Genomic DNA, 72,089 nt, shown 5'->3' with positions numbered 1-72,089 from the left:
GCCTCATCTTATTGGAGATGTCGTATTATATGGAAATTATTACGCTGGAGAAGTTGATTCCTACAGCTGGTGTGGGAATTGAGATAAATAGCTCAGATGCATCTGAAAAGATGAATCCTATGCAGAGAGACTGAGGCATATCAGAAAGGATCCAGAGGATCCTGCTGGCATGAGGAGACAGCAAGCACCATATTCCTATCTTGAACGCTGATTGCAGCACCACAAAAAAACAGGAAAACAAACATGCTGTCGATCTTTCAACGTGGAAGCAGTCTGAATGACATGAAAAGCTGCAGAAAAAGTCCATGCTGAGACATCTGTTGGCCAGAATTTGATCAGGAATTGTCCTGCTGCTACAGTCAAAGGATCAGAAAGCCATGATTCAGCCAGACCAAAACACATCCATGGAAAGTGCTATTCTGGGGAATGGCAGTTTGGTTCTAGCCTGGGACCTCTCATCAAACTACCCATTTAGAAAAGTTTCCACTCAGATAAGAATGCCCTGATAGAAATTGCTTGTCCCACGTGAGCGTCTCTTCTTCTCTCTCCATTTTTGTGGAAAACCCTCCAGAAAAGTTTCTTCAGCCTAATGCAGAAGTGGGCATTTTTTATCACACCAGATTTGTGGGGCAAGGAAACAGTCTCCTGCGCTGCTGGTCTTCACCCAAAAGATGTTACCAAGGCAGAGGCATGTAAAGCTTGTGATGTGCTTTGTCAGATACAACAGACATGCTCAGTACCCTGCATCAGAAGGCAAGCTGTTCTGGGGCATCTTCTGACCACTCTTCATAGACACCTTGGATTCCTTGGCAGATGCAGCTTCACGTTTAAGTTCTTCTATGCCCTACACATGAATATAAAGGAACATTCATTTTGGACTCTCTGGAAGTTGGCCTATTGTGCTGGGAGTTGTTCTGGTTCACACTCACTCTCCTTGTTTCTGCACAAGGGCACATTCCTAAAAGGTAAACGGAGAGGAATGAAAACAAACAGAAGGGGATGACTTTCCTCTGGATGCTGAATTCACAAAGCTTCTTCCAGCTCCACAGTACATGACAGCAGGGCAGTATTCCCAGAATACAGACAATACATGTACTAATTATGATTGCCTTCTGCATCTTTTGTATATTTGGTAATGTTCTTGGCACTACTCCTGTATTCTTCACTCGCAAATACTACTATTCTCACTTCCTTGCTTTACTGGGAGAAGAGTATTTATGCTAAAGGTAAAACCTTTTTTATCCTACTTCCCTCTCCTGTTTGTGTCTCGCATCCAAAATACATCCTCTCTATTTCTAACAACACCAGTTCCTTCACCGCCCGCACATATACAGGCTGCGGATCAACAGCTCATTCCCAGAAGCTAAATGATTCAGCAGAAGAAGGAGATAAAGAAAGATTAGGCAGGTTTTATCTTACAAGAACAATCTCAGTACCTGCATAAAGGAGACATTTCTCCTTTCTGCCAAACACTTACTTTCTGCCTTATTTTTGCCATAACACCTCTCAAGTCATGTGAGGAAACAGACTGTTTCAAATACTTCTCAAAGTTTTGATGACTCATCAGCATACTCAGCATCTTCTGTCCATAACACCTAACACAGGAAGGAGACAATGGAATACAGACTATTACTGTCTTTGCTCTCTTGTGAATAAACAAAGGAAAAGTGCTAAGAAAATCACTTGATATTTTAAGTTGAATGCCAGATGTTCTTAGGAATTAATGTACTGATCTAAGTACAGGTTTGGCGACATTTTGATTTGGTTTTGCTACAGCTGGAAACCACAGTTATCTCAAAGAGGAAATCTGGACGTAGTTCAGCCACAGACAGCGACATTCTACAATGATTGGGAAGAAAGAGCTGTGACTATCACAGGCAACTAAACTTGCAGAAGAGTGTCCTGGGTTGCTCCAATTGTTATTTTTCTCCTTCTTAGTAGCTGGTACGGTGCTGTGTGTTCGGATTTTGTCTGAGAACAATGCTGATAACACACCAATGCTTTTTGTTGTTGCTAAGTTATGCTTACTCTAATCAAGCAATTTTCAGTCTATCCTGCTCAGCCAGTGAGGAGAGGCACAAGAAGCCAGGAGGAAGCAGAGACAGGATACTGGACCCAAACTACCCAAAGGGGTATTCCATACCACAGCAAGTCATACCCAGTATATAAACTGGAGGGAATCACCTGGAAAGCCAGATCCCTGCTCGGGTCAGGCTGGGTATCTGTCTGTGGGTGGGGAGCAATTGAATTGTGCATCACTGCTGTTTATTGTTTTCCTTTTCCCCTTTCAGTTTCATATTCTCTCCCCTTCTTATTTCCCTTATCATTATTATTAGAGGTGGCAGTAGTAGTAGCATTGTATTATACCTTAGTTACTGGACTGTTCTTATCTCAACCTGTGGGAGTTACATTCTTCAAATCTTCTCCCCAACCCTCCGGGAGCAGGTGGGGGGAAGAAGAAAGGGAAGAGAGTAAGGGGCTGCATGGTTCTGAGTTACTGCCTGGGCTTAAACCACAACAAAGAGGTTTACAAACACTGAATACCCTGGCTAAAGACAGCTGGGATTTTTCTAGGACAGCCTTAACCTTATCAGAAATAAATGCTTTGCATGCTTCACTGATGAAGTGTGGCCAACGCTTCAGCTTTGCACTGCACACGTAAGAACAAACAAACTTGTATGACTGACTAATCTGATCTTAGTAAAGAAGCAGTCAAGTCACAAGAATTCCGCAGTGGTCCTTCTTACTGGGTAACTTCATTTTATCCAGTACGCTCATTTGGGAGTTGGAACTATATGATTTTAAGGTCCTTTCCAACCCTAACCATTCTGTGATTCAAAGATGCTATTTCTCCAGACAACATTACCCACACTGCGAAGTAACTTCCTAAGTATTTACTTTATCTTCCACTCTTCTCTGGTTGTATCATTTAGGATCAAAGAGTTTTCATATTTTAAGAGCTGAAATGCAGATCATCACCTTGTGTCCTGATTACAGTCCTGAGCAAGCTTCACCACTGCACGCAATAGAAGCTCTGTCCTATAATGTGAATTGGACAGGAGCTTCTGGGCTCCAATTTGCTCCATCGTGGTCAGTAGGTGTTCAGCTGCACACTTCCGCACCAGGACATTATGGTGCCTGGAAACAGGAGAAGAAACACGAGGGCAGAGGGAAAAGGAGGGCCAAAAGCCAAAAGAGGTCTCAACCATAGCGTGCTCTCTGTCATTGCTGGGAGAAGGAGGCATGTGTTCCTGCTGCAGTGTTGGACACCTGAGGAAGATTCTGTCCTCAGATAAACACAATGTTGGCATTGTGCAGAGGCACTACCCGCAAGGAAGAGGGGGAATTCAATCTTCCTGGCCTAGCTGATACTCAATTTTTATCAAAAAATTAACTCTGAGAAAGAGGGAAATGGAAGACAATTCATGCATCAGAGGGCTCTCACTGCCCATACAAAGCTGTAGCAGGATTGAGGCTTATCTCCAAATCTGCAGACCTTTGAAAAAAAACAAATGAGGGCAAAACTCCTCTTGAGCATGGAGCTGCAGAATATGCAGCAATGCAGCCAGGTTGTTTCTTGAGACTTGGTAAGAGGTACCTTTGAAGAGGTACCCTTTTCAAAAGCCAAGGAAAGCACAGCAGTTGTTTTAGCCAGGCTGTCCTTTCTAGAGGGTGCCTATTTGAAACTATCAGGAACAGCACTGATATTCTAAGGCTGCCTAATTTGCTGCAACAAATGGGCTGTAGAAGGACAGAGGCAGATGACAAGGAAGAGCGCAAGGCTCATCAGAAAGTCTTGTCACCCAGTTCTCAGCAGATGCAGGAGAAAGGACCCTTGCCTCCCATCATTACCCTTCTGCCTCCCTTCCCTTCCCCCTACCCACACAATTTAAGGTGAAGCAGATCACTAAAACAACATACTGGATTCCACTAGCCATGAGAGCAGTCATTGCTCGTGCAGGGGTCACGCTCCCCACCATGATCCCCAGGCACTGATCGGCTGCTTTCTTAATTGGCATGCTGCAGTTCCCCATCGTCTGGAGCAATTCCTGAGCAATCACATCCACTAAAGGGTCCATGTGCTTCTTCATGGTCCTGAAGAGCAATCCAAGAGTGCTGATAGCAGGGAGGCACACCTTCCAGCGGAGGTTCTTCACCTGAGGAAGTCAAGAATCACCTCGTAAAGAAAATCAGTTCCCATAGATAAGCATTACAGGACACAAGAAGACTTCTCACTGTGTCCAGGTGCAACAACAGAGCACAGTAAGAGCAGCAGACCACAAGCACAGAAACACACTCTGATAACAACTTCTTCAGTGACCTCGGGTCTACTTCTACAGTACAATGTTAATGAGACTGCAGTCCTGAAAAATATTGTTTCACCTATGACAAAGTGTGCTTCTGAGCCCATAGCGTATCCTGCTTCGATCTCAGGCTGTATTGTTGAAAACAAAACAAAACAATGAATTCATGCAAGGGCTGCTTTTAAACTATAAAGGCAAAATCATAAGGATAAGGCAGAGGAACAATACTACTTTCCTCCTGTCCAACAGTGCAACACTGGCAGTTTCAGCCCCCAACCAGCAAACAGGAAACACAAGCTTTCAAGTCTACAGACTAATTCACAGCAGTATTTAGAGTCTATCTGCAGCTCTGTCACCTCAAGAGAACACAGGCTCCTGGACCCAAGGCACGCAAGGATCTCAGTGATCACATGCAACTATAGCTGTTGCCAGTGGGGTTTTACAGTATTCAGTGCTGCGCTGGAGTGATCCCTGCTGCCAAAAGCCTCTCCCCCACAAAGGTAAGGAAGAACCATGTCACAGTCATGTGCTTCATTTGAATGATACCTTGAAGCACAGACCAGTGGTTCTTTCTGCCAACCTTAGTTGTGCCTGCTAATAGAAAGGAACAGCAAAAGCACTAAAAGTGAAAAAACAATGTAGGACTGCAGTGAAATGAAAGCTGAAAGATGTCTGTGCACAAGAGTTATGGAACAAGAGAGGAAGTAATTACCTCAGAAAGAAAAAAATTATATAAAACTCAGATAAGTGAAGAAGAAAGGCCTGCTGCTGCTAACCCTGATCTCGGAGTAGCAGAATCCAAGTCCTCCAAACAGAAAAGATTGAAGGGTCCAAGAGAGAATGGACTTTTCAGCAGAAGGGACTTTCAAGCCTCCAACATCATGAAATACTGTATAGACAAACTGATTTTCATGGACATGAGCTAAGTCGTACTGTCTTCTGCAAGCAAGAGAAAATGGAATACATTTGGCAATTGTGTAGTAAGAGGACAAGCAGCTGGTTCAGGCCACAGACAAGTGCCAAATTGGAAATACAGCCACAGATGTTATTCAGGAGTTTTGGTTCAGACCCCTCTGATGACTGAGAGATGAGAGGATGAAGCTGTGCGCCACTGCCATGCAAACCCCTCACCCATGGGCTGCACTGTAAAATTCCACTGGTGCACAGAGGCAACAGCTCAATTGAAAGGGCAAATTACCAAAAAGCACACAGAAGGTAAAGAGGAGAAGACATCATCAGGAAACACTGGAAACAAAACACCTACAGGCAATCCTCCAGGAAGCTGAGGAGGAGGACGAAGTGGGAGGAAGCTGGGAAGCAAAAGCTGCAGTGTTTAATTACAGCTTGGGCAGAGACTTGGGCCCTGGCAAATCACTTGATCAGTGTCTCAGTTTCTCTTTTGTGTATTGCCTTAGAAGGACACCAAGCTCAAAGAGGAGAAAGACAGATGTTCTACCTACCAGTGAATACAGCTGTATGGACAGACAGGTCTTACGGATAGGTCACATAGCTGTTACAAAACTGAGGCCTAAAACTCAGAGTGAAGGCAGACACTGAGCACACACACAAATGGACAAGCTCATAGGTACTCTATGCCCCATGGATGACACATGTGGGATACAGTTAGACACAATGTTCTTACCTCTTTGGTGACTGCCAAGGAAACATCATGAAGTCTCCTAAGAAGGACTTCTGAGTGGCAGATAGCCAGGCGTCTGACACTGAAGAGTCCCTTGGTCTTTTCCTCCCTGAAAGGCAATTTCACCAAAAACCCTGATTTTTCGCACCACCAAAGATCTAAGTGGCACCCTCTGTAATTACCAGGGTGTTAGGTCAAACAAAGGGAGATGCTTCTCAAACTGCACTTAATTAAATCATGGAAATCCTTGTGACAGAATTCTGTCATCTATGTAATCTATGTCATCTATGAACTCATGACTACTTCCATTCTGCTTCCGACTTCAGCTAGCAAATCATCTTGTTCCACAGCTTCCTCTCTTCCCTGAACATTACGCTTGCAGCTACATGGAGCACAGGGCAACACTAGGAAACGGCATAGATGGGCTGCGACTGTAGCACTGCTGTGGACCAAGGCAAAGAAAAGGCTGCTTCTCACTGAGAAGAAGGAAGCATGCACATGGAGCTTTCTTACCAGTCATCACTCCTGAGCCATTTGAGTGTGTCGAGCACACCCTGCTGTGCATCAGAGAAGGGTCTGGTTTCCTGGTCATCTCCATGCTCTGACTTCTCTCCACACTCTACAGAGTCCAGAGCAGTGGCGGGCAGTGGGGTTGCTATAAGAAAGAGAGAGAGGGTCTGACGCCAGTGCTGCATACCCCAGGCCAAGGCACTCCACCAACAAGCAGTCTGCAACCCCAGCTCTCTGCCAAGAAAATCACAGGGGTGCAGACTGGCATTGGCCCAGAGACTTTACAGCTGTCTGGCTCATTGCTTACCCCAGCACCCAGCCATCCTCCAGGCACCCACAGATGGGCACCCACTCCTTGTGCAAACCTAACCATTGCACACACAGAGCCAGCACCCCAGTCCATACAGGTGCCACAGTCAGCTCACAGATTCAGAGTGCCACAGAGCTCATGGTCACTGGCAGGCAGTGGTGCCCAGCAGGCCTTGCTATCCCAGGAGTAAGCTCCCAAGATGCCCACACACCTCCGTGTAGCACCTCTCTGTTTCCCGGAGCACTGGGGACAGAGGCACCCAGTGACTTTCTGAGGAAACACCTCCTTCTGCCCCCAGTGAGCACCAAGCCCCAACCACCGAGTCCTCCTGGGCTTGGGCAAGTTCCCAAGGAGCAACCGCTAGGGAACAGTGATACCTGACCTTCTAAACCCCACAGTGCCCACGTTTCCATTTACTTCAAATATCCTAGACAGCAGACAGCTGATTGCACATACATTTTAGCATACTAGTGGGAAAGCAGCAGTTTATGGATATTGCTATTTTCCAAGCATTATGAATATTGACTATTTCAGAGGTACCTGCTGGCTGTATTTCAAAGATGCTGAGATGACATTTATCTGTCATCAAATGTACTTGTTTGCAAACTGTGCAATGCCTAAGCTTTCTCTTGTGGAAAAATGTAATTTATGGTCTGTATAGTTGTGACAAAAAAGCCTTCCAAATGTGAATTGAGAATATGAATATGTAAATATAGATGCAAATTGTTAGCAAACACGCTCTCTTGGTGATAAAAAGGTGGAAGCATGGACAGGCAGCCTGGGAAGAATACAGGGATGTTGTCCAGGAAGCACGGGATCAGATTAGGAAAGCTAAGGCCCAGTTAGAATTAAAATTGGGTAGGGATGTGAAAGATAACAGGAAGGGATTCTATAGGTATGTTGCGAACAAAAGACAGGCTAGGGACAACATGGGCCCTCCCTGGAAGTTATCAGGAGAACTGGCTACCCTGGATTTGGAGAAGGCTGAGGTTCTCAATGACTTCTCTGCCTCAGTCTTCACTGGCAAATGCTCCAGCCACACCACCCAGGTCTTGGAAGGCAGAGGCAGGGACTGTGAGAATGAAGACTTTGGGCCCACTGTAGGAGAGGATCTGGTTCGAGACCATCTTAAGAACCTGAATGCACACAAGTCCATGGGAGCTGATGAAATCCATCCACGGGTCCTGAAGGAGCTGGCAAATGAAGTTGCTAAGCCACTGGCCATCATATTTGAAAAATCATGGCAGTCAGGTGAAGTTCCCGATGACTGGAAAAAGGGAAATATAACCCCCATTTTCAAGAATAGGAAAAGGGATGACCCAGGGAACTACAGACCAGTCAGTCTCACCTCTGTGCCTGGCAAAATCTTGGAGCAGATTCTCCTGGAAGGCATGCTAAGGCACATGAAAAACAAGGAGGTGGTTGGTGACAGCCAGCATGGCTTCACTAAGGGGAAATCCTGCCTGACCAATTTGGTGGCCTTCTATGATGGAGCTATGGAACTGATGGGCAGGGGTAGAGCAGTTGACATCATCTACCTGGACCTGTGCAAAGCGTTCGACACTGTCCCACACGACATCCCTGTCTCTAAATTGGAGACGCATCAATTTGATAGATGGACCACTCCGTCAATAAAGAACTGGCTGGATGGCTGCATGCAAAGAGTTGTGGTCAATGGCTGGAATGTTCAATGGTGTTCAGTGTCTGGCTGGAAACCAGTAATGAGTGGTGTCCCTCAGGGATCGGTGTTGGGACCGGTCTTGTTCAACATCTTTGTCAGTGACATGGACAGGGGGATTGAGTGCGCCCTCAGCAAGTTTGCCGATGACACCAAGCTGTGTGGTTCAGTTGATATCCTGGAGAGAAGGGATGCCATCCAGAGGGACCTCGACACACTTGTGAGGTGGGCTGATGCCAACCTGACAAAGCTTAACCATGCCAATTGCAAGGTCCTACACCTGGGTCGGAGCAATCCCAGGCACAGCTACAGGCTGGGCAGAGAAGAGATTCAGAGGAGTCCTGTGGAGAAGGAATTGGGGGTTTGGTCAATGAGAAATTTACAGATGAACTGACTTCAGTGTGCAGGCGCAGCCCAGAAAGCCAACCGTATCCTGGGCTGCATCAAAAGGAGCATGACCAGCAGGCCAAAGGAGGTGATCCTGCCCCTCTGCTCTGCTCTCATGAGACCTCACTTGGAGTATTGTGTGCAGTTCTGGTGTCCTCAACATAAAAAGGACATGGAACTGTTGGAACAAGTCCAGAGGAGGGCCACGGTGATGATCAGGGGACTGGAGCACCTCCCGTATGAAGACAGGCTGAGAAAGGTGGGGCTGTTCAGCCTGGAGAAGAGAAGGCTGCGTGGAGACCTCATAGCAGCCTTCCAGTATCTGAAGGGGGGCTATAGCGATGCTGGGGAGGGACTCTTCATTAGGGACTGTAGTGACAGGACAAGGGGTGACAAGTTAAAACTTAAACAGGGCAAGTTTAGATTGGATATAAGGAGGAAGCTCTTTACTGAGAGGGTGGTGAGGCACTGGAATGAGTTGCCCAGGGAAGTTGTGAGTACTCCATCCCTGGCGGTGTTCAAGGCCAGGTTGGATGAGGCCTTGGGTGACATGGTTTAGTGTGAGGTGTCCCTGTCCATGGCAGGGGGGTTGGAACTAGATGATCTTAAGGTCCTTTCCAACCCTAACTATTCTATGATTCTATGATCTTAAGGTCCTTTTCCTGTGGATGATTTTCTGGCAAAGAACGGCCATGTGCCCAGATCAGCAAGTGCCTACGTGGAGTTTGACATGAACCAAGGAACAACAAAAGGCGAAGGAGGATGGGAGCGAGGCACTGGGAGTAAGAATCCCAGCAAGATAAGAAGGAGCTGGAATTTACTGAGTTGCTAAACTGAGGACTGTTGGAAAACTTTGAAGGTCAGGTTCTCACACCTGTGCTTAATCAATTATATGTTAGTTGTTAAGGGCCTCACAGATATGTATCCGATCACAATGTGCCAAGTTAGTGCAAACAACTTTAAGAAATAGTATATATAGAGTTAGTTTTCTATAATAAATGGCTTTGTCTGATCACATTGGTCTCCGACTGAGTCCTTTCCGTGACATTTTCCAAACCTAACTATTCTATGATTCTATTCGATAAATACACAACACATAAGAAAACTCAGATGACAAATGCATTTGTAATGGAACCTGTTGGACATCAAAAGCACCATAGGTCAACAGTTTCATGCCTTGCACTCAAAAGCTCATTTTCTAAAGTGTAGATGAAAATAGCTGTCTAAAAATGTTGAGTGTAAGTGTTGCACAGAATCTAGATGAACAGCTATGGACTCCATAGGTTTTTTATGCTACCGTGCCTGTTCTACAAAGTAGAGAGGAACTGTAAAATCAAAACTATTCAGATGGGGATTGATTTGGATGTCACTGATGGCACTGTCATGGACATCAGTGATGTCATTCTACGAGCATGTAGAATATTCTGTAGTGAATATAGAGTATCCATGTTCAATGTGAACGGACAGCCGCGTCAGGCTACTTGTGATCAGTTCTGAAAATCAGAGTAGCATCACCAGAACTTTCAGAGGATCATTCCAAGATTCTTTTTTCTTAACTCCCTCTCCTCAGGATCAGAACACGAGGTAGGGTCCACACAAAGGAGAGATTAAGAATCACTATGGACTCACCATCTGGTGTCCATTTACTGCAGGTAGCAAGCAGTCTGCAAACACCAGGCAGCCCTTCTCCTGTATGTCATCTACTATGCACAGACACACTATTTGGGTGGAGTGACAGAAGAGGCACTGCTTGTTCCCAATTTTCATTGTGTACCCTGGGATGAGAGGCTTGCAGCTGTTAAGCACTGCAAGGTTCAATAGCATGATTGTACCAAGTCACTAATTCCCATGCAGAGACAACCCTTGCATCAATCAATAGGAGAGAAGCTGGCTGGAGAGCCAGACAGCAGCACAGGCAGAGGGCTGAGGCAGGAAGTGGCTAATTGATTGGGGAAGTACCCATCTGGGCGTGGTAAGCACAGCATGCCAGACTGCACCAGAGCTGAGCCCTGGGGTTACTGCCATCTCCTGCCACCAGTGTTACAGCTGAGACTGTCAGCATGGGCAAAAGCTTGGGCTTAAAGCTCCAGCACTACTTTACTCAGATGAACTTTCCAGAAAAAATCGTAAGCCCTGGCCAAGGGCTGCAGCATGGCTCTGCAATGCAAGCTCCTCACCAGGGAGTGGTATAAGCAGGATAATCTGTCCTACAACATGAGACAGATCTTTCAGGTTTATTCAGAAGTAGTTGAATTTTGTTTCTTCCAGGTTGCACCTTGGTTGAAAAGCATTCTTTTGGACTCACCAATTCCCCTTTCCTTGAGGCTACTTTCAGTTAGATAGTCTGAAGCTACAGTGTAGTTTGCAAGACAGAATTATCTAATCTGAAAGACTTCCCACGTGAGGGGGGGAAGGTGCTATTCAGTGACACTGTGTGGGCCATGGGCAAGGCACTTCATGCCTCTCTTTTTGTTTGGAAACCAGAAAGAAACCCTATTTCCTGTCTACTCAGATGCAAGCCAACAGCATTCTAATGCATTTCACAGGCATTTGCAACACTATGCAAATAACAAGCAAGTGAACCAAAAGGCCCACAGCTGTAGTAAGTGCTTACTTTCTTCAGCTGCATCCCCAGGGTCAATATCCTGTGCCAGGAGCTGCGACGACTTTTCTCTTTCTTTCTTCCTCTCTCTACACAGAAGCTCCTTCACTCTCATTTGCTGCCGGTTGATCTTCTGAACTGACGTGGACAAGATAACATCGATCTAGTTGCAAGGGAAATACATCACAGAGCATAAGAGAGATACACAACCCATACAGAACACCTCATCACAAACACAATTGTAGAGTGTCATAGTCTTTAATGCAGCTGCATATACATCGCAAGAGCTTCAGAATAATTCCCCCTTCCCTCACTTTGGCATGCAATTACACCCAGAAATGTGTAACACTTCATTGCCATAACCTTCCACTTGCTCAAGCGCTGCTTGAACCAGGAGAATCACAGGACTGCTTCCAGGTGTACAAAGACCAGTGCACAGGAGCTTAGTTCCTACAGGCCAGGATGGGGAATAAAAACATGGCTGCAATAAACAGCCATGAGAGGTAATTTGCTGTTTCTTAACATGCACACGGCCAGTGATTGCAGCTGCTTCTTATTTCTTGCTTCTGAAGGACTCAGCTGCTGTCCAAGAATAAGTCCCAAAAAGGGAGTCATGTGAAAACAAGTGGGGGAGACATTGGTCATAATGAATTGAAAAATTGAGAATGAGGGCAGCAAGAAACGGAATAAAGGCAAAGCAGGCTCTCCCATTTTACTTTACAGACTTGCTTACACTCACATTGTAATCTTTGCTTCTGTGCTCCCAAGCATGCATTTTGCACATGTTCACTGATGTGTAATTGGCTTTGCTGTGCAGATCAGCTCTAAATTGGCCTTCACACATAAAGAAGGCTTCTTGCACAACCTTAGCACTATCTCCCAAATGGTGACTTCTGCACCAGGGAAACCACTCAAGCAATTGCTCTGCAGCTGTCAAATGTATTCCCAAGAGAAACCACACCCCAAGAGGGAAAGATTATGATTTGCAGTGACAGTTTGTGCTACGCACTGAACAGCCACTGAAAAGGAAGCCTGCTCTTTCCTGCCCTTAGCCCTTACCCTTCCATTGCTGTCCTTTGTGTTGTCACCACTCTGAAGGCGAGGGCTCATGAGATGATCCATCTCCTTGGTCTGGATAGGAGAGAGATGTAATGGGGCCACAGGTTCACGTAATTCTCTGTCAAACTTCATGCCACCACCACCATGATGCTGGAGAACAGGCAAGATGGGTTCACGAGTGTGGAGCCCTGATAAGACACACATACAGATTGTGTATGAGAATAGCAAGGTACAACTAACCTCTGCAAAGAGATGGGGGGGTACTGCCATGCTGCACTGGCAGCAGAAATGACATTACTTTGTTGCTCATGATCCATCTCCTTGGCCTGGATAGGTGGGAGGCGTAATGGAGATACTGGTTCACGAAAACCTCTGTCAGATGTCATGCCACCACCAACACGATGCTGGAGAACAGGTGAGATGGGTTCACAAGGGAGCCCTGGTAAGACACACATGTAGATTGTGTATGAGAAAAACAATGCACATGTAAACTCTTCAAAAAGATGGGGGGTACTGTCATATTGCACTGGCAGCAGAAACAGCAGTACTCTGCTGCCCACTAGCCACTGTGTGATAAAGGCTTCAGCCCTTGGCTTCTGGTGAGCAACTGTGTTTGATAGAGAAGAGCACAGAGATGGAGATTGCCCTTCCCAAAAAGATTTTTATCTATTCCTATCCATTTTGATTTCAGTAATCTTCCTCCTTTTCCCAGTCATTAAAGAGCTCCTGGTTTTTAATAGCCTCTGTATGGTAGGAATCGATATTTTCTCCTCTTTGCAGGCATATTTTAGAGGGCACATATGGAAAATTTTGAGATTGCTGGAATGTTACCAAAACCAGAATTGTGTTATTGAAGCTACAGAATTAATTTTCCCCAAGCAGTTCCATTCGAAATTGTAGCAGCTTCGGCCACTTTTTGGGCAGCCTGAATAAAGTGTGATTTTCATAATGGGAATGAGCACAGTGAAACTCATTCTGAAATGCTCTCTAACAGAGCTGTTCAAACTCAAGAGAATTAACCATTCCTTACATGGCTTCACAGATGATAAAATCATGTGATAGCCAAGCAGTAAAAGAGGAATAACTTTCTTACATTGGGAGTTTTTTTACCCTGCAAAATGGGCAGGTCAATAATAAAAGAGAGAGTTTAACAATATAGCTCATTTCGAGTCCAGAATGTAAGCAGCAAAAATGTCACCTTACCTACTCACCAATCATAGAATCATAGAATAGTTAGGGCTGGAAAGAACCTTAAGATCATCTAGTTCCAACCTCCCTGCCATGGGCAGGGACACCTCACACTAAACCATGTCACCAAGGCTCTGTCCAACCTGGCCTTGAACACCGCCAGGGATGGAGCATTCACAACTTCCCTGAGCAACCCATTCCAGTGCCTCACCACCCTCTCAGTAAAGAGCTTCCTCCTTATATCCAATCTAAACTTCCCCTGTTTAAGTTTTAACCCGTTACCCCTTGTCCTATCACTACAGTCCCTAATGAAGAGTCTCTCCCCAGCATCGCTATAGCCCCCCTTCAGATACTGGAAGGCTGCTATGAGGTCTCCACTCAGCCTTCTCTTCTCCAGGCTGAACAGCCCCACCTTTCTCAGCCTGTCTTCATACGGGAGGTGCTCCAGTCCCCTGATCATCCTCATGGCCCTCCTCTGGACTTGTTCCAACAGTTACATGTCCTTTATATGTTGAAGACACCAGAACTGCACACAATACTCCAAGTGAGGTCTCCCTAGTTGCATTCAGATATTCTAGCTGCATATTGACAATAAAGGAGTCATTCCTTTATTATGGGGCATGCCTATTATCTGGCAGAACTAACACTGAGCTAAGGGACCAGTGGGTATTATCCCCTTTACTACATCAGCAAAATTATTTGCTAAATTCTCATCTCTCCTATCATAACAAACCCACAAATGGTAAAGCGACAGCAACGGTGTCACTGGGGATTTCAGCTTAAAAGTACTGGCTGACACCAGCTGACCAGACACTGCATTTTGTCTTGCAGAACTCTTACTGCTAATGATAATGCAAGGCAGGGAGCATGCAGAGGCCAGTTGGCATGTCCTACCACAGGTGCAGTTTGCAATATTGACATATGCAGACAGAGTAGGGGAAGAGATTTGTAATTAATAAACCTAGCACGTGTGGTTTGAGGTAAATGACTTGCACAAAGGAAACCTCACTTCATTACTCAGCATTCAATTTAGGTTTGTGCTGTCAGAGAACAGATAGTTCTGATCCTGTATAGGCTGGATCCTTTTTAAGTGTCTTCCTCTGTAAATGGAATAGTCACAAGGATTTCCTGTCACACAGTTTCACTATTTCTCCCCACGCAAAAATAGGCAATGTTGATGACTGTACTTCAGATCTCTAAGGGTTTGGTTCAGAAACTGCTGCAAGGGAAGCTTTTTCTCCTTCAAGTGTAGGAGGAAGGAGTGGGAACATTTCTCATTTCATGCAAAATGCCTCATTTTTCTCTAATCTTTGTGCCATTAAACAGTGTGCAGGGAGATGAAAGGTATGAGCACAAGGTAGAGGAATGTTTTCTTCTCCTGCTGTGCTTTCCCAGGGCCCCAGGTACCCCTCCAGCTCCTGCCATTCATAACTCCATGCTGAAGCCATTTTCACCAGATCACCAGAGCACATTTCCCAGTGACTGGGCTCTGGGGAAGCTGTCTGAGCACATCAAGGAATGGAAAAGAGTTACAGGATGGTTTTCAAATGAACTTCCACAGTGCCACCCACGTGGGTCAGGATTCCTATGGTCATTTTAGGACAGTCATGCTCAGTACCTACCTAGATGTTTAAGGATCTTCTCTTGACCTCTGCTGCCTGATCTTAGCCTTAAGAAAATGGAGAATAATAGAATATATGAGGAGACAGAAAGAAACGCGGAAGATAGCATTAAGGGAGGCAAACTTTCTTAGTGTGGTCATTCTGATGAAGGGGGAAATGCAGCCTGTAAAACCAACAGTATACAGAGCTGACTAACTGTCATTAAACTTTCTGTTGCTGGAGTCACACAGAGCTCATTGAGCTCCAGCTGAAACACAGGAGTCACTCTTCACTTTGGGCCTTAACTGTCCAATTCTGCTCTCTCTCCTTTTGGAGCTCAGTGCCCCTTTCTAGTTCATGCATCCTTTCTGAACCAGCAAGAGATGTTAAGCTAGTCGTAAGTCTGTATTCAGGGCAACTACCTCTATACAGCTGCAGAAGCCTAACTTTGCCTGGTCATGCCTTAAACTGATGAAAGCATCTTGTTACACATGGTAATACCACTGCTGTCTCCTGGTAATACTATTACACCTCCCTGCTCTTTCAAGAAGAAAAAGGGGGTTTCCAACTCCACTCGTAGGCAAGTGTACTCAGATTGCACTTCAAAAGCTGTGCTGAAGCTTTTAAATTGAAACTCTATTTCTATGACTCCTTATTTATTGTTATAACAAGGATAAAGTTGACAGGTAGATTTCCCGAGGCATATCCAAGCAAATATCTTTCCACCAGTTACGGCCCTATAACTGTTCTCTAGCACCTTGTCCACTTTGATCTTAAAACCATATTTAAATATTAAACCTCAACAGGATTATACACCTCTAAGCCAAGATTTATCTGGGCTCCATTTCACAGCAAAAGCCCAGACACAGAGGAAGTTACAACAGACATTTGCAGAAGCAGCATCTGACTCTGCAGACAGCTATACAATAACCAATATTTGCCCTGACATATTCCTACAGGTACAGAAATTGGCAAAGATGACACACAAACCCAGGTGCTGTATTCAGAGCCATGCAATACAGTTCCCAAATGTCATCACAAAGATTACAGAATGAATCAGTGCCAGAGTCCAGCAGAGGACATGATTTTAAAGTCCTCTTAAGTCCTGCCTCCTGCTCCCCCCCTGCTCTCAGAGTGTATGATGTTGGTTTGGATGTTGCGCTGGATCATCATAGATATGTGAAATGGTGAACACACAGAAGTTTGCATAAATATGTTGGAGAGCTGACTGGAAAACAACCTCATGAGACAAGAAGTGTGAGGTGAATGGCATATTGGAGAAGCGGGCACCTTGGCTTACCTTATCTCCAGAGCCTTCTGAAAAACCAGGTGCTGAGAGCTTGGGAGAAACACTGCAGTACTGTGAGAAGCCTCATCCAATGGTCTTGCTGACTTTGGGATAGGGGGAGTCAGAGGCATTCCCAGTGACATCTTCTCATTCCCACCACTGCAATAGCAGGATCGCTGGGAGGCCTGGAGATAGGAGAACACGGTGCTCAGCATGAGCATCCAGCCTTCCATACTGATGCCACAAGTGGCTTAGCCATGCTCTTATCTAGGACTTGTCAGGAAAAGAAAAGTCAAACCAATGAAGCAGCTTGGCCTACAATGGGCAACAGGAAGAGAAGTGGTGAAGGACAGACTGTGTCCCACACTGTTGCCAGCTATCTCCCCTCACTCACCTCTTTGACAGTGGCTGCATTCCCACCTGGCATCCACCTGCTTGGCATAAGGATGTTCTGAGTGCCGCTGCCTCCATCAGCCTTTTGTATTATATGGGAATGGATTTAGATCACTATCCTCTCAGTGTCCCTAAAGCGCCTACCAGCCAGTGCTGAACTCCAGCCACGTGCTCACAGTCATTTTGCACATTGCCAACGTGCTTTTCTCAATCCCATAATTTTTTCTGCATCTGCCCTTCCTACAGTTCACCCCCCAGCCTTTCGGCCCAGATGCTTATGTGCTCTCTGGATGCTCAGTGCTATCCAGCTCCCACAAAATTCATCATCTCAGGCTCACTGTCATTTACTAAGTTCAGCAGATCTCCCTAGCCTGCTGGTCCGTGTAATGTGTTTCCACCTGCTGAAACTACTTCAGGCTCTCCATGCCATGGTTAGGAAGGGGGATGAAGCGAGCCAGGGCAGATGCACACCCTTCCTCAGTATACCTTTCTTCTTGGCACAGCTAAAAAGCCAAATCGGGACCTGTTCAAACTCCAGTGAAGCCAACAGAGTTAATGTCAGCGATACATTTGGCTGTGGATCTGCAAGGCTGAAATCAACTACTCTAGCCTTTTACTGGTTATCCTGTGTACACAAGCTGTTACTCGTCTGCATTCTCCTGCCCACCACAGGAAAACCCAAACAACTGCAGCTTCTGCGCCTCCTGCAAAGGCAGTCGAGGGGATGGGATCTGGACTCCACTCCCCATGGCCAGAATCACCAGTTCCCATCGTGCACCCCGGGCACACCCATGGCAGAGGCTGAAGCTGCGCAGAAGTCAGGCAGCTCTAGAAATCGTACTAGAAATAAGCGGGCAGAAGGACATGGCTGTACAACTCAAAAGCTGAGACAACCTAGACTTGAGTCTGCAGGACTGCCTGCTCCAGCAAACATCTTTTCCCATCTAACCTTGACAAAGCTGATTTGAAAAACCTGCAAGACACTGGTGTGTTGGCAGCAGTCACCACAGTGACACAGATGGTTCACAAATACGTGTATTTTGCTAACTGGAATACGATTAAAAATATGATTAACCCCATTAGACACATTTAGTTGCTGCAACGGGTTGATGATGTTTTCTCACTCTAAAACACAGCAGGAGCCACTAGAGAGCACAGCAATGATTTAAAGACCTCTTGCATTGATACACACTGAGGACACGAAGTCTACAGTCGGCACGCTGCAAAGACAGCCTAAAGCTCAATGTCCACTTGAGCTCTTCCTTGGCTCAGCTGCTTCCCTGGGCACACACCACAGCGTAAGAGAATTTCAGAGCTCTGCCTACAGGAAATAAACTGAAGGTCTATGACACATGATTTGGCTTGGTACCCTTACTTTATAGGCTTTCGGCATTGACATTGGCTCCTTCTTCTTTCCATCACTGTCATCACTGTCTGCTCCTGGTCTCCACTGCTTCTGCTCTCCGTTCCTCATCCTCCTGAGCTCTGAGGAAGGAAGGCGCTTCTGGATGGGAGGCACAGGCTTGGAGGCTAGCAGGAGCCTCTGGGAAGGTGACCGGAAAACTACTGACTTCAGGGTTCCCTCTTTAGGGTCACTGCAGTCAGTCAGGCCTGCAAAGCAAAGACGCAAAGCATAACAGAATCAGCACTGCATCTGATCATAACAGACAGAATCAGCACTTAAGCATCTGAAGCTAGCTGCTTCATTGGACATATCTCTTGGAAACTGCATAGGGAAACTTGCCCATGCTGGCAGTCACTTGAAGTAGGCCAGTGGACAATGCTTACCCACTTCCACAGAGCCACCAGAGGAACACCAGTGTCCTCTGGGCTCCCATCAGACAACAGGGAGCCCACGGGCCTGTCCTTATCCAGAATAAGTCACCTGCACATACACCCCCCTCTCCGCTCCCTGCCCCACAGGTGTATACCCTTGCCACAACAGGAGGGCTATGCAAGGAACTGAGAGCAGGGCAGTTTATTGCAGAGGGGTACCTGCAGAGACAGCTGTTCACTGGGAATGTGCCCTACCTCTCTAGGCTGAGAAAAGACCCTTCTTCCCACGAGAGAGCCAGCAGGGTCCTGCCTTACCTCTCTGTGAGCCTAACAGACCCTCAGACATCCTCCCTGTTTGCAGGTTCTTCTTGATCCAAATGGTTTCCAGAGCAATGCTCCTCGCCTTGCTGCCTTGGGGGTCCTGGCTCAAGGCTCGGTGAGAAAGTTGGGAGAGATCATCTTCATCCACAGTGTTGAGATCATGCCCATCAGCCTTGCTGATGCAGCCATCCAGGGGAGAGACATCTGTTGGCTGTGGAGATTCCCCAGCTTCACCCCTATGCCATGAACTCATCTGCTTCTTCATCTGGGGTGTTAATATCTACTGAAAAGAAGCTGTAGATCAGGTAAAAGGGAAGAAGTGACCTCAGACCTTTACAACAAAACTATCTAGTGAGAGAGGGATTCAAGGGGAGTTTTCTAATCATTCAGAAGATCGGTTTGTTCTCATTTTTCATAAAACTAGCACCAGTTTAATTCTTCTGAACAGCACTGAGCTAGCAAGCCAGGAGAGAGAAGGCCCCACTGGTATGATGCAAAGAAACATCCCCATTTCAGGACTTGGCCTCTGTGAAGACTGGCTGGCAGTACTAGTGATCTGGCTACTGTCGATACAGGAGAAAGCAAAATGAACATATCATAGAGAGATGCTCTGCACACCACTGGATGGGGGCAGGATCGTCTGCAGCTCTCTGTGAGCCACCTACTCTGACACAGAGCCAGCACATAAGGGCTGACTTCCAAGGACTATTTCTCCCTGAGCAGGTTTTGGGGAATTTGTTTGGGATTTTTTTATTCATTTGGCTGATACCAGCATCACAGTCAACCCTTTCCCATACCCACCTTCTTCTTCAGTAGTCCAGCTGCTGCCACAAATGGCAAGTTCAAGTCAATGCTTCTGCCTTTCACAGCTGTCTATCTGGGTTTGAATTTGGGAACGCTCCCACAGTAGACATCAGCTGGAGCATGGTACTTAGCCTTAAAATAAGGCTAGTACCAATGACTCAAATCACTGCATTAGATCTGAAGAATAGACATTCCTTCTCCATGAAGCACTACGGCACTAGTCACCTGCAGGGGTGACTGGGCTCTGCAAGGTCTCTGACCTCACACTGCTCAGCATTGTGAGGCGCTCACATTCCAGAACTTTGCCACCTCAGTTCTACACATTTGCATATGTTCCACTAGTTGCCCGTCCACTACTGCAGGATTTCTTTCTTCTCAAAGGGTGGCAACCCACAATGGTCTCTAGAATTTGACAGTATTTAGTAAGGACATGAGTTTCAAAGCTAGTTTGCAGGTCCTTCATTTATGTAATTCCCACTCAAGTTTGGGTTGGGTCTTGTTCGGGGTTTAAGGAAAGGACAGCTGAGCAAAGCAAAGCAGGGCTCCTGCTACTCAGAATCAGAATCAGAATTACCAGGTTGGAAGGGACCTTCAAGATCATCGAGTCCAACCCATGCCTTACACCTCGACTAAACCATATCACCAAGTACCACATCCAATCTCTTTTTAAACACATCCAGGGATGGAGACTCCACCACCACCCTGGGCAGACCGTTCCAATATTTTATTATTCTTTCTGTGAAAAATTTCTTCCTAATATCCAACCTGTACCTTCCTTGGCGCAGTTTGAGACTGTGTCCTCTCGTTCTATCAGTTGTTGCCTGATAAAAGAGACCAACCCCCACCTGTCTACAACCTCCTTTCAGGAGGTTGTAGAGAGTGATAAGGTCACCTCTAAGTCTCCTTTTCTCCAGGCTAAACAACTCCAACTCTCTCAGTCGCTCCTTGTAGGGCTTGTGGTCCAAGCCCCTCACCAACCTCGTAGCCCTCCTTTGGACGCGCTCAATCATTTCTACGTCCTTCTTAAACTGAGGAGCCCAGAACTGGACACAGTACTCAAGGTGCGGCCTCACCAGTGCTAAATACAGGGGAAGAATAACCTCCCTGTTTCTGCTGGCCACACCATTCCTAATGCAGGCTAGGATACCATTGGCCTTCTTGGCCACCAGGGCACACTGCTGGCTCATATTCAACTGGCCATCCACCAATACCCCCAGATCCCTTTCTACCTGGACACTATCCAGCCACACTGTCCCCAGCTTGTAACATTGCAAGGGGTTTTTACGGCCAAAATGTAGGACTCGGCACTTAGACTTATTAAATTTCATCTTATTGGATTCTGCCCATCTATCCAACCTATCCAGGTCTCTCTGCAGAGCCCTCCTTCCTTCCAAAAAATCGACACAAGCTCCCAGCTTAGTGTCGTCTGCAAACTTACTGATGAAAGACTCAATACCCTCATCCATGTCATCAATAAAAATATTGAACAACACCGGTCCCAGCACAGACCCCTGAGGGACACCACTGGTGACTGGTTGCCAGCTGGATGCAACACCGTTCACCATCACCCTCTGGGCCCGGCCATCCAGCCAGTTACTGACCCAGCAAAGAGTGCTCCTGTCCAAGCCATGAGCTACTAACTTCTCCAGAAGTATGTTATGGGGAACAGTGTCAAAAGCCTTGCTGAAATCCAAATAGACAACATCCACAGCCCTTCCCACATCCACCAGGCGGGTCACCTGATCATAAAAGGAAATCAAGTTAGTCAAGCATGACCTGCCCTTCATAAACCCATGCTGGCTGGGTCTAATACCCTGGCCATTTCTTAAGTGCTGCTTAATAACACTCAATATGAACTTTTCCATTAACTTTCCCGGCACTGAGGTCAGACTAACTGGCCTGTAATTACCAGGATCTTCCCTCCTACCCTTTTTATAAATGGGCATCACATTGGCCAACTTCCAATCATCTGGAACCTCACCAGTGAGCCACGACTGTTGGTAAATGATGGAGAGCGGCTTTGCAAGCTCATCCGCCATCTCCCTCATCACCCTGGGATGGATCCCATCTGGTCCCATTGATTTATAAATGTTCAGATGCCTCAACAATTCTTTAACTTCCTCTTCTTGAATAACAAGAGGACCATTCTGCTCCCTAACACCACCTACCAACCCCAAAGTACAGTTATCTTGAGGGCAAGGTGTCTTCCTACTGAAAACTGAGGCAAAAAAGGCATTAAGCACTTCTGCTTTCTCCTCATCTTTAGTTACTAAGTTTCCTGCCTCATCCAATAAGTAGCAAAGATCAGTCCTACCCTTCCTTTTACCATTAATATATTTATAAAAACTTTTTTTATTATTCTTTACAGAAGTTGCCAATTTAAGTTCAAACTGAGCTTTGGCCTCCCTAATTTTCTTTCTACATGCCCCAGCAGCCTCCTTAAACACTCCCTGAGAAACCCTACCCTCCTTCCAAAGATAATACACCTTCTTTTTATTTCTAAGTTCCTTCATAACCTCAGTACCCATCCAGGCTGGACGCTTGCCTCGTCGACTCATCTTACGGCACACAGGAACAGACTTTTCCTGTGCCCTCAAGATCTCTGTTTTGAGGCACACCCAGCTTTCCTGAACTCCTTTATTTTCAAGGGCAGTTTCCCAAGGAACTCTCTGAATGAGTCTCTTAAACAGGCCAAAATCTGCCCTCCGGAAATCCAAGGTATAGGTCTTATTAATGTTCTTCCTGATTTCCCTAAGTATTGAAAATTCTACAATTTCATGATCACTGTGCCCCAGGCAACCTTCAACCTTCACCTCACCCACCAGTCCATCTCTATTAGTGAACAACAGGTCTAACATAGACCCTCCCCTGGTAGTCTCGCTCACCAGCTGTGACAGAAAGTTATCCTCCACACACTCTAAAAACTTTCTGGACTGCCTTTTTTGAGCTGTATGAAATTCCCAACATATATCCGGTAGGTTGAAGTCGCCTACAAGAACAAGGGCTGAAGATCCAGAAACATTCTCCAGTTGCTTATAAAACAAGTTGTCCACTTCTTCTTTCTGATTGGGTGGACGATAACAGACCCCCAATAGGATATCAGCCTTACAGGCCTTCCCCTTAATTCTTACCCATAAACATTCAACTTCATCATCATTAATTTCAATACCTATAACATCTAAGACCTCCCTAATATAAAGAGCCACCCTTCCACCCCTTCTCCCTTTTCTGTCTCTTCTGAAGAGCTTGTAGCCATCCAATACGATGTTCCAGCTATTTGACTCGTCCCACCACGTTTCTGTGATGGCAACTACATCATAGCTATATTGTTGCACCATGGCTTCCAGCTCCTCTTGTTTATTCCTCATACTACATGCATTAGTATACATGCACCTCAGCTGATCCACCGATTTCACCACTGACCCAGGCTGATTACCCTTAGTCCTGCTTCCAGTCAGCCCAGCTGCATCCCCTTCCCCCTTCAAACCTAGTTTAAAGCCCTTTCAATGAGTTCTGCCAATTCATGAGCAAGGATTCTTCTACCCTTAACAGAGAGATGCAACCCATCCGTGTCCAGTAGGCCAGGTGCTGTAAAAGTTGTCCCATGGTCAAAGAACCCAATGTTCTGCCGACGACACCAACCCTTGAGCCACTTGTTAATAATGTGGGCTCTCCTGTTCCATTCATTAAATTTTTCTGCCACCAAAGGGATCGAGGAAAGGATCACTTGGGCTCCTGCCCCATCAACCACCTGACTCAGTACCCTAAAGTCCCTTTTAATTGCCTTAACACTACTCCTTTCAATCTCATCACTGCCAGCCTGGAGTATCAGCAGTGGATAATAATCAGAGGGCCTAATCAACCCAGAAAGTCTCTCGGTGATCTCCCGTATCTGGGCCCCAGGAAGGCAGCAAACCTCCCTGTGGATTGGGTCCTGCCGGCATACGGGACCCTCTGTTCCCCTTAGAAGCGAGTCTCCCACTACAACTACCCTTCTTTTCTTTTTGATGTTAGAAGTGGTAATTCGTCCTACAGATAAAGCATAATTGAGAGGCTCACTGAGTAAATTATTGTTTCCTAAACCATCTAGCTGGCTCTCTAGATCCTCCTGATCCAGGGTCTCATATCTGTTCTGAAGCAGTATCTGAGTTGGTAATGGGGGTTGGGAGGAAATGTTATTATTAGCCCTCCAAACAGAGACCAATTTCCAATCCCCTTCATCAACCAGGTGCCCTTCTATTTCTTGGCAGTTGGAGGCATGGGAGTCTTCTGACTCCTGATGGGCCTCCCTCAAAGGTTCAAGGGTAGAACTCCACCAATCTATTTCCTTTTCACTTTCCCTAATACTTCTTAGTCTTTCAACTTCTTCCTTCAGCTCAGTCACCAATGATAAGAGATTACTAACCTGTTCGCACCTCAGGCAAATGTCATCTGCCCCTGGTACTACTGACAAGTTCAAACACTCTGCGCAAGAAGGGGTCTGTACAGACACATCCTTTCTGGAGGGTTCCGTTAAGTCACTTACACCCTTATTCACTACAGATTTTGATCGTGTAAGAACCATTACTTCCAAGCCCTGCTTGCCCAGCCTGCGCGAACTGCCGCGCAAACTACCTCTTCTATAATCCAATTACTATCCCGTTCGCCATGCTCCCTGGAAGCTCTTAACCTTAAATACTAGAGCCAAGCCCCACCGAGTCTCCTCCTTCCGGCCTCTCCAAGGCAGGCTGGGAAATAAAGTCTCCGTGCTCTGGTCCCGTTTAAAAGCCCCGCCGAGACTCCTCCTTCCGGCCTCTCCAAAGGCAGGCTGGGAAATGAAGTCTCCGTGCTCTGGGCCCGTTTAAAAGCCCCGCCGAGTCTCCTCCTTCCGACCTCTCCAAAGGCAGGCTTCCAGCTTCACGAGATGAACACTGGGGACTGGAGCAAGGTTGTTCCTGTGTTCTTGTGCTGCCGCACCCGCTCCATGAAGCTGGGGCTGGAGCCGGGCCGCGGTGGGAAGAGCGGTTCCAGCAGCAGCGGCGGCGGTCTGAACAGCACCGGCTCCAAGTCTCCCAGAGCCGGTGGCTTCCTCGTCTTGAAGAGGTCTGCTCAAACCTTCTCACTTTCCAATTCCAATCTTATCCAGCTGTATACTTTCCTACTAGCTTTTTTTACAGCAGCCGAGCTCAGTGCTCAGGAACGTCCACCATCTTGGACTTCAGAACAAAGGAAGTAATAGGACACAAACAAGAACCAGGAGTTATAACTAAAAGAAGGTTTGCATTCTGCACTAGATATGCTAAATATTCAGTGGGATTATTTGATTAGTGTATCTGTACGGATGCAGATTGTTATTCCAAACATTCTCCTTTGTTCTGCTTTGCTGTTACAGGGGTTTGTTCCCTGCTTTCTTTACTGCAGAGACACTCAAAGCCAACATAAAAATGGCTTGCCTCAAAAGATTTCTGATCTTGGCTGTTCCTGAAAATGCAAAATTATTCACAGTATGTTTCCCTGCCCCTTATTGTGGACAACATCTTTCCCATTAACCAGTCTCTTAAGGCTGGGCTGTCACTTGTACAGCATGAAGAATAGCTGCTGCACTTGCCAGTATCTCCAGGGTCTCCTGATCAGTGTTTTGAATGCAGCTTTTGTACATGCTCTGCCTCCCTGAGCCGAGCAGCATTCCTAGGTACCAGCCCTGCTGCTGTGGGCAAGCATCCTCCAGGCAGAGGCTGCGGGAACAGGACTCCAACAAGCCCTGGCGGAACGAGTCTCCAGTTTGCTGCAGCCCTTCACCTGCTGCAAATCATCTTGTGTTGCCAGGAGCTGGGGGCAACGGATTCTTCGCAGATGAGGATCTACTCCATGTGCTGCTGGTTACTGGGCCTGATTCACCTGCCAGTGGGGTCCCCTGCAGTATCAGAAGTCTACATGGAAAAATAACACTGCTAGTGCAAGTGACAGCCACTGATCCCTGGCATTGCCCTGCCCACAGGGCTCCTGCATATGAAACTGCTCAAGTCAGATGCTGTTAGAACAACATAAAAACACATTTAAGCCACGCATTTCCCACATTCTTTCAAAATCCTGGCCATAAAGTCCAAATGCTGGAGGAAGACCGCTGTCGGAGTAACAGGGGAAGCACAGCTCCACCCCAGCAGCTGCTCTTTCCATGGCTCTATGGGCACGGCACTACAGGCAAGTCTCTCAACATGGCCACTGCTGCTGGACCCAGCACAGCATGGTGGGAGTTGTGGCCACCACCTCATCGTTTCACACATTTGATAACAAAGATCTATAATGTTACACTGGACCTGCCCCAAGAACATCCTTAAAAACAGGGGGTACAACAGTTTGTTCTTTTTTAATACAAGCGTACCTGGATTTCAGGGCAGGCACTGGACTAACGATACCGGACAGTGGTGTGTAATCATTCTCCCTAGCTCTCCCCACCAATCTGCAAGAGGTTTTTCCATAGAAAAATGGCGATGTTACAATACATGCATGAGTAATTTTGAACCTACAACTCAAACCACAAGGCACGTATTTCCAGATATGCCAGCTTTTGGGAAAGGAAAGAAAAAAGCAGTTGAAACAGCCGCCATTGTAGCTAAAGTGCCTGCATTTATAGTGTTGCTGCATATCTACAGCACTTGCAGCACCTCAGAAAGCCTGAGGCTACAGCATAACCCAAGTTAAGCTGGATATTTGCCACATTCACATGAGGGAACGCACATCCCATGGGAGTACTGGAGTTGTAGACAGTGCTGCCAAAATATGTTCCCTGGCCAGTGGTTTTCTCCTGGTAGGGCCCTGCACACTGTTTCACACATCCTTCATAAAGGCACAAACCAACTCCCTGTGTACCCTCTAATGAAACAAGTTTAGTTGTCCAAGTTATTACTCTTGTCTCTATTCCATTAAACTCCCTGTACAGTTCTTAGAGTTGTATGAACCTTGAAAGAAAACAGTTGCCCAGAATTTATTTCCTGGTCTCTACAGTATTTAAGTACCTCGGTCTTATTCAGGGCCCAATTCCACCATTCAAGCACCATGGAAATATTTAAATCCTCCATTCACCTCACCTACAAAGCATCACTTAATTCTGCCACCATTCAAATCCCTGAAATGTCCACGGGCTGATTCCTTCTGAAACAACAGGGGCTGTCTGACCTACTGCTCGGAGCCTACGCTATGGATTACGCCTCAGGGCTGAGGAACCTCGAGCGCTTTGCCTCAGGACTGAGGAACCTCAAGCGCTTTGCCTCAGGACTGAGGAACCTCGAGCGCTTTGCCTCAGGGCTGAGGAACCTCGAGCGCTTTGCCTCAGGGCTGAGGAACCTCGAGCGCTTTGCCTCAGGGCTGAGGAACCTCGAGCGCTTTGCCTCAGGATTAAGGAACCTCGAGCGCTTTGCCTCAGGGCTGAGGAACCTCGAGCGCTTTGCCTCAGGGCTGAGGAACCTCGAGCGCTTTGCCTCAGGGCTGAGGAACCTCGAGCGCTTTGCCTCAGGATTAAGGAACCTCGAGCGCTTTGCCTCAGGGCTGAGGAACCTCGAGCGCTTTGCCTCAGGGCTGAGGAACCTCGAGCGCTTTGCCTCAGGGCTGAGGAACCTCGAGCGCTTTGCCTCAGGGCTGAGGAACCTCGAGCGCTTTGCCTCAGGATTAAGGAACCTCGAGCGCTTTGCCTCAGGATTAAGGAACCTCGAGCGCTTTGCCTCAGGGCTGAGGAACCTCGAGCGCTTTGCCTCAGGATTAAGGAACCTCGAGCGCTTTGCCTCAGGATTAAGGAACCTCGAGCGCTTTGCCTCAGGATTAAGGAACCTCGAGCGCTTTGCCTCAGGGCTGAGGAACCTCGAGCGCTTTGCCTCAGGACTGAGGAACCTCGAGCGCTTTGCCTCAGGGCTGAGGAACCTCAAGCGCTTTGCCTCAGGGCTGAGGAACCTCGAGCTCTTTGCCTCAGGGCTGAGGAACCTCGAGCTCTTTGCCTCAGGACTGAGGAACCTCGAGCGCTTTGCCTCAGGACTGAGGAACCTCGAGCGCTTTGCCTCAGGATTAAGGAACCTCGAGCGCTTTGCCTCAGGACTGAGGAACCTCGAGCTCTTTGCCTCAGGATAAAGGAACCAAACAATCGACAAACAGAGCTGTACAGAGAGGGACTTCAGCACCTGGCTCCAACCCGCCTCCACACCGGGAAGAGCAAATTCTACCTGAATATTCTTATTACGTACACTCCATGACCCAGCTGCATCTCTCCCACAGCAGCTCCCTTTGGGTGCATTCTTTACTTCTCTGCTCCACCTCTCACAGCAGAACCACAAGGCAGCATCGGCATTATTTACACACACCCCCCCCATACCTTATCTGATTGTATATTACTATTTACGTATAACTAGATCATCTTTAATCTCCTTTCCAATCCAAACCATTCTATGATAATTCTGTGATTCTATGATAATACTCCCAGTGTTCCCTTCATCGAGACAGCTGGTAGACTATCTATCAACTCTCTCTCCTAATCGTGGCATCTTTTGGTTTTGGGATGTTTGGTCCCCTTTCTTTTTTCCTGTCTTTAGACTGCAGAAGTTGCTCGGTCATCTGCTAGGAATTTTTGTGGATCCGGTTTGACACCCTCTGGCCATCTCTGGTATTGCTTCTCATCACAGTCAAAATGCATTCGCTCCTAAACCCTAGAAATAAGGCCAGCACCACATGAAAAACCTCGAACAAAAATCCCTTATGCTGTGCAATGATGCCTACTTTAGAGGTACATCGGGAAGTGGTGGCAAGTGTTCCATGCCGCCACTGCCTATACCCAGACAGTGCCAACAAGATAATCAGCCTGCTCTTTGGCCCTAACCCAGGGCTCCTACTTCCGCTCTCTGGAAAGGCTGGGACACAGATACCGGAAGGACCTTGCACGATCAACACACAACTGCTCCTTCTGTTACTCCACACCTCAAAAGCTCAGCAGAACAGTACTTTCATCACACACCATTTTCCTGATTATAAGCCTGCCTGCACACAGGAACATCAGTACAGGTTAAAAACATACCGCTTCAGCCTAATTTGGTGGCTTGTGACGGTACAGTCAGTCTGTACTCACACAAGCATTCATTTTCACAGCATCTCAGAATTCAACTAAATGCCCAGCGAATTAACAAATTTTTAGGACACTAATTTACTGTCAGTTAAAATCATCCAAAAACTGGAAGCCTCTGGCTGCTGCCCTTTTACCTGCAGCTTTCCAAAGACTGAATCATAGAATCAACTGTGATTCTATGAATAGAATCAACTAGGTTGGAAAAGACCTTTAAGATCATCAAGTCCAACCATGTCTCTTCCAGCCTTGTCAATAACACAACCTCTTAATGCCTCCAGACAACACTGCAACTCAACTGCAATCCTCAAGCAGTGGGCATACCAGTGGACAGGACTGAAACACAGGAAGCTAAGAAATCAGCAACAACAGGTGCTTTGCAGAACATCACGTAATTTTAGGTTGGCTTCCTTCTCCACTAGAAATCGGATTTTTACAAAGACCACTTCATCCTTAACCACCCCCCACAGCTACTTAAGGTCTCTCTCAACAAACACCACAGGACAGGTATTTGGTAAAGGAGATGTGTATTTATTCACTTTACAAAGAGGGTGGTATTTACTTGCAACAGCTCAATTTATAGACAAATATATTATTGTACATTATAGTGGTGAATGGCTCAAACCTTTACCTTGTTTTGCTCTTAAAAATGTGTTTGCACCACTTCAGCTTCCATTAGCTGAGCAAATAGCTATCCTTGTTCTGCCACTGAGAGGTAAAAATCCATTAATAAAGGTACTGCTGTGCGCTATGTATTCACAAGCATTCACCTTCTCATTTCCTGGTGTTACTCTGATTTCCTCACCCAATTCAACAGTCTATCCTCTGGGTTAGCATTAAACTTATATACAGCCTCCATTAAAACAAATTAGGAGCCAGTGATAGTTCTAATGTCCTTCTGAAGCACAAGAAAAGTCATTGATTTGTACGTATAAAAGTCTTGAGTTCAAATTTGTTAAAAAAAAAAAAAAAACAACAAAAACCCAAACCACGCCATTTGAAGTCAAGTTGTCATTTAGATGTTGCCAAGGCATGGCTAAACCAATGGAGGATGGGGAGGGGAGAAAAGAATTCCAGTAGAGAATTAAATATTACAAAAATATCTTTTTTTTTTTTTTTCTCCTGTTTTCCATTTCATTTTTTTAAAAATGCAGCAGGATGCCCCCACTTGCTATGCTAACTGAAGCATGGAAAGAAGGTACAGACCAGTTGTCTTTGCTCCTCGAATAGCAAAACAAATTCAATATAAAGCTGAACCAAGTTTACCACACAAACAGTGGTGGCAGATTTATTTCACTTGAGATACAAATGCATGTCCACATGACGGGCATAATCTGACCATGAGGCGGAAGAAATGTTTCTATATGTAAGCGCAGGGAAATAGGGCGAGAGAAGGCTGGCATGGTTAAACATTCTGGATTCAGAAATGCACCATGCCACACAGGTGCCTCTGCACACAGGCTGTGCACAAGTCTGCACTCCCAATATGCAAATATGGCATCTTTCCGCAAGATGATCCAGAATTCAGAGTTTGGTGGCCCACTTGTTTAAACTGTTAAAATTATCCTTCTGTGCTGTTATTCTTCTTCACTTTCATTTTCTGGTTCCAAATCAGAATCACCATTCATTTCCTTTTCAACAGTCATGTCTTGTTCATCAGATTGCTCCTCTTTTTCTTCGTCTTCATCCCAGTTTTCCTGGGGGAAAAAAATAAACAGGAATGTTTGAACCTTTGACAGTCACACGATTTCTTCTGCTACAAGCAAACAGAAGATCTGATCCAACTCCACTTACATCAGACTCTTTATCTGCAATCATCTCATCATCTGAGCCTTCCTCCTCTGAGGATTCTGCAAAGAGAAAACATTCCTTCAGTCTGGACAAGAGGCTTTAGAATCATAGAATCATAGAATAGTTAGGGTTGGAAAGGACCTTAAGATTACCTAGTTCCAACCCCCCTGCCATGGACAGGGACACCTCACACTAAACCATGTCACTCAAGGCTCTGTCCAGCCTGGCCATGAACACCGTCAGAGATAGAGCATTCACAGCTTCCCTGGGCAACCCATTCCAGTGCCTCACCACCCTCTCAGTAAAGAGCTTCCTCCTTATATCCAATCTATACTTCACCTGCTTACATCTTAACCCGTTACCGCTTGTCCTATCACTACAGCCCCTAATGAAGAGTCCCTCCCCAGCATCGCTATAGCCCCCCTTCAGATACTGGAAGGCTGCTATGAGGTCTCCACGCAGCCTTCCCTTCTCCAGGCTGAACAGCCCCACCTTTCTCAGCCTGTCTTCATACGGGAGGTGCTCCAGCCCCCTTATCGCCCTCGTGGCCTCCTCTTGACTCCAACAGCGCTAAGACATTCTTACGTTGAGGACACCAGAACTGCACACAATACTCCAAGTGGGGTCTCACTTGGAGAGCAGAGTAGAAGGGCAGGATCACCTCCTTCGACCTGCTGGTCACGCTCCTTTTGATGCAGCCCAGGATACGGTTGGCTTTCTGGGCTGCGAGCGCACACTGAAGCTGGCTCATGTTAAGTTTCTCATCGACCGACACCCTCAAGTCCTTCTCCACAGGGCTGATCTGGATCTCTTTTCTGTGCCTGGGACTGCTCTGACCCAGGTGCAGGACCCTACACATGGCATGGTTAAGCTTCATCAGGTTGGCATCAGCCCACCTCACAAGCGTGTCAAGGTCCCTCTCGATGGCATCCCTTCCCTCCAGCGTATCAACCGAACCACACAGCTTGGTGTCATCGGCAAACTTGCTGAGGGCGCACTCAATCCCCCTGTCCATGTCACTGACAAAGATGTTGAACAAGACCGGTCCCAACACCGATCCCTGAGGGACACCACTCGTTACTGGTCTCCAGCCAGACACTGAGCCATTGAACACAACTCTTTGCGTGCGGCATCCAGCCAGTTCTTTATCCACCGAGTGGTCCACCCATCAAATTGATGTCTCTCCAATTTAGAGACAAGGATGTCGTGTGGGACAGTGTCGAATGCTTTGCACAGGTCCAAGTAGATGACATCAACTGCTCTACCCCTGCCCATCAGTTCCATAGCCCATCATAGAAGGCCATCCAATTGGTCAGTTTGCAAATTGTCATTTTGCAAAAAAAGCCCAACCCTACATGCTGCTAAGTCTCCAAACTGTGCTATTTCAATTCTCAAACTAATCCTATCTGAAGATCAGGCTGATCAACAAGAACCAGGAACAAGTCACTTCCATTATGAATATACTGTATGAATTTGTAGTAGAAAAACAGGCCAAATTCGAAGTGCACACTTACACACACACATCTACTGCGAACATAAAAGTACCTTGACTCTATCTACCTTAGCAGAAGGGCAGCTAACACTAGAAATGTGAGGTTGCCAGTTACATTAAGCAGCATACTAAACTTCCAATTAACCGATTCCTTAATGTGTGAAGCAGGAATGGGAGGAAACAAAGAAAAAAAGAAGGCATGGGGACAACCAACTACAGGCTGCCCACATCATTAGCCACGGATTTTCCTGCCATGGATTTGCCACAGAAACTCTCCTGGCAGACTGTATACACTAGTAGATAAGCACAGGATCATGATGAACAGCCATCAAGTATCAGCTGCCATGTGAGTTCAGGAGCTGAGCTACACCTGGTATCCAAGACTTACCATCCTCATATACCAGCTTTGCAGTCTGATTCATCTCAGTGACATCCTGAACTGCTTCCGATGCTGCAACCTGAATGAAATTTGCAGATTAGCCTTAGATGCAGCAATTTATTCCAACCTTAAAAGTCAGCAGAACTCATAACGATGTTGTAAATGAAGTCTGTATCAAGTTTAACACATATGAATTCATTTATAGTAGTAGTTCAACAGACAAATACAAAGGACAAAGTAAAACTTTACAGGTATCTTCTCTGAAGCAACCCAGTACCTCCTATTTATTTCCCTTTAAAACTCTATGGGCTAGTAGACACACCTGGCAGGAAAAAAGTGTAACACTTCCAGTGAGCACTGACTGACTAGACAGTCAACTAAGTGTACTACTGCAAGCGCTACAAGTGTAGCTGTACAGCACCTGGATTAAGCTCCTGATGACCAGTCCCACTGGATGTAATCACAGCAAGGAGGTTAAGCCTGTGAATAATACTTCTTCTGCACAACCCATGTTATTTAGCTGTAACTTACCTGGGTGACAAGAATGAACAGTCTTCCATGCAGACGGGAAAGTTTTTGCAAAGTTTTTACTCTGCTCTCCATTAACTGGTATAGCATTCCCAGTTGAGGAATAAGGTCTGGCAACTTGGGAGAAGAGAAGGATGAATTAAAATGAAGCTGTTAACACCACCACAAATATCTTGCTTTTAAACTATCTTTGTACTTCTGGGGCAAGCAATCCTTGCTCACATTCTTCATGACAGAAGGGAGAGCTGAGGGTTCACAGAAACCACCTGCAGCCTGATCAATTAACATTTAGACATGTTTAGAAACATCATCTACTTTCAAAACATGACAATTCCATTCCTCTTCCTTTCCACGGTCACTGCCATAAGCAGGTGTCAGAGCACCATTTGGAAAGCTGTGTAAATGAGAACTGGATATACACCAGTGTATGAATGCAGCCTCAGCAAGGTGTGCGAGTTCTGACACACCACAAAACTGCATTAAATGGAAAGTACTAACAATGCTAAAATGCCTTTTTCTTAACAGAACAAGAGTGTTTTATCCATCCCTTGTAAGGCAAGGCTGTACCAGAAGCCACAACATTACTTACTATGCTAACAACTTTGGCACACCATTACCCCACAGCCATGCCCAAGATAGTCTCAAGATGAGCATTACAACAGCAAGGCACTTTAGTTCTAAGACTTAGTGACACAGGCCAAATCACTCTCCAACATTAATTTTTTTCCCCAACCTCACAGGTATGACACAGCTTATCTTAGTTTGACTTTGGAATGACTATAACTATGCCCTGAATGACCAAGGCAAACAATCTATAACCAGTGTGCAGCAATTTAGCAAAAGTGGTAGAAGTACATTGTACTCTGTACATTGATTTGGGCACTGCCATATATGGAGAGCAGGAGACAGATTCCCAGAGGAAGCACACAGATTTAATTAAGCATTTAAATCTAGTTTTAGTTATGTGCATTAGCATTAATGCAAAATACTTACTGTGGAAAGGTAGGATGCATGTATAGTAAAAACAGACTTCAGCCATCGAACCATTAGGGAGGCACTGGAAAAGAAAAATACACGATATCAAAAAGATACTGGCAGAGAAACACCAGATTTACCTTCTACATGTTAAACAGTTCTATAGAAAGTGCTCCTCTTTCATTATATAAAAAGATAAATTCAGGTAGAAATGTAACAGTTTGTCTATCCAGACAAGATACTTATCTAAGTTATTTGTTAGGAAAAAAACCAGACTTTTAAGTGAGGATTAAACTACACATGTTCAGGGGTCTGTGTTTCTGATATGTTTTTATAGGAGGCTTTAATGAATGAAAGATCAAAACATAGTACTTTTTCTCCACCTATAGAGGGAATTTTTGTTGAAACAAACAATCAAACCGAACCAAACAGTACGTTTGAGGACAGCTAGTCTCTGAAAAGCTATCCTTAATAGCAATATAACAAGATGAGTGGAAGGCAGCTGGGTTTGTTACTAAACACCCCACCAGGAAACTTCCAAATATATTTGAGAATTAAACCAAACAAGCTATACATCAAACAGTTACTTTTTTAGATATTGATCAGATCCACAGTGTTGATATTCAGGGCTTTCAGATACGTTCTCAAAAGTTATATGCTTATTTCAGATATCTTTTTCTCTTTTTAATTTCACTTCAGCCATCCTGACAAAGCATTGCCTTAATACAAGTTCCTCTTTGCACCCACAATCAGCTGAGAATTTTTACCTCAAGATGCTGCACTTTAATTACAGTTACTATGGAAATCAGTCACATAGGTAGAGGGAAAGAGCATAATGCACAGATTAGAAATGTTTCAGGTGAATTACACTGTAGCTGAGTTGTCTCTTACCTGTATGGGTTGCCTTGCAATCTTTTCGTAAGCTAGAAGAACAAAAATAGTCAGTAGTAAATAACACATAGGGAGTTTAAAAAAACCAGCATTACATCCATGTGACAGCCCCAATACTGGGGTAGAAATATCTCCAGGCAGTTGAAGCCTGCTAACGTTAACGATTGTCAAGCCCCAGAGTATTACATTGCTGGCTCTACCATCATATACACAGGCTGATGACTTGCAGAAGTTGAGCTTCATTATTACAATAAAAGCAGAATTCAAGAGGCAATATATCTAGTGAAACTTAAAGCTGGAATAAGTGAAGGAAAATCCCTTCGCTTATATGTCTCTGCGTATCTGCTCAGTAAAGCAGCTGCTACAAGGTAGACAAGTTGGGGAAACAAGTGAAGGTAGTATCAGGTAAAGGCTATTTCGCAGAACAGATCTCAAGCTCTGCAGAAGACAGTCACATGAGGATTTGTCCATCCACTGAGATTAGAGTTGAACACTTAATATCACTGAATAAGCAGTAAGTATACAAGCCAAATCCCTTTTAAAATTACTACTAAGTGATGTTGCAAAGCTTAAAAATAGCAACTGGCCACCTGAGCTATCTTCAAAGAAGGAAAGAAATTGCCCCTCATTTTCAAAGTGCTATCTAAACTCATTAAAGTACATATTCTATTTCTCTTTCTCTCATATGAGTATCTAGCATATTGCTCATATAACTTGTTCTCGCTAGAACTGCTATTTTCATGTTTCAAATTAGTGTTCATTTTAATAGTTTTAAAAATAGATGCAATGCTAATTGCTTGCCACAGACTAAACAAGCTTTATCCTTACCTCTTCCTTTTCTTTTTCTCACATAACCATTTAATATAATATCACATGACCTAATGCTCCCTCTAGCTTTGACAGTGACACTTTGTCCTTTGGTTAAGCTTCAGCCAGAAAAGATAAGAGCCTATTAGAGAGAAATTAAGAACAATTTCTGTCCTGTAAAACTACCAAACCAACTTAATTGCCAAAAATAGAGAGACATATCCTGGATTTTCCCCGACTAGATTGCATACCAATCGTGGCTGGTACAACCTACAAGAAACACACTCTCCTACCTCATGTAGTAGTGGAATGACAGCATGTATAGGCATTCTGGATACTGTGTTCTTTATTACATTATCTTTTCTTGTGTTAAGCACTCTCTGTTAAAATGGAAAAACATGATCAGAGAATCATTCAGTTTGAACATGTATATGAGCAATGAGCACAATCAAAAATTCCTGGCTTTAAATCTTTTTCTACTCCGCTACCTTTGTATGCTAAGATCAGGATTATGAGTAAAAGATTTACTATGAAAAGGAGTTCCATTTTTCAAGTCAGCTACAATTAACAAAACACTTGATCAACCAAAACAATCTAGCATTGCCCCTAGCCCACCCCATGTTAGAAAAGCATCAGCGTTAGTGAAGCATCAGAACACATTAAAGTTTCCTTTACTGTTTTCTGTGCTTGACTTCTGTAATTAAATGCCTTTCACCAGTATCTGTGACAAGTAATTTCTATTTAGCACCAAATTCTGAAGATTTAATTTTCCTGCTCCCAAACTATTATTTTCTCCTAGTATAAGTGCAACTATAAGCTTCTCAAGTAAAACTGTTGTCATAAATGCATTTTCCAGACAATATCTACTTGGGAACTGTACGCTCAGGAGACTAAGCATTCACTGACTCAGAACGTAAAGTATGTGACAACAAAAAAAGTAATACTACTACCATCATTTATAATATCACTGCCTTGAGCAGCAACTCAGCAAAAAGCAGCTGGGACAAACAACAAGTTCTTGACTATTCAGCCTCACCAACTTTCAGGAAGGCTACTCACAAATCTCAGTGAACAGATTAAGCAGCATACAATGATTTCATAACACTTACATTTAGGATTTCTGCATCGTTGCTTTCCAAGCCCTGGACCAAAAGTACCGCGAAGCTATCTGTTTGTGGAAGGCCACCTGGAGTTTTGACTTTGCTCACATCAATATCCAATGCCTCTAAGCGCTCTTCAATGCTTTCCTGCAGACAACAAAAATGGGCAGTGCTGTTTAAGTGCAGTTTCTCAGAAACTTAGCTGAAAGCTAAGTACCTGAACTACAGCATTCCCTCTGTTGGAATTCAGGATTTCCAACAGGATTCTGTTGGAAAATAACACAAATTTTGTACTGGGAGAGAATAGCCTGAGAAGAGAAGAAGTTTTGACTGAAAAGCAGTAATATACCTTAGCCCACAGAGACAGACACAAACCTGGGACAAAGTTTTGCAGAAGTGTGGCAAAACTACAGGCAAGGCACCCAGGGCTTAAATGAGGGAAAGGTTTTGAGCAGAAGGAAGTTACTTTTGTACAAAAAGGTATCACCAAGCTTGCTTCCATGCCAAACAAAGCGAGTTCAGTTTCATCTAAAGAAGTTGTAACAGTGACTTATGATTCTAGTTTCTCCATTACTGTTGTGTTTAATAGAGGAAGCACTTTACCCCCGTCTCTCCCGGTTTCCTCTTGTTTTTCTTTTTCTCCTTTCCTGAGGCTGGAGTTTTGACAGCTGTACTATGTCCTGGAATTCCAGGCACTAGAACTTTGGTGTCCGAGTTCACAACAGGTGTTTTTACCTAGTAGACAGAGATAACCACATTTTGCATCAATTGCTAGTATCTTGAGCTTGCTTCCAATTTAAAAATAGTGATTTTAATCCCAGTCTCTCACATACACAGTAAACCCAGCCTACTACAACCCATTTCCTTGACATACATATTAGTAAAATCCTACGTTTTTAAGAGCAATTAATAACATCAAACAAGTCAGGTAGTTTTCATAATCAACTAAAGCAACTGTCTCGTTGGAATCACCTGTGAATCATTCTTCTTACAAAACTCAAACCACGTGTTTGTATCCAACAACAAGTATTTGTATGTTTGCTAGCAATAGATACCACATGTATTAATAGTCAGGCCTTTAAACCGCATGCAGATTAATCCAGCTTCTACTGGAAGGTAAGAACTGATCATGAACAGCAGCACAATGTAACAGTACTTGTGGGACCCATGCTGGATGCCCACTGAAGCAAAACAAATATAACCTACTACAGTGAGCAAAGCAACTTCCAGATGCTGTGTATAGAAATAAAAAATAATAATGATAATAAATTAGTTTTGTAGCTCAAGAATTTTCCTGTAGAACAGCAATGGCATTAAATGCTACCCTCTTTGCTCAAAACACTGATCGCTGACCTTTTCCCCACAAGGCATGCTCAGACAGCCAAGAGAAATGTGTCTTCACTGGAATTCAGCAAAAAGCGAAACCAAGATGGATATCATCACTGCATGCCAAGGAGTTCCTACACCTCTCACTGTATTTCAGCTCGGCTACCCACCAGCTCCAGGACTGAGGAATCAGCACAAAGCTCCACTTGGCTGATGGAGCACCAGATCCCGTAGGTACCTTGAGGGTTAGAAAAGCAGCACTGTCTGTTCACTTCACAGATACAGAAGGCGTTTCCAATCTTCAAGGCATGGAATTTGTACGCTGATTAAGAACTTCACGGCCTATCTCTAAACCCCCAGAGGATCCAGCATGAGAGAAAACAGTGGCAAATGGCCTCAGTGGACACTACTGCCATTTAAGTGTCTAGCTCACATTCCCAGGTGCCATACCCCTGTGAGTAGGAACACATGAAGGCTACCTCAAGAAAGAGCCAAAAGAACACGGCCTTTAATGCCTAGTTTCATTTTACTTAGGCTCTAAAACAAAGGCCATCCCAACCTCACCCCAAATCATCAGGGTCAAAGAGGCTGTACACACTGACAGATTCTAGGGGAAGGACTGATCTCAGGCAGAAGAGAAACTATCAGCCAGTATTGTCTATCAGGCAGACCTGCTAAGAACAGGACTTGCTATGAGCTACAGGATGGTAACTGTATGAGAGCATACTAGGACACACAGCAGCCATAAAACAGTTTACCCCCACCTGCCTGAGTGCTACAGACATCTGTATCTACCACTGCAGCTCTGAGCAGGTCCATCCAGAAATCTAACCTCATTTTAAAAGACAGCAGTGAATTCTACCATTTCCAAAGTAAACAAGAGAAGCAACAAAATCACATTTCACACAAAGCTCACCTTTGTTATGGCAACATCTGTTTTAAGTGACAACACTTTCTGGATGTCCCTTATCAAACATATATGGGATTCCATGGTGTTTAAAGACTGGAAGGACAAGAACAAAACCAGTTAACATATTTGAGATTCACTCCTGTGACTCATTACACTACTGAAAGATGAGAACAAATTCCAGAGCTATAAAGTAGAATTAACTTTTTTCACTCTAGAACAGCAGCTGCTTTGCACATCTGTCTTTTGTTACCAGATCTTTACACTCTCCAAAGAGCATCACACAGGTAAACTGAAACAGTATTAAAACCAGTTTCAATGGTTTTGATTGAAACAGCTGAAATGGCAAGAGACAGCCAGCAATAATGTCAAGCTGTATTTTAATTGAAAGAATGGAAGAATACAAATCACCTTTTGAAACAGGTCAGGGGCAACAGTCATAGCTCCCAGAAAAGGGAGAAAGAGTAAGTTTTGCCTTGTTAACACAACTTATAAAGTAAAAATAATCCCTCCCACTGAGAGCAGTATACACGCCGTATTACAAAATCCAAAATCCTTCCAGTCAGTTTCACATACCACTTTCTCTATGATGGGCTGTAAGGTGTTTCCATATACAAGCAGCAGAGACTGTTTGTCTGAGCAAAATGCAGCTGCCAGAATAGGGACTGGTTTTGGTGTGGAGTCCCCATCATTTCCAGGCGTTGCTATCTGGATAGTACAGTTTGATGTTAAGGGTTTTTTGCAATAACTGGAAAAAAAAGAAGAGAAGAATTCCAAGTGAATTCTTTTGAATTCACTTAAAGCTTAAACACTTCAGTATCTTGCACATTTAAGCAACCACCTTTTGTTAGCAGGTCCTCAGCAAACTCAGCTGGTTTACACCTTTTACAACTGGCTAAGATGAGGTACACAGACAAAATCTTGGCTAGAGCAACACTTCATACTGATGTCCAGCACAGCACCCAAAACCTAAGTATCCCAAGACAAAGAACCAGCTGGAAGCTGATTTGTGAACAAATACAATGCCTCAAAGGCAGCAGCATGACAAGACTGAATTTTGCCTTACAGTAATCCCAGATCTCTCCCCCAAAGACACCCTCAAGTTTAAAGCTAACTTACCCATTTAAGATATGTTCAAATAAATGCAACTGCCCATCTCGGCAAACAACTGCTAACTTCACAGGCTGAAAGAAGGCACAGTAAAAGATTTGTATTAGATCAAGACAAACCTCCTGGATATACAGGACATCAAGAAGCAGTTACATGGCTACAATTTGACTTTTTTCAGTAACTAAACACATTAAAGATAAAACTAAATCCATAAGGAAGATCAAAGACACTACATCTCAGAACACTTACTACAACTGTCTGGAGACAAAAAAGTAACTCATTGTATCAATTGTATCAATTGTATCACTACTGATACAACCAAATTTGAACAGTCTGCACAGTAGCAGACACATGTCATCATAAGCAGCAAAGTTCCACAAATATGGCAGCTAATATATTTAGAGGCATAGGTCTACAGAGGTGCTGACAGTGTTAAATACGCTTAGAGGAAAGAAACTGAGATGAGTACCCTGAGCAATTAAATGACAGGTGTATGTCTTAACTCCAATACATGCAGTAAAGGCACAACTGGGAACATCAGAAAAAATAGCATGAAACACTGCTTTTAAAACAGGAATCTAAAGGCAGGAGAAAAATGCTTTACATAATTATTGAAACACACTGTAAATGGGTTTCACACACTAATATTTTTCATAAGAAAACTGCCTTGAAAGACTTGTACTTGCTGAAATTGAGAGAGTTGGGGAATGTATGCTGCTAGTTAACTCATTAAAAGCTGGTCAATTCAAAATGCAGTCATGCTGCCAAAGCCACCTGAGGTCAGAAAAAAAACAGGACCATACCCAAACTGGATTTTCTGAAAGATTTTTTTCTGTCCTTTTTGCTCCTAAGTTCTAACTACCAATCTGGAACCTTGGTTCCTTGTTCTTGGTTTCCCTGTTCAGGAAACAACTGACATTTCTGCCATCACAAGCAAAACTTCTGGAGAAAACACTGAATTCACACTTACTAGCTATCCGCTTTATAAATACACCTGCAATAAATACCCTTACTCCCATTTGAATCTCATCTCTGCATAACAGAACCCAAATACTTACCAAACTTCTTTCTTTATACCCTTAAAAGGAAACTGACTTGACAACTGAGAATTGTTGAATGTGTTTGGTTACAAACTATTGCTCCTACCTCTTCTTTCACTTCTGATACAGTCAGGTCTATAAAAATTGGTTCGTCTGTTACTGTGAAAGACATCACGGCATTCTTTTCTTTCCTATCTGATCTGACCTGCCTGGAAGAAAATATAGTTCACATTATTTACCATGGCACAAACAGCACCCTCTGCACCTGAAAAGCAGCATAAAGCCTATAAATCACCAGTAGCATTACTCACGCCATAATTTCAGATTTCAGTTTAGGAAAAGGGTTCTAAATTCCAAGTGCAAAGTAACTCCCAAGTGAAATTTAGCAAAATAACTTAGCTTAAACCTTACAGTAAGTACTAAGAACAAGGAAACCTATCACACAGTATGTTCTTGGTATACACTAGCGATTCAAACAGCAAGTGGAAGCATGCTCAGACACAGCCAATTCACATCTTCATTAAACAACCGGAGAGTTTAAAGCACTATTTAAGAGATCATCACTGCGTTTTTCCAGAGTGCCCCCTTTTCTCCTTAACCTTCTGTTTAATCACAGATTTAGGAACATCCTCAATACTGATCATAATCAAAAGGTGCAAAAAAGCCTACATACCATACACTCAGTAATCGGTCGTGTATGGCTCCAGACAAGAAATAAAGCCCTGTAATTCCATCAAAGGGCTTATTTTCATTCATAGGTTTCACTGTGGTAAACGTTAATGATGACACTGATGTAGCATGGCCTGTGAAATGCTAACAGGGGATAAAAAAAGAAAGAGTCTTTCAATGATTGCCATAAGCAGCCGTATGACAAAAATGAAAACATTATTTTACACAGTACATTAGGAAAGATTCAAGCGTTACTAAGTCAACAAGGACATGTCAGTGAATTTTTTACCAGCTTCCCTCCACTTCTGTATTTCAAGGAAATTTTTTCTGACCCCCCAGATATTTTTCACGATTTTAAAAGTTAAAGGAGGAATCAAAAGCAAATTCACTGGGACTAAGCCCACACAAAAGGAATCGCATTCACCTGTACTGCTCTTAGTGCTGAACGTGCTCCCCCACTACCACATTTTTATACTTCAACTTTTATAATGAAATTAGATTCCTAGTTTCATTCTCACTGTGAGTTGAATGCACTGGTCTGCTGACACATTGATGCTGTTCAACACAACTACCACTCCCCCCAAAAAAACTCTGGTTCTTCAATCTACTTTCATAAACAGCAGTTTTGGGTATCACAGGATGCAGATGTAGACGATAATTGCCATGTGCCAGCCAGTCCAGAGTAACAGCACATGTGCGCACACCTACCTGATAGCAAGTACCAGGAGATCAGAGACTAGCTGTGTCCCACCTTCTAGCAGGCAAGAGAACATGGCCATGTTCACGTAGCAGTTACAACACAGTAATCTGCTCATGTCTGAGCCCTGCTCAGGAACATCAAGGGGTTTCCTCCTATGCCTGCCAACTGTTTCAACAGCAAAACTGATAATGCCACCAGATACATGCGATTTACCAAAGAAACCTGAAGGAGGAACTCATGTTAAAACATCAGATAGCTCATGCACAAGCCCACACCAGCAGTAATTAATACTGTGGTAAACTGAGTTCTCCTGCTAAAGGGTATCAGAAGGGGACTCAGTGAAAGAGAACAGCATCCATCTTCCTGGTACAGGCTTTAGAAGGGGTGCTGGAAGCATGCTCAGACACAGCCAAGGAATTTAATGTCCTCATTCAACACTCAGCAAGTTGAAACCACAATTGAAGGTATCATCACAGCAACAGCTTCCAGAAATCCCAAAATTGCCAGTTGTTTCCTCAAACTTAGTAACATTTCCAGATGTCCTATCAGGAAACACCAGATACACAATGGCACCAATCAAGGATAAAAATATCCTTGCATCTAGTTCAACAAAGTTACTTACTCTGTAGATTTCTTTGGTCTCCAGGTCCCACAGTTTTATAGTTCTACCAGCTGACAGCAGCATTTTCCCATCTGGACTGATGCATAAAGAGGTGACACTGCTATTGTCGCCTTTCCACTTGCTAGAATATGGATGGAGGGGTTTGTACAAAGGGAGAAAGATAGGGAAATAGAAAGAAACAATATTAATTAGCATCATCTCAAAATACACAACAACCATTCTGGACAACTTAAGGCAAAAATTATTTTAAGGAATACTAATTTAACTAGTCAAAGATGAGGTCAAAGCTATTCTGTTTCTGCTCTTCTCCTTCAAATTAGTTTACAGAAAAGCACAGCAACTCAAAAATATGAAGTTATTTAATACTGCACAATTGGCAACTTACTTTTTATTTGCCTATTCTGTTCTGAATTCCTACTTCAAATTCTCTATTACTTAAAACATAGCAAGAGAAAGCAAAGCAGTATGAATGGAACCCACCCCGAGTACCTGTACACTAACATACATGCTATGGGACACCAACAGGATGAATTCTATGTCCTTGCACAGCTTCAGAGCTGGGATCACATAAAAATAGTGGGATAGCCTTCATAACAAGAGAGATGCAATTAATGAACCTTTAGGAAGGCACTTCAGCAGGAACATGCCAGGAAGGTAAATAGGAAAGAGGTTTCTCCACACAGAAGGGTAGCATGAGTGCACAGTGTTCTCCTCTGAAACAGGTGAAGGTGAGCAGAAAACTACCACCTATTGCAGAAGGCTGGCTTGACCAAGTGGGTAACTCCTAATCCAACTCAGAAACACAAAAAAGAAATATAGAGAAGAGGAAAACGGAGACAGGTTACACAAAGGAATATACTGTCCAGACATGCAGGGACAGAATTAGCCAAAACTTAGCTGGTGTTCAAACCAGCAGGGAATAGGAAGGCCGAGAAAAGGACATCAGCAGGAGTAAGACAGTGACTGAGGAAAATGCAGGCCTCCTGCTGAATAGTGTAGGGACACATTCAGTACACAGAAAAGGCCAAAGCACTGAAGAGCAAATTCTCTCAGGCCTCCCATGAAACTAGAGCCAGGGGGAGCAAAGCAATCTGTGTAGTAAAGGGAGATCAAATTAGGGATCACAGGAAGTCCAAGACATGCAACTCCTTAAGACTGAACAGGATGTACCCAGAACTGCTAAGGCCATAGTTATTACAAGACCACACTATCGTTTTGAGGAGCCACGTAGCTCAGGAGACACTTCTGATGGCTTGAGACAAAATATATCCACAAGAAGGAGAACCCAGGAAACAACAGGGAAGGTTATACAACAAATCCACCTGGAAGCCTTTTCTAGGCACACAAATGTCAAAAAGTGACTAGGAGCATCCAGCATAGATTTACAAATGGCAAACTGTGCCTAGACAACCTGATTGCCTTCCTAATGAGACAGACACCCAGTGAACAAGAGAGCCATGTATGCCATGTATCTTGGCTTTAGCAACACTTTTGACAATGGCTCACATAGTGTCCTTGCAGCCAAATTGGAGATATATAGACTGCGTGAATGAACTCCAACAACGGATAAGATCTGGCTACACTGAGTTCAAACAGTTGTGCTCACTGCAGTGAAGTCCAGCTACTGGGCAGTTTCTAGCATCACTAAGGACATCCCAATACTATTTAATATCACCTGGAACTTCATTAATGACCTCAAAACAGGACAGAATGCACACGTAACAAGTTCACACTCAATAGCAGATTAGAGAGAGCAGTTGATATGCTGGAGGGCAGGACTGCTGTCCAGGGGCATCTCAGCAGTCTTGAGAAACAGGCTGTCAAAATCTCAGAGCTCAAATGAAAATGCACTGTCCTGCACATAGGATGGAAATATCCCAGTACAGGCTGGGGATGAACATCTAGACAGTAGCTTTATAGAAAATAAGTTTGCAGTCCTCATGGCTGAGTTAAACATGAGTAAGGAAACCAATTTCTCTCCTCAGTGCAACACTTTTGAAACTGCATCTGAGCACCATGTCCAGTTTGGGACAGTAGAAGAAAGTCACTGACACCCTGGAGTAAATCCAGTGGAGGGCCATGAAGGTGGTTTAGGGACTAGAGCATGAAATGCAAGAGGAAAAGGTGAGGCAACTGGATGTGTTCAATCCTAAGAAGAGAAGGCTAGACAGAGATCTTACAGCCATCTTCTACTTTACGTCAGGGCCCTAATACAACCAAGGACGCATCTCTCTTCATGGGAAACCATAGAGGCTACTGATGATGGGCTGTCTGAAGTGCCCACGCCAACTTTAACAGACCAATAGAGCTGCAGTAAGAATAACACAACACTAGGAAAAGTCACAGAAAAGAAATATTGTAAGAGAAGGATCAAGGTGCCATCATACACTAAACTCTTACTGAAGTAAGATTACCAGGATTGTTACTAGAAATCTTTGCTGCTTCTTTAAAGTTAAAAAACAGTTCAGACTTCATTACAGAAAAAAAGTAAATGCCTTCACCAGACATCTTGTTACTCTGCACTAAGCTCTATTTTGCTCAACACTACCTTAAACAGTAGCAGCCTGCTCAGACAGCCAAGTGGAACTGTCCCCACTGCACATCAGTAGTGAGCGAAACCAAGTGGGTTATCATCACAGCAAGGCTCTTTGAGCAAAGCTGGGTGCATGTAACTGATTTAACTGGAATTTGGTGCTCCAGTATCTGCTCCCCCACATCTCCAAGAATATTTTCTAGAATTTAGATTTTTCAGCATTACAAAAGTGACTGGAAGCCCATGTCCCACTAACAGTTAGTATGGAGGGACCCGAATCTCTCAGCGCAGTTACTCTTTTCATCTAGTCTTTCCCTGCTAGACTTATTCTTTTATCCCTTAATAAAACCAGTTCCAATCTCAGAACAGTAATAGCCAACAGTCAATTACGTACAGTGGGCATGAAGACTGGATAGCAGAGTGCAGGATTTCCAACAGGCCCTCACTAAAACCTGTGAGTGAGGAAATACACAAAAGCAAGTGCGAACAAATCTGACTGAAAACCAGCACCACTTACCACTTTACTTTGCAGGTCTGTGTGTTCCATTCCACAATGTGTTTGTCCTCTGAACAGCTATACAAGCAGCAGGTGTCTTGATGCCATCTCACACAGTTTACTCTACTGTCATGACCACCATCCTACAAAAGGTAAGAGAGTGTCAACTCATTAATAAATGAAGAAGTCTTGAATATTGAGTCTTCCTCACACCAACAATGTGAACAAGCTTCTCTTCTGAGAGCTAAATTTAGACCACTGGCAACTTCAAGGACCAATATACACGTACAGTTGTACAGGTTAAAGATATTTCATGTTTTGATACATATACAAGTATTTGAATTAGTTACGCATAACTATTTGAATTCATTCTTGTTCTAGCACTTCAGAATGAACACAAAAATCGTCCTGCCCACTATTTTTATATACACAGCCAAACAAGGCTGTCTAACAGCAGGAAATTTGCTCAAATGAAAGTCTATCACAGATGTTTTGCTGACACTCATTGTCATGGTTTAACCCCAGCCAGTAACTCAGCACCACGCAGCCGCTTGCTCACCACCCCGCTGCTTCCCCAGGCGGAATGGGGAGGAAAATGGGAAGAACTGAAATAAGAACAGTTTAATAACTAAAGTACAACATAGAGATAATAGAAGTAATACCAACAATAACAATAATAACAAGAAACAACAAACACTGAAAGCTTAGAAAACACAGGTGATGCACAATACAAGTGTTCACCACCCACCGACCAATACCCAGCCTGACCCAAGCAGCAATCGGTCCCAGTTTCTATACTGGGCATGACATGTTGAAGTATGAAATATCCCTTTGGCTAGTTCAGGACAGGTCTCCTGTCTCTGCTCCCTCCTGGCTTCTTATGCCCCTCCTTCCTGGCACAGCATGAGAGACTGAAGAGTCCTTGATCAGACTAAGCATTACTTATCAACAACTAAAACATCGGCGCGTTACCAGCATTGTTCTCAGACTAAAGCCAAAACACAGCCCTGCACCAGCTACTAGGAAGAAAAGTAACTGTTACAATTGAAACCTAGACAGTCATCTAAATGCCTGCTTGCTTAAGTACATTCAGAGATGAACAGCCTTCCTTTTGTACTCAGCATTTAAGAGCAAGCTATTGTAAGATCATATTGTAAGAAAGATACGTAGAAGACCCTACAAAGGCGTATCATTCATCTCTCAACAACCAGCTCAAATATACCCTTTAATCATTTATGAAAGTATTTCCTAAAGTTTACAAAATTTCACTATTTGAACTGGCACCAGCCAGCTCAGACTGCTCCCTAAAGTGTCACTGCAAATCAGCTCTGAGCAAGACAAAATACATGACAGCAAAACAATCTGTTCAATAAGGGCAGCTAAAAGTGACAGCTCTTATTCTAGCAGGAATAATCTTCTAGTTCAACCTATCTGTAAAAAATAAAGTACTCATCTGATACGCTGCTCCTATAAAAGAGCAGCCAGTGTTTTCACCTGAAACTCTTATTTCTTCAGTTTTCAAGCATAAATACAGCTTTTCCATAAAACGGTTGATACTCATTAGCTAGTGTCACCTGCATGTATCATGATTTTAAAAGAAGTCATGGCTTTACCTAAATTCACATACATTTATCATCCTACATACAACTAACAGCTTAGAAGCAGAAGTATGTGCAAGCACCTCAAAGTATTACACAGTGTCATTCATATAGATTTATTTTGCTCACTATGCAACCCAAGACTAAAACCAAAGTGCTCAGGAGTAACAGGGAAGTTCTCAATGAGAAAGGAAGAATGAAAATGAGCGCATCTCAGTCCATCAACATGACAACTTCCTAAGAGTCAATGGGAACTTCAGTCCTGCCCTCCTCTCCCACAGTACTGTGCAGGAGCTGAGAGCATGACACTTCCACAGTGCACTTAACTCTCCAGTTAGGCATTGCATCATTGGTGCTAATTTGCGTGACACATAACATTGTAACATTGTGCATGGATTTGTTAAGATATCACATTAACTTCAAACCCAAGATTTCTCAATGCATACATACTGCCAACAAAGAAAAGCACCACTTGAAGATTCCCAAGCACCTGAACTAGTGCACCTCTATCCATATACACAGGTATTAAGAAAAAGACATATATAATGAGGTTAGTTTATTCTATTTTTGAGTAGCAGAAAGAACAGCATAAACTAACTGAACCCATCAGTATTTGGTAGCATGTGATGAAGAGTGTATTACTTACTAGCTTGCTCTGTAGTTCTCCTTTTACTGTGCTGTACAACAAAATGCTACCAACTGCAGTACCAACAGCCAGGATATCTAATTGTCTGTCCACTTCTGCAACTTCAGACTTCCGTTTTTTCCTCTGTGGACCATCCTGGAAAATCAAAAATAAAAACAAAAGATGAAATAAATTAGTCTGAGCAGCTAATCTCAGTGTTAAAGCAGAAGGGAAAAAAATCTTCTGTAAGCCTGAAACCCAGTCAGCCAGCACAAACTTTGCCAAGACACAAAATGAAAACACTTAAGTGCACACCAACCTAGAGACTCAACTGGTACCTCCAAGAGCAAGGTACCCAAGTGCTATGAGTCACTTGGAAACATTTGGTGGAGGCCATTTTGCTAGCCTAGTGACCACATACATGAAGAGAAAAAACAGTTAAGTTTTTCATAAACTTCATATCCCAGAGGCACAGGTAAAGATTAACATCATCTCAATACTTTATCCAGAAAATGGAGAAGAGTTGATCAAGAATGATGAGGTTTTTCCCCAAAGCTATTCAGAAAACTCTTGCAAATATGAAGTATTCATAATGCGTCTTAAAAAGAAAGCGCTATCCTACTCTGCAGAGGACAGGAAGGCGTGCTCTCCAAATTTAAAAACAAAATATATACACAAGCTAACACTTCCTCTAAGCAACAGACATACTTGCACTGATGAGCAGCCAGAAGAAGCCAAAGGGGACCGATAAAATGTGAGCAATCAGCTCTGTGCAAGCTCCATGTGGTGCAGCTAATCTGTCATACAGCAGACATCACACAGCGAACAATTTTTAGTCAGGTACAGAGATTTAGGAGTTTTCACCCCAACTAAGATTTAAAAGTTAAACAGAGGAGGGTAAATATTTTGGTTTTTTGAAGCGGGACTTTCTTCTCCTCTGCATTTAACACATCTTCTGCAAGGAAAAGTGCTTTAGTTTAGGCCAAAAAATACCAAAATGCTACATAGATACTTTTACCTCAAAAGCAAGCTCTTGAGAAAAGAGATTACATTGGGGGTTTTGCAAGCATTTGTTTAGTCTTCATCTTTCCTGGGAAAGAAAAGTGTTTATGAAAATATTACAAAAACATAGATGCTGAGAAACCATCACAGTCACAACGCACAACCAAGTAAATCAAGCACGCTTTAAGACAACATATGAGAAAAGACTCAACTGGTTAAATTTTTGGCAGCAATGCCAACTAAGCCACATTGGAACTGCTGTCTGACATGCAAAGACAAGGGCCACAGAGTCAGTGGAGATGTAAGTACAGAGTACAGTTTATATGATTTCTGGTAGCTCTCCATCTCTTCATACAGTTTTACTGACTATCCCACACACCCCCACTGCAAAGCAAAGCCACAATTAAGAACAGATTTTATTCTTTTTCCTTACATAAATCTTTTAACTAAAACTTGTTCACCCTCCATTTCAGTTTGTTATGGCCAACTTCCCTTGGAACAACCCAAAGGCACAACAAAATTCCCACTCAAGTCCACTGCTGTTTCCAGTGTCAATAAGAAAGCTAGAGGCAGTGAAGGCTTTTTTCCAGTTATTCTTTCACACCTACTCCTTTGCTGACCACCCTTTACCAGCATTATTAGCAGGACATTTTGTCAGGAATTTCTGCATGAAAGAAATGTCATTGGAAAATCCAGACACCTGTTAATGTTGGAGATGACTGAAAAGCACTCTGAGAACTCAAAAAAAGAAGTTTAAAAATCAATCAACTTCTCTACCCTGCGTTAGTTTAGTACATAGACTGCAACTGCAGCAGAGATCTATGAGGGATTCACCTGTGGATCAGGGACTTAAAAAAGCACCCTGTCTTCATGGGTAGGACAGGGAGGCTGAACTATACCAAGTACCAGCTTCCTTTTAATTACTTCTGTTCAGATTGAATTGAACTCAAGCTTACTTAGAAATCCTTCAACTCTGCCTGAAAAGCAGAGTTTTAATTAGTAGAGATGACTAAGAGATGTTGCTTGAAAAAGGATTGTGCACTCATTTTTCCATAATGTTCTTGAGTAGGTCAGCCACTGAGACTTTAAAAAAAACCCAGAAATCCAATCTCTGCTGCCACATGTGAAGGAAAGCACTTAACACATTGAAATGGGCTGGAAGCCTAAAGAATCTTGAGAGCTCTAGATGATAGAACAGTTGCAGCTTAATAGGAAGAAAGTGGAAGAAGGCATTTTGAAAGTCTGGTGGTCCACATACTCTTACACAAGGCACCACTTCACAGAGCGGGAGGAGCTGAACACTGCAGGCAGGAAGTACTGACACTACAAAAGCACGTGTGCAGGGAACATCCCAATAAGCCACCACTGCATCAGCAATTCCAGGGCCTGCAGTTCAAAACTTAATTCCTAATATTCCCATGTAACGCATGACCCTCATTAACATGCTAGCAACCCAAAACATACTTAGTTTAGGTGTAATTTGGCCAAACACCATTTACAGGTATCTAGTGACATAGCTCTACTCCTGAAGACCAGATGCAAGTACTGCCCAGAGATGCCAGCTCTCCAGGAACTGAAAAAACGAAAACCAAGACTAATGTCAGAAAAGCCACATTCAGTAAAATGTATTTGGCAGAACCATCACAGCTTTAGTTCTTCAGTTCAGTCTAAGAACAAACCAATGAATTATAAAAGTTTATGGCATTATTATCCCAAGAACTCGTATGTTTCCAGCTGCATTTGAAAACATACCAACTTTCATTAAGGGGAGAACATTCAAGCTACTGGAATAATTAAAGAGCACTGAAAGGTAACCAAATGCTGTCTGATCAAGTCCATTTTCCATACAACCCTAAATCAAGTTAAACTGGAGCACCTGTGGGGTTTAGGTGTGGGTCCCTAGGAAAGGGTTAGCTTTGAAAAGTCACTCAGAATCATCCTGTGATTAACTTACTGCACCACAGCACTGCACTACGTGAGCTTTTAGTTTTATTTCACACAGGATGGATTAACCCTCAGTTACAGGTATTTAACACTGAAGAAGCATCTACACAGCCCTGCAATTAATGCATGGATCCTTTTTTATTCAGAGTTACACGATGAATGAACAGGTTAAGGCCAATCTAAAACTGACCTTTTCTGCAGCATTCTTCAAACGTTCTGGGAGTTTTCAGAGTTCAGCAACTAAGATGCTCAACTGAGAAAAATGAGATGGTATCAACTTCCTCTGGATTGGCAGTCTGTGCTGAGTGTTCTGAAATATTTCTTATAGCATTTCAAATACACTAAATTGTTAATATACCAAAAATCATCTTTAAAAGCCCTCCCTACACCTTATGATAAAGGGGGTGGATTTCACACACCTTATACAAAGGATACCATTTCCTGAGAGAAAAATATATGTCCTAACTAAAGAAAACAGGATTACTTCAACATGAAGAGGGTGAAAAGGTCCCTTACTATATACACTATAGATATTTCCACATTGAGTGTTCACCTGAGGTGAAGCTAAATAAGACAAACTCAAGGTGGAGAACATCCAAACCCTCTGATGTGTGCTCTGAATAAAGCCACCAACCTTCTCACAGGACTCCTGAGCTTGGGACGATCCATCACGGGCAGCATAGCAGCTTGAATGGAGATGCTTCCAAGGGTAAGGAAGTGTGGAGAGACACTGCCTTTACTGGAATGTGAACTGTAAGCTAAGCAGATACGCAGAGCAGCCAACCTGCTCTGCAGCATCCTTTTTGAATAAGGTGAGATATGCCATGAAGTAACATACCTTGCTCCTTCAAGGAAGGCTTCTTCCATGCAGGTTATACAGATGATAGATGATTTTACAGTCACAGCTTCTGCTGACAGACACACTCCCCCTTTTTTTTTTTTTAATAATACTACTAAAACCTCCAGTGCTGCTTCCCCCACCACGTGAAACCTGCCTTGTGAGGACTGATGCTGCAAGGCTCCTCTGAGGGGAGCAGAGCCCCCAGGCACCCCACACACACCCCAGGGGACATCAGGCATAAACATGCCCTGCACCTGCAGCAGGGTGCCCTGACTGCACCTCGAGGAACCCCACACTTGCTCCGAGGACCCTAACCCCATACTCGACCCTGGTGAGGCCACATGTAGAGTACTGCCTCCAGTTCTGGGCTCCTCAGTACAAAAACAGAGGAGCTACAAAAAAGGAGCTACTGGAGAGGGTCCAGCAGAGGCCACAAGACGTCTGGAGCATCTCTCTTACTGAAGAGAGATTGTGGAAACTGGGCCTGTTTATTCTGTGGGTGCCAGGAGGATGGTGCTGGACTCTTTTCAGTGGTGCCCAGAGACAGGACAAGGCGCAGTGGCCGTAAACTAGAACACATGAGGAAGAACTTTATGCTGAGGGTGGCAGGGCACTGGAACAGGCTGCCCAGGGGAGTCGTGAAGTCTCCCTCTCTGGAGACATTCAAAACCCTCCTGTGTAACCTGCTCTGGGTGGCCCTGCCCTCGCAGGAGAAGTTGGGCTGGATGATCTCCAGAGGTCTCTTCCAACCCTGACCATTCAGTATTCCCGGCACCGATCCACCGCATCTCCGCTGCCCGGCCACGCCGACCCCCGCCACATGGCGCCGGGAGGGCGGGGTGAAGCCGAGCGGGCCGCGGTCACGCGTCAGAGCTACTCATGGCTCCACCGTTCCTTCCTTTACCTCAGTATCCCGCCGCGCTCATTTCCTTCCCTCACACACTCACCTGTACCTTATTGGGGGGCTGCCGTCCCCCCGGCGGGGCCCACGCCAAGCAAGTACAGGCAGCACTGAGGTGAGCGGAGGGCACGTACTCATGCTGCAAGCGACTGTTCGCCGTCTCCCACACCCGCAGGCGCCCATCCGAACTGGAGATGGCGAAAAAGCGGCAATCGCGGGGGGAAAAGGAGCAAACGGCCCCCACCGGCGCGGCTGCCGCCGCCATGGCGCTGCTTGCCCGGCCCTCCGCGTGCTCGCTCCGCGCGCCTGCGCCGCGCACACCGATGTGCGCGTGGCGTCATCGGTGTGCGCGGCGCAGGCGCGTGGGGCGTTCACTGGGAGTCTTCTTTCCCGCCTCTCTCCTGATGAGGGCTTGTAGCGGGCTGAGGAGAGCCGCCTCCTTCGCCTTTTCCACCGGCGAAGGGGTGGACCCTGGCGGGAAGCCTCCGAGGAGGGCATGGGCGAAGTCGTTATCGCCGCTGGAGAGGGTGAGGAGGATGCTGCCGCCGGACAAAGCGGCAGAGGTGGGGCTGTGCGCGGCGGCTCCTCAGGCTCCTACTGAGGAGAAGGTGGCCGCTTCTCCTGAGGTGGCAGCAACCCAGCCTTTCCGCGCTGGGGAACTGGTGCTGGCGGAAATGAGGAGGAAGTACAATAGGACGCTGAAGCTGATGTGCCGGCTGGCGGCGGGCTCGGTGTTGACTAGCAACGGTGGTCTCCTGCCCCACCGAGATATCATCGGCCAGATGCCCGGGCAGATGCTGCGTACCTCGGCCGGGGTGCGGCTGCAAGTGCGGCGGCCTTCGCTGGAGGAGTATGTGCTGCTGATGCCGCGGGGGCCCACTATCGCCTATCCTAAGGTACTGGCTGCTCACTGGGATGGCTGGTGACTGGGAGCAGTCACTGGCTGAAGCTCACTCTTAGTTTCCAAGACTGGTAATGTGCCAGGTGTTTTCTCACCTGCAGGATATAAGTGCTATATTAATGATGACAGATATCCACTCGGGAGACACCGTTTTGGAAGCTGGCAGCGGGTCTGGTGCTTTGACCTTGTTTCTATCAAAAGCAGGTAAGAAGCTGGTTATATAATACATAGAAGCAGCACAATTGTAGATCATAGAGTGGTTTGGGTTGGAGGGGACCTTAAAGCTCATTCGGTTCCAACCCCCTGCCACAGGCAGGCACACCTTCCACCAGACCAGGTTGCTGCAAGCCCTGTCCAGCCTGGCCTTGAACTCTGCTAGGAATGGGGCAGCCACAGCTTCTCTGGGCAACCTGTGCCAGTGCCTCAGCACCCTCACAGGAAAGAATTTCTTCCTGATACCTAATCTCAGTCTCCCCTCTGTCAGGTAAATCCATTCCTTCCTGTCCTGTCACTACAGGCCCTTATCAAAAGTGCCTCTGCAGATATCTTGTAGCCCCTTTAGGCACTGGAAGCTGCTCTAAGGTCTCCCTTTAAGGAGCCTTCTCTTCTCCAGGCTGAACAAGCCCAGCTCTCTCAGCCTATCTCCACAGCAGATGGGCTCCAGCGCTTGGAGCATCTCTGTGGCCTCCTCTGGACTCACTCCATCAGCTCCATGTTCCTCCTGTGTTAGGGGCCCCAGGGCTGGATGCATGACTTCCGGGCGGCTGGGAGGGGTGGGTCATATTTCTGAATGGATTCACAGTCGGATCATGTGGGTGAGGGAAGGAGGAAGCTTGGTAACTCCCATCTAAAATGTCCAACAAAGCCACAGAGCCTCACCTCCTGAGCTGCTGATAGCTGACAACTGCTTTCTCTCATTACAAAGTAGCAAGGAGAAAGAGAAGCTAATAGTGTGGTAGGTTTTAGAACTCAAGAGTAATACAAGGATCAAATAATACAGCAAGACATACCCTGTTCTCTGTGCCTGGATATCCCAGTAACACTTTCTTTATGAACACTGTACTGGACTCATACCATAGATTTCTGGGTAGGAAATTTATGCTTAAAGCCAGTAATAAATTATTTTATTATAGTTAGGAAAATAACAGGAAAATAACATAAGCCTGTGTAAATTAAAGAGTAGCTCCAGCAGGAGAATCGTAGATTGACAGGGAGGGCCATAGATGCTCGAGTCATCTTCTTCTGTAGGAGTTGTTTGGGAGGACATCTAGGGAACAGTTTGTAGTACTGTAGCTGTGCTTTATTTTACCTGTGGGTTGATGGATTTCAAACTGGAAAAGAAACTAACCCAGTGCTTTATTTGCATGTGTTTGTTTTAAATGTAAAGAAAAAATAAATTGTAACTGATGCTTTCATATGTGATTGTTCCCTAAAGTGAAGTTAAAATTGAAAGGTATACTTCTGATATTTACTATGCTACTTTTTTATAATTCTTTATTACAGGAGGGAAAAGCAGTAAGCCTGGTGTCTTTGTTTGTTTTCAGTTGGGCCCAAAGGACATGTTATAAGTTATGAAATCAGAGATGACCATCATAGTTTAGCTAAGAAGAATTACAGGTACTGGTGTGCTGCATGGAAAATAGGACATACAGAAGAGTGGCCGGATAACGTGGATTTCATTCTTAAAGACATTTCAACAGCAGCTATGGATATGAAATCGCTAACACTTGACGCAGTAAGTCCAAAAAAATCCTCCTATTTGATGTTTATCTTCTCTGCATAAATTAAAACCTCCTTGAGCTGCACACACTCACAGTGGGATTCCCGTATCTGGTTGAACATGAGGAAAACCAGTCAGATCTTCATCAGTGACGGAAACATTCTAATTTTTTTGGTTTTGGTCAGATTACAAGTATTTTCAAGGTTTCAGTTACAGGCTCCCAAACTCAAGACTGATGTGGCTGTTGTAGAGAAATACCACAATTAATCACTGCTGCCTTGTAGGCAAAGACAAGCTTTCTTGTATTTTTGAGAAAGATATTTTTGTATCTAAGGTGTATATTTCAAACATTAAATTTAAAAATACATAAGCGTATTGAAAATATAAATACATAAACACTTTGCTATCAGCTATATAGAATGCACAAGGTAACGAAGGCCTAAGTTAGAGTAAGGAATGCCATTGCTCGCTCTCTTGTCCTGCTTTCTATATCCAGATTTTGCCAGGGAAAAGAGCCAGATGTTAACCATTCTGCCATATAAAGCAGGAAATCCACGTACAGCAACACTTTAAACAAATGACAGTTGTGTTAAATGCTTTGAGCAAAGAAATAAAATACAGAGCATACACACCATTCTTTTAAAACTTGGAACAGGGAAGATCAGATATTGCCTGTCCCATTGGTTTGCAGTTTGAATAGTTTTCTAGCAGAAGGTGGATAAACTGCCACAGACAAAAGCTTTCTGAATCTTGAAACAAAGAGCAAGTTAGACATTGAGGCTGCAGTGTGATCCCTTCATCATAAGGATGCACTTGAACATTTATTCTTTTTTTACATTTGAAAACTAAATACCCAAAGGTGTTGGCAAATGCAGTCTTCTAAACATTTTTTATTAACGTCAACGTTATGGAATTGAATTAGTAGGAAGTTTAATGTTAACATGGGACTACTGCGCTGGAATGAATCTGGAAATGCTACTTGCTGTTTCCAGATTCATCTGGAAGTAGCAAGGTCTTTGTCTCGTAACTGTGTGGACCTCTGATTTCTGTGAGGTTTTGAGAGGCAGTAATAAAACTGGTTTGTAATTACATAATGGTGTTGTATGCGTTCATTTCCATAGATGAACGCTGTGTTTTCAAGCACTGTTACGGGAAAAAATGATAGATTATATTAATATGTACTGGAAAAACATGTCTTCCTCTTACAGGTAGTTTTGGATATGGTTAACCCTCAGTCTGCTCTGCCTGTTGTACAGCCAAGTCTGAAACAGGGTGGTGTGTGTGCTGTGTATCTTGCAAAGTAAGTATTTACTTCTGGCACTTAAACAGTTATTTGGGCATCACTGGACGTTGTCACAAAACCAAACATCTTTAAAAAAAATACATCCAGCATCAATGAAATGTTTAATGAAATTCTTTTTTTGGGGAGTTGCACTCAGTATAAATTACACTTGGCCAAATCCTTTGGCCTTCACTTTTGGAATGTTCTCATAGTCAGTGGAAGTTTAACAATATCCTCAAAACAACTACTGCTTTCCAAATCAAGCAGCCAGCTTACTAGCTCTTTTACCCTAAAGTTGAAGGATTCGTGTAACCTCAAAGGCAGAGAACGTGACAAAGGCAGCAGAACTGAGAATAACTGTGTATGTCAAGTTTTCAAAATACTACTTTATCCTTTGCATTTCTTCAAAAGCATCACACAGGTTATTGAACTTTTAGACAGAATACGGACCTCCAGGCTCCCTTTTTTGTGTGAAAAGATCATTGAGGTAACTCATAGAGACTGGTTGGTGCTCCCTGCTAAAATCAAGAATTTCAAATCAAGCCAAGTGGTGGAAACTCAAGAAAATATTGAAGAAACACTTCAAAAGGAATATGAAGAAAACTGCATTCAGGATCAAGTAGTTCTTACAGAAGGTGAATACAATGGTAAGAACATTATTGCTAATGAGAGATCCTGTTAATGCAATTTGATAATCCAGGGATATAATTATGGCAAAGTTTGTACAAAGAGGCAGTTGTTTTGGTTTTTTGGGGTGTTTTTTTCCCTTAGGTCAGCTGAGATTGCTGTAAAGAACAGATAAGCTTTTGGCCAGCCTACACTTTGTCAGATTTGAAAAAGGATATATTAATGGTTATTTATGTTTAAATATCTTATTAAACAAATCTAAACTAAATAGAAAATATATTGCAGTCTGCAAATAAAGAATGACTGCCCTTCTGCTGTTTTCAAACTCTGATGTTTCTAATAAAATTCAGTCCTCTACTCGTCCTGTACCTGCTTTAGAGGACCCTGATAGGCTTAAGGGTTCCATAGAAGAAATGTTGCCAGTGTGCTCTGTTTTGTAATTGTGCCCTTCTGTCTCATCCAGAAAAGATGCCTTATACTAGAATAGATTTGCAAAATCCATAGTAGAGCAGAGAGGTCTGAATGTGCTGATGGGTGACAACAAAGCACTTTGACAGAAGCAAAAATAAGATGAAAGTATGTCGCGGAAAATAACCCATGCTTGTTGCAGCTCCAGTCTGCTTTTATGTTTTGAACTTGTTGGAAAGATTTAACAAAAGAATGCTCTTTCACAGAACCGCTTTCTGACGACACTGAAACACACTGCTCAGTGCCTTATGTTGCTCGACCGTCTTCCTGGCAGGATGCTCATTCAGGTGAGACCCTTAAAAATGTTTCTTTAATCTCAAATGTTTAGTGGTATTTTACTTTTTAAAATGCTGTTGGTTTGTACTAGCATTTGATACATTACTATATCACAAAACCATAAAACTTATAATAATAATCTTTGTGTATTGAAATACTGAAATAGTAATTTGATTTGTTTTGTTTTTTAATTAGCATTCCTTATCAAGCTGAGAAGGTTTGGACCACTGCATGCTTGATGCTGCTGGGATGTCAGCTGCTACTCTTGAGTATTGTATCAGAATAAAATAAAATGTTACAAAGTAGCTGCTACATTTTGCCAGTTGTATAACTTTAAAGTAATGATGGCTATAATTTGGATGGTATAGAAAGTTTGAAACCTCACCCACTATTTAAAGGGAGAAGTTTTAACAGAATCCTCAGGTATAGTGCTGTGATGCAACAGAGGTTGTCTTGCAAAGCACAGTATTTGTTTCTGTTTCATCAGGTGTATTTCATTCTTCATTGCTTGTAAACCACTCCATGGATTTGTCTTGCTTACAGATGCTACCTAGTCTCCTTTTGCTGGACAGGCTCTGACAGTCTATCAGAAATAAGGAGAAAAAAATTGAGTAAGAACATAATGGATCAAGGTCTGTCCTTTGAAATGCAAGTGAAGCCGCTTCTGACTTCACTGGCTACCAACTGGTGGCTGTCAGTTTCTTAAAGCACAACTGTAAGAGAAACAAAAACTTACTGGATTTGTTCTCTTGATAAAGTTGTGCTTATTTCAAGAAAAAGACCCATTGATGACACATAGAGCTCTGGTTTACTTCCAGCATCTATGCTGAAAGCTGCCTGGTTTTCTATGAACTTTGCTTTATGTAAAACATTCCCGAACAGTCAAACTTTTTTTTTTTTCTGACCTTCTCAAATATCAAAAGCAAGATCCCTCAAGTAAGAAATAGATTTTTAAGTCTTTTAGGGCCTCACATAAGTCTCCCTATAATATGTTAAGCATGTGGTGATGTTTAACTTTATTAAATGATGTGTTGTAGACACCTGACTTGTTCTGTATCTCAAGGAAGATTCAAATGCCAGATTTTTCAAAGTTGAGGGATTCCCTGAGAATCACAGTTGTACTGAAGCTGTCAAAAGAAGTAACAGCTATAATAGTTAAAATGTGGATATTAGTTAGGTATTTTCATACAAATGAAAAATAGAGCTATAAATAACTGGAAACCCATGTTAAATAAGGATGCCAAGAAGGCTGCAGTGGTTAAGCGCATGAAGGAAGTCTACACCTCAGGTGTACTCTACTCTTAATTAAATTATGAGCATTTGCCCCATAACTGATGTGTGTAATGGAGGCTTCTCATACAGAAGATCAGAATGCTATTTGGAATAGATAAATATGCAGAGATTCAGTTACAATGAAACAATTTTCAGACTAAATTCTTGCATTGCTTTATACTAATACCCCAGTCTTAAAAGGAAATCTTGTATAAACTGTTAACACTGAGACACACTTAGAGGAAAACGTGAGTTGTGATTTAACGTGTCAAAACTGAAGACAGCAACTGAGCAGCCTGCCTTTTCTAAAAACAGTGTTCTCAACAACAGCCTTTTAACTCATGTGACACACTCCATTATTTTCATTGCTGCTTCTAGCCAATCCTGTGTGTTTAAAATAGGGTTCTTAATTTAATTTCTAATGCAGGAATAGTAATAGTGCCTAAATAGACTGAATAAAACCCAAAATCTACTGTAGTAGATAAAGACAATTTGAAGAGACTCATAATACAAAGTAAGTGGTACTTCAGGAAATCAAGAGGCAAGAAGTGAAAATGGAAACTATGGCAGTAAAGGCACAGTTCTGCCAAGGTAACTCTGTTTGTAACAGGGATGCTTGCTCATGCAGAGACATCATGCCTTGCCATACCAAGGACACAGTAGTCCCTACAGTCTGAAGGGCAAATATGGCCTCAGTTGCCTTAAACTAATTGAAAATTATTTGCTATTTTAAACTATACCTTGGGCGTAATTCAAAGGAGAGTCAGTGAGCATTTTTTCAGTTGCAATGGTGTCCTTCAAATTCTGTGATGAATGTAATTCCATCATCTCCAAAGTGTCAGTAGATGAGGAGGAAGATGATGATAATCCTAGTCGTACAAATCTTCCTTTCTTACCACAAAGCAGGCAGTCTGTAGGAGTAGCACTTGGTCCTCGGGGCAGCTGTGCTTCATCACCATTGTAGTTTCTCACAGCTCCGCTGTGGTATATTGAACGCTCTCGCTGCCACACGTAATGTGTTGGAGCAATAGCCATCACCTACCAAACAACCATTAGCTCAGAAAACACAGCAACAGGAAAACAAGGGATCCGATATGGCAGAGAATAAATGCTACGTAGCTGAAATGGGGATCATCTGTTGTCTATCTGCTTCTGTCTCACTAGAAAGTTTGCTACCTTAGGCACAAGCGAATAAACCAGTTGTGAATCAGATCTGGAAATGCAACAGTTGACAGCCTTGTATATTCATGTGAATCATCCCAAATATAAGCTTATGTTTCTTATGTTGGACAGAAGATAACATCTTTTACTAACTACTGAATATCAAGTAGAAGGATCTTCTGGTTCATGGCATGACTGAACTAATGATGATTGGCTGCTGGGAAGGTGTGCTGGGAAAAACATTCTGCACTTGCCTTGTTCTTTGCACTTTTCCCATCAGCATCTCATTCTATCCCCAGAGATGGGGTTCTAGAGTACGTGAGATTTTCTTTTCTACTAGCTGTAGTAAACATTGTGTTCTTAAAACATGACAGGGCTTTTCCAGACAAATACATTCCACCTGAAAAAGTGAGGAATGTCTTTTTTCCCTTCCTAAGAGGTTTGGAAAACATGCTTTGTAGTACTGCATTTATAGTAGAGAACATTAAAAATGCGTTCTTCTGTTCCTGTTTTTTTAAATGCAATGAAAAACCCGTATCTTAAAAAGCCAATTGAAGTTACGTTATTCATTTTGAAGCATTAAAATTTCACCTGAAGTGCTGGGATTTTTATTTGAAGGTTTTACTCATGCACAAACTTGTAATTTGTAAAGCACACACAGAGAAGTATTTCTCAAGTGAATGAAGGGAAACAACCAATGGTAAATTTAAAATAAAAATTATGCATAAAGCAGAAAGATTCTAGTCAATAAAAACTTCACTTTTAGCACTTTTTCACAGTGTAAAATATTCTAGTTTACCTTAAAAGCATAGTTTTAAATAATGTATTTTAAATGCAGAAGAAAAATAAATCATAGAGGATAAATGGGCCGTTACACGTTAGCTGCATCTTTTCTTTCCCGTGGCTTGTCTACACACTGTAAAGAAGAAATTATATGGACAGAGCAAGACTGTTAGCTGGTATTAACTGTTGTACTTTCATCACCTACAAGATTAAAACCCTCCCTACCTCTTCACAGCAGCGTCTGCTTACAATAGCCCTGTAGTCAATTCTACTCCACAGTTCATCTCTTAACTTTAAGAAATCAGGGAAGAGCTTTCTCCAGGCTTTTCCCAAAGCCCATGGGAAAATGTCATACTTTGATTCTTCATCATCTTCTTCAACTGTATTTGCCAGATACCTTCAAACATATATGTTTGTGGTTGTAAATATTATTCAATCTTAAATCACTGTATTAGTATGATTTCTAATATCAAAAGACATAATATTAAAGTCATTCTTTTTCCCAGTATTGTGAGAGTAACTGCTAACAAAATACAGCCCTCTGGAGTAGTGTTCGTTTCTGTTCTACAGAAAGTTCCATATGCATCCTTTGGGCAAATAAAAACTTAAACTCCTAGAAAAATTGTGTTACCCTAGAGGCTCCTAAAATGATAGATAATGCAAGAACTAACATATCCTGACAGCTTTCTCCAGACTGGCAAGGTATCCTTGCACTAAAATTAACAATGTCTGACTGATTATCTAAATAATGTTTAAAACTATCTTACAAAATGTTACAGTTTACATTTTCTACTTTATAGATTTTCAGCAATTCTTGAAAAAATATATTGCTCACATTAAATTAGCAGTAAGCAACTAAATACAGGTCTCCATTCTTGTATGAGTTAAAACCTTAAAGGAGTCTTTTAATGTCTATATTTTCCTTTCCTTCACTCCGTGCTACTTCTGGTTCTGGGTAGTCTTCTCAGACAAGAGGAAAATACTTACTTCCTCTGGGTCTACCTGATGCTAAACTCCTGTTTACCTGGAAAATTACAATTTTTAGTCTCCTTCCCTATTTTCTCACTTACTTTTAACTCCAGTATTCCCTCTAGTCATGTCCCCCCCCAGCCCTTTGTCCCTTTCTAATCCTCTTGCTCTTCTGAAAGAAAATCCTGAATCTCTCTGTAGGTACAGCCAAGGATTGAGAGATTATATTCTTGGTAAAGCACCTCTGTTTCAAAGTATAGAAGTTTCAGAACTGTTCACAAAAGGTCTCAGAAATTCTCTAGCAACATTTTTACAGTTGACTTAAATCAAGTTGACAGAATAATAAGAAGTTACTCCTGAGGTGCATATCATGATGAAACATTTGAGTACAAATGACTTAAAGGCTGCCAAAGATACAAAATAGGGTCTTGTAACAGGCAGTGTGAGCCACATAGATGTTGCCATGTATTGTCCTGCATGTGCTTCTTGTTCAAAGTTCACAGGCTTAATTTGGTAGGCAGGATGCCACACAGTGTATCACTGCACCAACACAAACATCCCCTGGCTGCTGCTCAAGCCTGTTCCACACAGGTGGTGTCAGAGGAAGAATGTTTAATTTGCATTGTTTAGGTATAGTTATGTAGATTATGTTTCTATACTTCATATAGAACCCAAGCAACTACACACTCATGCAAGAAGTCTTGTCGTATGTCATAATTATCAGTGGCGTAGACAAAGGGATAAAATCACGCCAAGCTTATGCTAATAAACCCAGGGAATTTAAAAGTACTTACAGAGCGACAAAGAAATTGATTCTGGTGTGCTCATTTATTGTGAAGTTAGCCCTCTTGAAATAAACGAAAGTCATGGCCAAGAGATACTGCTTGGAAATGTAAAATAAAGTATCAATATATTATTTCAGTATATAATTTCCTAAAATGTTTCACACATGTATCTTGCACCAAGATAGTTCCATAATTTTTTAACAATGAGTAAAGCATATATTGAGTTTCTTGAAGCTTCTACATAAATACATCAGAAAAAAAAAATTATGGTCTGTATTTGCATTACAGTATCAAGTGATTAAGGACAGATTTTTCACTCAATATATGTTCTATTAAGTAATAAGGAAATACACTTACTTTGTCTGCAATTTTACAGCAACAGTCCATCCAAAGGAAGTCTTGGATTAGGTCATCATCTACAACAAAAGAAAGGTGTAGCATTTCAACCGCCAGAATTCTTTTTGCTAGAAAGTCTTTGTAAGTAAGACGTTCCTGGTATTAGCCACATAAACAGAAAGAAGCTAGACCCACCAGTAGAGAGCAGAGAAACCGAGGGGAGAAAGACTAGGAATGAAAAAACTCTTCCTGCATTAAGTGTTTCCATCTGATAGCATACCATTATTTCTGATGACCTACAGACTGCTGAGATCTCTGCACCCTGATGACCTGACAGCCTTTATAAGGCAATACTTGATTATCTGTGGTCAGTGCATCACTGTCTGTGAACACGTACTATAACAGGATTTCCATAAACTCACTCTGATTGACTTCTGTATTCAAAGTTCAAATAAAACCCAAGTGTACTCTTCCACTGTTACTAAATCTCTTCACTAAATTAAATAAATACAAAACTGCATATGAAAGAGACACAAATGCAAAAGAGATGCAGAGAATACTCCTTGGATTTTCTTCCCATGCTACTTCTCCCGCTAAATGCTTATTTCCACAATAAATAACATGTTTGTAAGAGTGGGAGCCGAGCCTTTTTTAAGCCTTTTGTAAAATGAAATATACATTGTTTCACATGTATTTGTTGAAATATAAGAAAAAATAGGAAAGGGAAGTGATCATAAAAGGATGTATCCTACCACCTCAGTTTCCTTGTAATTTAAAAAGATACTTTTTCATCATGTTGCTAGCCCTTCATGTATTTTTAACTTACCATTAAATATTTACATACTAAAATATACCAACAAAATACATTTAGAAAAAGACACGGTCATTAGTATTTATGTCAAAACTCCTCAAATCACCAAGTTTAGAAAACATACTTGCTTAATAGTTTCCCACTGTTCAGTCAATACATTGGTATCTGTCATTAGTAGCCTACCAAATAGTTTAAAGAAAGCTGTCATTTCCTGGCGCTGAATAACCAGACATGGTCCCTTTGGACATTTATCTTTATGAGTAGAAGTCTTTTTTTCACGTTTTTCTTCATGGTCTTTAAGAGATGACCACTTCAGTCTGATAAGGGTTTTTTGCTGATGTGATCTGGATGCACTTGATTTAACGCGAACGGTGACTGTGGGAGGTGTCTGACACAGCAGATTCTGCTTCATTTTGGCAAGTAAAGGTTCCTGTTAAAAAAAAGAAATTAACTGCAAAAATAGTCTGAGCAGTAGTTCTTATTATTTCTTTTGTTTAAATGAAATGTTTCGGTAAGGCTGGTATGTCAGGTGATACAAAAATTAACTGTATTCAGTACTAATCATCCAAGTTTGGTGCCCGAAGCCAGCTATCTAGATTTGATTTGGTTCTCATTTGGTAAAACTCCTTTTTTTTCAGTAGAAGGAGCCTTCCATCTTTTTCCATTCAAAATTTTGAAAAATGGGGAAAAAAAACAGGTCACCATACCCCTCACAGCTTACTTGGGTCTACCAAAAAAATCTCTGTTCCTCCCCTACAATTTGTGGTTGTCCATCGTTTTAAAGAACGTTAATAGAATTAATGCAGCAGAACCATTATTATTAACCCTCAAGTAGGCATAACCAAGGAAACAAACCTTACGTATTTGTAACTAAAAATCAAGATTACAAATGGAGTGTGAAGAAAGGAATGTTTAGACAGGAGTAAATGTGTTTACTTCTTCAGTGGGTCCCTCCACAGAGCACAGGGCTGTCTGAGGCCGGGTTATATCAGCCTACCCGGCTGTCCGGCTATAAGTCAGTTCCATATAAACCCCAGAGAAGCCCCTGACGTGTGGATATGATCACGGTACTTCAGTTCCCAGCAGGCGAGGTGCAGGTTCCGGCACAGCCCCGGCCTGGCCTGGCCCACCCCTTTCCCCTCCCCTCAGCAGCCGTCCCCTCACGCCACAGCCTCCGCTCCGCGCAGCTCGAAATGGCGCCTCCCGCAACCAACCGGAGCGCGCGACTCAACAGCCTCAGCCAATCGGATGGCGGGGCACTCTTCCCCCCTGGGGAGCCCTCTCGGGGACCGCCAGCCAATCACAGGAGAGCGCGGCAGTTGGTGGGCGGGCTGCCGTGTCAGCAGGAGAAGCCGTTGGGGCGCGGCGCTTTGGCCGCGGGGTTCTGGAGGTCTCACGGTGCTGTCCGAGCCCCGTGCGGAGCCTGCGGCACTCACGGGACGAGGTGAATGAGTCTCGAAACTGGCTTATCCGGCCGGCCCGAGGGGGTGTTCGGGTCCCTTCCAGCCCATTCTGTGATTCTGTTTGCAAACTTGATCTTAATCAGCTTTGTAAAAGCTTCCTTAAAGCATCTCCCCAGGGGGGTGAGCATCCCCCCAGGAGACACAGGACACGAGGGAGAAGGCATACCTAACGTTTAAGATCATTAAAAATACAGGTGCAATATACCCTGATGTTACTCTTCCACATACGTTACACAGGTAGTCTGAGGCAGCCTACTGAAATGTAGTAGCAAGAATTTAAAACCCCCTTTGCTAGTAAGAGCCACTGTGGAATCTGTTGTAAGAGCTGGAGTCTTACTGTTGTAAGAGCTACAAGATTTATTCTAGGAAGATGGCAAGAAATACACCCAATTTCATTGTTTCCCCCTGTACAGGCGAGTAAGAAGCATAACTAGTCACACTGGTCATGGTAATGAAAAGGGAGGCCTTGTCATTCCTCATCTTTTATCAATAACTTCCTAGGTATCTTTATGCAGGTGCTCTGAGTTAGTGAGCATATTCAGGGAAGGGTCATACCAAGTTTCCAATTGTGTTATCTAGAGAGAGGAAAAACACCTCAAATGGTAAATGTACAAACTAACAACATCTCTGTATAGAACAGCCTGAAATTGGGAAACGGAGCAGCAGAGTGGAGAAAATACCGAAATACTTCAGTTGGGCAAAAGTCTGTTTCTTTGAGGTTTTCTGCTCATATACACGTCGAGTTACCCTGCATTAAACTATTCTTTATGTGTATGTAATACTTTTCATATAAGGGACTCAAAGCACACCTCAATGAACCAACATTTGTTCGACAACTGTGGAAAACAAAGACAGGATAAGTTACAGAAACCTTCACATAACTATCTAAGCCATTCAGACTAGGAAACAAGCTTCTGTCGTATTTTTTGTCCTACTGCAAAACATAAAACTGCAGTGATAATAGTGCCTTCTTATCCTCGACACCTTAATATTTGTATTCCTTGGCTTATCCATAAAAAGTGGCTTACAAGGTAGTTTTTATCCACATAGAGCTTTTCCAGGGTTTGTATGTTGGGGGTTTTTTCCTGTAGTTCTCCCCCTTTTTTGAGCTGGTGGATCTGCAACCAAATATTAAAGGGTTTGGGTTTTTTTCTGTTCACTCTCAAGTATCTGTTACAATCGAGTTACTCAACAGGTACTGTGACTCTCTAACCCCTGCTGTACTGTCACCTGCCATCCAGGGCTCTGCTCTGATACAGACCAGCTGCCTAACCTTGGCTCAGCCTGAAGCTGTGAGGAAAAAGCTGTGAGAAGTCCAAAACTTTACCTTTCTTTCCTGCAGGGCTCTGCAGTCCGAGGTAGGATTGTTGAGATATGGATAACTCAAGGATTCAACTTGGAAGCATCATGGAAAAACATCGATGTGGGAAAGGTTGATGCCTGAACACAGTGACAATAAGGAAAGAGGCCTTTACCTGACTCTAAATCCTCTGCATGATATAGTGGACTTAACTGGTTCTCAACTTGGCTTATTAATAATTACATTAAGAACTAAAACTTGTGGTTTACAACTACCTTGCAGGACATCAGGGGGCACTGTTTCACCGCCAGCAATTTAAGACAATGTAGCATTCGTCTAGTACAATACACTGGATTTCATGTTGTACTTAATTCCTAATCCTTCCTATAGGTGGACATTAGATCAGTTTAGCTGCTCTTCATCTTTGTGTATTATAGAATGGTTTGGATTGGAAGGGACCTTAAAACTCATCCAGTTCTAACCCCCTGCCATGGGCAGGGACACCTTCTGCTAGACCAGGTTGCTCCAAGCTCTGTCCAGCCTGGCCTTGAACACTTTCAGAACTGTTACCACAGTTAGAACTGATTTTTATATAATAGATAATGAATAAGACTTGGGTTTGAAAGACCTGGGATTCTTATAAAATCTTTTTTTTTGGAGGGAGGGCTGGGGAAGAGGAAATCCATTAATGTAGTGGAACTCAATTACATGAAGTGTGTATATACAGTTACACAGCTATCCAGCACCTGGTCCAAAAAGGCAGCTGCAAAGCAGTTTGCTTCCTTTAAATGAAAAAGGACATAAAGTTTTTCAGTGATTGAGTTGTTTACAGACAGGTTAAGAAACATCACTGAAGAAAAGCACAGGGCTATTATTTTAGTAAATTATATATACATAGTTTCTTTTTAATCTTTTAATATTTGTGAAGTAGGAAAATGAATGCTTTTGGCCTCTGATATATTTTCTGGTAAACTGTATTTTTTATTTCTGTAAGAAAGATAAAGTACCATAGGAATGACATCTGGTATTTCTTCTCAGAGTCATGATGAAGAACCACTGGTTCTTCTAAATACAGATCATTGTTAATAATAAAATGTGTATTTTTTCAGTTACAGATTTTTCCTATTTATTGTAGAGTGTGAAATGAAAAAGCCTCTCTTTGCTGTAGGGATGACTCCTGACATTGCTGGGGAGAACCTGGCCTCTCAGTCCAGTATGTTCTAAATGAAATGCACATAGGCTGAGAGCTCCATTCCCAAAGACCATAATGAAACTGAAACACTTGGATAAAAAGTAAACTTTCGATATGTGGTTAACTGTGTCAGAATAGAGGGTGTAGCGAGTCACACAAGTTTCAGTAAATTAAAAAGGAATATAAACCACCTGAACCCACATCTATCACCAGAAACCTGGGGGTTTTATGTGGGAAGAGAGTAAGGATTTAGATGAATTTAGATGAATTGTGGTATGATGTCTGGACTAAGCATAACAGGCTGAGTGTGGCTTACCTGTTTGCTACTTGAGATGGCAAATAAGGATACTGGGAAGGTGCCTTACAGCTAAGTCCTTGCATTTGACAAATGTTACAGTCTGATTATAACTACAAATGGTCCAATGCCACCGCAGTGTTATGTGACTGATAGATGAATGAGCAGGAAAATTGTTTTCAGTTTTGTTTACTTGAACTTCTGAGCATACAGAAGGGCTTTCTAATACTGAAGTCCAGGTCCTGAGAAATTCAGGAAAAAGAAGAAAAGAAAATCATTTGGAAATTATGTAGTGAACAAGAAGTGGTGAACAGACTAATACAGCAAATAATAGAAGAATGTGAAGGCTGCCAGCAAACACTGCATGTTTCAACATGCTGCTTCTACGTACCACAGAACAGTCAGGTACTCTGCAGCACCATATCTACATCAAGTTCTCGGGATGTAAGTTTGAACTTGCTGTTCGTTTCTATTGTAAATAGACTGAGATATCCTCTATGAACTTTAATTCCAAGCAGACAGAGGAATACTTTAATGATTGGCACTTCTGTGCTGGTTGTAAATGAAATGAAGTAACCTTATCTGAAGAGTTCCAATTACGTCAAAATAAATAGATAAGATAGAATACATTAGGCCTTCACCATCATGTCACAAAATGGCAAGTGACGAATGATGTATCTCTCAACATCAGTAACTCAAACTCTGAGGGCATATTTTGCAGTAAAAGGGAAAGCAAATGTACAGTACTCCTTTAAATGAGAGGATGTTGGATTTTTGTCAACCTTTTGATGTCATCCACTAAATTCTATTGTATTCTGTGTTGGCAAGTATTTAATAACCATGATTATTCGTCACCCAGTTGCGCCTGTGCTGTTTCTTCGTGCTGTATTCTGCAAAGAGCACTAGTAAACAGGACTCCTGTGTACCAACCTGACCCTGGAGCCACTTGTTCCAGCTGCCAAGAGCACCAGGCTTCCCGACATGCAGGAGGAGGGAGCAGGCATGTGTCGGCCAAGCCCAGGGTGCTGCCGGTGTGTGGCACATGAGCAGAGCGACTGGATTGTCCCCATCTGCACTGAAAAACGCAAACTCTTCAGCTTGTGTTTTAATCCTCCTTTTTTCTGCTGTAATATACATGTACACATTGGTACACAAAACCCCAACAGATCTAAGCAACTTACTATCCAGGAAATAGATCTGAATTTTATCTAGGGACATAAAAAACAGAAGAACTTTGGTGCTTTCAAAATATTGTCCCGATTCTTCTCCTGAAGGCAAGTTCACCATTTCTTACTAATTCTGTTTCAGTGGATAAAAAATAGGTAGGAGCCTTCAAACTCTCAGCTAGCTGGCTTATAATTGGGCAAAGTGTGTAAATTGTATCAAAACTTTCTCATGTCATTTTCCAATTCCAGAGTTTACTGGTCACATAATCCAGATCACAAACTCCTTCAAACACAGGGTATCTATTTATTCTCTGCTTTTACACTGTTGAATACAATTGAATCTTTGTCCATGACCACAGCCCCTATAATATGAAACAACACTAGTAATTAAGACAGGACAATTTCTCTGTTGTCAAGAGCCTTATTTTCATGGCACAGCATTTGGAAGACTCACCCCATGAAAGGATTAAACAAAGGTAATGTAACTATAATTTCTGATGTAAAGGAAATTATATCCATATGCAAATAGTTTGGCTCCAGTCCTCTCATATTGCAAAGAAGGGAACAGCATCAAGTTCAGCAGTGGGAAGACAGAACTTCAAAGTCACCCTTTGCAGACTAAAACCAGGCAAGTTAAAATGTGAGCTGGAAACAGTCTGGGACTATTTTCCACTCCCGTCCAATGGTCGAGGCTCCACATGGTTAAATTAAAGTTGCCACAGTTTGTTAAACATTGAATGCCTCTCCCAAGAAACAATGTGAGCTATGATTACTCCACGGCAGGTCAAAAAGCTTTCTTGTTCCTCTGAATTTAGTAATCACAAGTTGTAAAAGTTCTCTCACTCAGAGGTTGAAGCAATAAAATGACTACCATGAGGGCTGTAAATTAAAGTGCAAAGAGAAACAGTTGAACTTTGGTAACAGCTACTGAAAAAATACGGGAAACCGACGAACTGGAAAGTAGGCACAACACAAAAGCAATAGATTTCCTTCAGAAAAAAAAAACATTCTGTGAGCTACAAACACCTCTCTCTGCTGTCCATTGTGTTGTGCTAAACAGCATTTGTGGGATAAGATTTTTCTGCTCTGCTCATGGGTGCAGTTATTCACCTTTGCTTAGGGTATGACTTCACACACGAGTTAGCATGAGGCAACAGTGGGTGGGGATTTACAGCATGTTGGCAGCTCCCTGGAAACCACCTGTGTGCATGCTCTGGCCCTGTTTTCCTTGAGGAGTAAATGCCTTCTGCTTACTGCTGGGTACAGCTGTGTTACTGTGGGTTACTCGACACACTGTAAATCCACACTCTAGGTAGCCTTGTAGGGACCTGTATGTATAGACAAGTCTGACACAAGCAAATTTAATGGCAGGCATTTTCAGGTTGTGAGAAATGTCCTGCTGCTAACACCATACTAAGAGACACGACAACTTTCTGTCTGTGTAACCATCTGCTTTGGCTCTGCCAACAGCACAGAGATGCCATGTGACAAAACATGCTAAGAAGTATTTAGGACTCTCTCAAACAGTTTTTAACAAGTGTTTTGACGAAGTTCCATCTGTATCTTCTTTCCCAGAGAATGGCTAAAAGGGCAAAAAAGTATCTTGTATGCTAGAACTGAAGCAATTCCAGTGTAAATGGAGCTTCTCTTGCTTCAATTTGTTTTCCTCTGAGCCCTTTCCAAACCCTACTAAACCAGCACATGTTCTGAAGGATTGAGCACTTTATGGAATTAATAGGTTTGCCTCTCTGCTACAAAGTAGTCTGGATGAAGAGTTATTCAGTTTTTTACATCCAATTTAATTTAAATTTATTTAAATTCAATTTAAATTCAATTTAATTTTAATATTAATTGTCACATTTTAGGCAGCTCTGAATGCTGACAGATGTTCTAACTAATGCTGTCAGTGTAACAGCCATGGAGATGTATTTTCAGGTAAATAAAGACAAGGATGACGAGCCTGCTGCTGACCCCACCCACTGGAGCTAAGACTAAGCCCTGGCAGAGAGGTGAGGATGCCACAACATATCACAGGTTGGTTTCTATAATCTTCAAAGACACAAATA

At 43.3% G+C, this 72,089-nt stretch overlaps 3 protein-coding genes across 6 annotated transcripts; 1 reads left to right on the top strand and 2 right to left on the bottom strand.

Moving 5' to 3' along the window:
* Positions 1–29,364: 29,364 nt before the first annotated feature.
* WDR43 (WD repeat domain 43) lies at positions 29,365–53,488 on the bottom strand. Of its 4 annotated transcripts, none has more exons than XM_080616662.1 (18): positions 53,263–53,488; positions 48,550–48,684; positions 46,327–46,448; positions 43,277–43,397; positions 41,959–42,098; positions 41,392–41,494; positions 40,255–40,319; positions 39,712–39,883; positions 39,145–39,231; positions 37,506–37,637; positions 36,912–37,049; positions 36,096–36,182; positions 34,996–35,027; positions 34,123–34,186; positions 33,133–33,246; positions 32,611–32,680; positions 30,734–30,789; positions 29,365–30,636 (listed from the first exon to the last, which is right to left on the bottom strand). In XM_080616662.1, exons 1-18 carry the CDS (start codon positions 53,479–53,481, stop codon positions 30,517–30,519), a joined length of 1,977 nt encoding a protein of 658 aa, XP_080472788.1. In that variant the 5' UTR covers positions 53,482–53,488; the 3' UTR covers positions 29,365–30,516. The 4 variants fall into 4 exon arrangements, with proteins under 4 accessions (XP_080472788.1, XP_080472789.1, XP_080472791.1 ...); XM_080616663.1 differs by having other exon boundaries at positions 53,269–53,488; XM_080616664.1 differs by lacking the exon at positions 30,734–30,789 and having other exon boundaries at positions 30,512–30,636.
* A 132-nt stretch (positions 53,489–53,620) lies between these two features.
* On the top strand, positions 53,621–58,799 carry TRMT61B (tRNA methyltransferase 61B; the record flags this gene model as incomplete). Its single annotated transcript, XM_080616079.1, has 7 exons — positions 53,621–54,112; positions 54,219–54,321; positions 55,662–55,852; positions 57,046–57,137; positions 57,531–57,766; positions 58,421–58,501; positions 58,686–58,799. The coding sequence occupies 7 exons, from the start codon at positions 53,621–53,623 to the stop codon at positions 58,727–58,729; spliced, it is 1,239 nt and encodes a 412-aa protein (XP_080472205.1). The 3' UTR covers positions 58,730–58,799.
* A 185-nt stretch (positions 58,800–58,984) lies between these two features.
* Positions 58,985–65,019, bottom strand: SPDYA (speedy/RINGO cell cycle regulator family member A; the record flags this gene model as incomplete). The annotated part of the gene is made up of 6 exons (XM_080615302.1): positions 58,985–59,073; positions 60,503–60,800; positions 61,932–62,103; positions 63,470–63,555; positions 63,818–63,876; positions 64,791–65,019. The coding sequence occupies 6 exons, from the start codon at positions 65,017–65,019 to the stop codon at positions 58,985–58,987; spliced, it is 933 nt and encodes a 310-aa protein (XP_080471428.1).
* Positions 65,020–72,089: the final 7,070 nt, after the last annotated feature.

Source organism: Psittacula echo (assembly GCF_963264785.1).
Source record: "Psittacula echo genome assembly, chromosome: 4".
In the NCBI taxonomy this organism is placed as follows: Eukaryota; Metazoa; Chordata; class Aves; order Psittaciformes; family Psittacidae; genus Psittacula; species Psittacula echo.
The sequence above is the reverse complement of the archived record's forward strand: the minus strand, read 5'-3'. Positions and strand labels throughout refer to the sequence as shown.

Bases quoted from the DNA above. Each gene is read 5' to 3' on its own strand.
- WDR43 (XM_080616662.1), bottom strand. From the start codon at position 53,481: ATGGCGGCGGCAGCCGCGCCGGTGGGGGCCGTTTGCTCCTTTTCCCCC. The intron at 46,449-48,549 runs GTAAGTAATACA...TACCTTTTGTAG, and splicing joins GAGAACTACAGAGCAAGCTA to GATGGTGGTCATGACAGTAG. The intron at 37,050-37,505 runs GTAAAGTGCTTC...TGTTGTCTGCAG, and splicing joins GGAAACCGGGAGAGACGGGG to GAAAGCATTGAAGAGCGCTT.